At 48.0% G+C, this 71689-nt stretch overlaps 1 protein-coding gene across 3 annotated transcripts; it reads left to right on the plus strand.

Annotated features, from left to right (window-relative positions):
* Positions 1-2174: 2174 nt before the first annotated feature.
* LOC100285702 (folylpolyglutamate synthase) lies at positions 2175-9662 on the plus strand. 3 transcript variants are annotated; one of them, XR_004849235.1, is made up of 16 exons: positions 2175-2484; positions 2572-2699; positions 2789-2854; positions 3488-3597; positions 3778-3838; positions 3977-4060; positions 4468-4524; positions 5658-5718; positions 5799-5845; positions 5946-6023; positions 6937-7101; positions 7181-7429; positions 7548-7626; positions 7693-8115; positions 8221-8330; positions 8914-9658. XR_004849235.1 is itself a non-coding variant. In XM_008682196.3 (16 exons), the coding sequence occupies exons 1-16, from the start codon at positions 2241-2243 to the stop codon at positions 8977-8979; spliced, it is 1761 nt and encodes a 586-aa protein (XP_008680418.1). In that variant the 5' UTR covers positions 2175-2240; the 3' UTR covers positions 8980-9662. The 3 variants fall into 3 exon arrangements, 2 of the variants coding, with proteins under 2 accessions (XP_008680418.1, NP_001152065.2); XM_008682196.3 differs by having other exon boundaries at positions 7960-8115; positions 8914-9662; NM_001158593.2 differs by having other exon boundaries at positions 2225-2484; positions 4465-4524; positions 7960-8115; positions 8914-9633.
* The last annotated feature ends 62027 nt before the right edge of the window (positions 9663-71689 follow it).

Here is a 71689-nt window from a genome sequence, read left to right on the forward strand (position 1 = left end):
CTAACCGATGGATATCTGTTACCCGCTTGCCCACTACAATTTCAGCATTCAACACCAAACAGCAAAATATGTCCTATTGATATTCTATTTTTTAAGTAGCATATTATTTTTCTAATGCAACTGGTGCATATAGAGTTTTTTTTTGAATATTCATGTTATAGTTGCATCGGATGAGTGAAGCTTTTTAAAATTAAAGTTACTAAAGTTCTATTTACGTTCTATAGGCACAAAGACTTAATATATTAGGTGTAATAGTAATTGATAGTAAAATACCGGAGAATATTTAATATAAAAATATCATTGAAAATTTTATTTTAAAGAACACCAAAATAATAATGCTTTCCAAATGAAGATTATACAACAGATACAATATTTAGTTGTCATTGTATTATGTGTACATGTATAAATACTACTCCCTCCGTTTCTTTTTATATGTCGCTGGATAGTGTAAAATTGCACTATCCAGCGACAAATAAAAAGAAACGGAGGGAGTATTACTTAATATGTTTTTGCTATATTTCTGCCTCCCAAAATGGCAGGAGCCGAGCTCCCTGGTCCACGCGAATGCCGCTCGCCAACCCCACTCTTCATGAACTCATCGCCACCATGCACTCTGGCTTCACATAAGAGCTACCTGCCCATAGCACTCTCCAACCTATGCACGGGAGCCGCTCCACAGTCGATCGACTGCAAGTCGTCCCCGTGGTAGGATCTAGATGGCTAAATGAGGAGAATAACCTATAAAAATTCATTTAAATAACATAATATACTAGAGAAATAAATATAACTAGTTACGAATACGAGTTCTCCATAGTCACTAAGCAAGAATCACACAAAGACAATAATATCAATGTAAATGCAAGTGTGATGGCGATCAAACCGAATTAGGCAAGTGAATAAACACAATTATTTATCCCCATGGTTTGATTGCTTGCCTGCAACCTACGTCGTCGTGTGGCAAGGGCAAGCTAGGTTGTTGACACACTAATTAGTATCCCATACCAAGCCCACAATTAGAGCGTCATAAGAGTCACACTAGATTGATACCCCAATATGCCACGAGTCCATTAGAGTTGTTCTTTGTGAATCTTCTATAAGGATTGACCATAAGAGCCTCTAACAATCAATGATCAGAGTCGACAACAGTCACCGGTAGTCGTTCAATGTTCCTGCAAACTTCAAACCATATAGGTGGTGATAATCACTTCTAACTACCATAAGTTGCTCAACTAGTACCATAAGTTTCAAGAACAAAATGCACTAGACTATAAGTTCTCAAATCTCATCCAAATGATGATCCAAATGATGCAAATAAGTAAAGTGTGTTTCTTAGCTCTCAAGAAGTATGCACAAGTGAATGGGGTCATGAGGTGTCAGTCATGGCAGACCACAAAGTTCATTTATAGAACCCCAAAATAATCTATCAATTACCTTTTTAATGGGGCTAAAATTGGAGGCACGAGACATGTCCGGTGCACCGCTAATGCATGTACTTGACATTCTTGTGTGCTTCTGGCAATTATAATTCCAGCAACTGTAAACTAGTCGTTAGTGCGTGTGTTACAGTTGATGAACCTGATTACATGCTCTCCAAGTTCTCTATCCAGTGTGGTGTCAATGCAATACAGGATACATCCAATGGAATTGAAGTGGATGTGCTAGTTTACATGTTCTCTAAGTGCCCTACCTAGTACACCATCCGACGATCAGGTAAGGGAAATTTGGTGCACACTAGACTTTATCTATGCTAGCCTAAAAAACTATACAATATGTGTGAGCTTGCTTCATGTCCAGTGCACATGTCTAGTGCACCAGTGGACACGTTCGATACATTTGAAAAAGCTTTACCGAGAGCAATTTCTCATATCTTTCAAGCGTGATAACTCTCATATTTTGCTAAACATATTAGAGCATAGCTAACATTTTTCAAATTGTTTTCCATAAATATGTTTCCTTGCTCTGGAATGTGTCACTTAGCCTATATGCAATCTTAGACATACATGCAGTTTATTTTTCTTCTTCAATTGGTCGGCAGGATTCTTAATTTTGAGTGATTTTGTTTGCACTTCTAAGATTTTATAGAGCGTTTGCATTTCTATTGAAGTGCTACCTCTAGTATGATTTTTCCTTCTAACGATGATCGCATAAATGGCCCAATGGGCCAGCCAAAGCCCAGGCACGACTTTTTCGCCATAAAACTTGGCTGATCTGCTCCGCGCCACTCATCGAACATCGGAGAGATGCGCGCGGGCGGCGGCGCGCCTCCCCGACACGCACCACTCTCCCCGACCGCCTCCGCCACTGCCACGCTAGTACCCGCTTCTGTCGCCATGCCCACGCCGCGCCTCGTACACCTCCGCCACCTCCTCTCATTCCGCTCCGCCCTTCCCCGCCCGCTGGGTCCCAACCAAAGCCACCCGCTCCCCGGGTCGGTTCACCCGTCCCTTCTCCTCCCCCGTGCCATGGCTGGTGTCGCATACGCAGGTGAGCGATGACGAGCCAGCTGAGCCCGTACTGTTAAGTCTCCGTTGCCTTTCTGGCTTGTGAATCGATGGTGCGTGTGGAGCGCAGGTCTGGCGACGGGGTCGGCGGAATACGAGGAGGTGCTCGGGTGCCTCGCGTCGCTGATAACGCAGAAGGTGCGCGCGGACACCGGCAACCGCGGCAACCAGTGGGAGCTCATGTCCAAGTACGTCCAGGTGGGTGTCGCCGGGGTGTTTCCGTTTGGTTCGTGTCTCGGTGCCTTCTGCTGCTGTTGTTTCTGATTGAGGTGAGGTTGCGTTGTCAGATACTGGAACTGGAGGAATCCATCGCGCAGTTGAAAGTGGTTCACGTTGCTGGGACCAAAGGGAAGGTAACCGCTGCTTGTGTTGTTGCACCGTGGGGTTAGCTTTCTTATACAGTTCTGAACTGCTTCCGATGGAGTTAGCTATATATGCGGTTTTCAGTAACACACTTACTGGTGATCTTGCACAATCACCATTCATGACGGTAGTTGTTATGGAGTTATAACAATATCTCAGTGTGACAGTGACCAGTGCTGGATTCAATTTTTTTATGGAACACGCGGGAGAGCTGTGTATGTTTGTATTAAGAAGAGGATCCAGAACATTTGTTTCTGTTTGTCCTGTGTTTCCCTATAGAACAGTGGAGCCAGCATTTTACTGTCTTGTCATTAAAAAGAAAAGAGACATACAGGAGGAATCATGCGTCTTTAATTTCTGGGATACAGGGGGTATCTGAAATCATAATTGCAACCAGCAAAATCTTTATTGTAGAATTGGAAACCTCCATACCTGTGGAGTTTCTCTTTCCTGATAAATGGACTGGACTGCAAACTTTGTTTGCCAGACCAATGTAAATGAATGGAAGCTCTTTTGAGATTGTTCTAGCGCTCAATATACTGTGGAAACTCTATGCCTGTCTTGCAAAGGAAAACGTTTAAATGGATGCATCATGAGATCTCTTTATCTTTTCTATCCTTTAGGGTTCAACATGCACATTTGCTGAGTCAATCCTTCGATCATGTGGTTTCCACACTGGGCTCTTCACTTCACCACATTTGATGGATGTCCGCGAGCGATTTCGGCTTGATGGGTACTTTTCTTTGTTACTGCCTTTCAACCTTTATTTTGTTTATTATCAGTTTGGTATGTTTAGCTTGTTCTCATTGTACCTGAATGCATTTATAGTTGACTTGCTTGAATGTATTTAATTCTTTCTATCATTATGTGCCTTGACACTTATTGAATATCCTATGTTCTAATGAGTCTATAGGCTGGACATTTCAGAAGAAAAGTTTATTAGGTATTTCTGGTGGTGCTGGAAGACACTGAAGGTAACTATCCATCTGATTTTTTATATGGTTAATGAAGTATAAAATAAACAACAGTGGATCTGTGAGATTTTACTCTGAGTTTTTGGGCTCCTAGGAAACAATCACTGATGCTGTTGAAATATTTTTTGTACCTTCCAGGACAAGACTGGTGATGGTGTACCGATGCCGGCCTACTTTAGGTTCCTTGCACTGCTAGCATTCAAGATCTTTTCAGATGAGCAGGTCTTTTTAACCATTTAGTGGGTGTAGGAAGGATATCCCAGCTTCTTTTTAAATGGATTTTGAAGCCTTTTCCCAGTATGAGGAATTTGTAGATATTGCCTCATTTTATATGAAAATAAATTGGTAGAAAAGCATATCTTGTGTATCTGTGTACAGTAGTGGAATATAAAAGGTTGTTTCCTCCATAATACCTGTCATCATCTCCATTCAGAACTGTCTGTTGGTAATGTTCTTGACAGATATGACACTATTAATAATTTGCATTATAAAATCCTTAATTATCTAATAAGTTTATTTAAGAAGCATTACTGTTTAAGGTAGATAAAGCTGTCATACGTTGCTCAATTTTTTATGCTTTCCTAGCAGCATGTTCAAAACAATTTTCTTGTTTTGTCATGTTTAAGCAGGTGGATGTCGTAGTGCTCGAGGTTGGTTTGGGAGGGAAGTATGATGCAACAAATGTGGTGCGTGGCATGCTTATTATCACTTTCTATTCAAATAACAATACACAATAGTAGAAAGTGTTCATGATTCATGCTATATAGTCACCAAACAAAAAGGAAGCTTGTTGACTAGCAAGACTTATGTTGATATACCATCTCGACCAATGATTTCAAGTCGCCTAGTCGAACCCTGGGACCGACCAGGCGACTAATCGCGATTAGGCAACGACTAGGGCGACTAGTCGACCCCTAGTCGGTCCTAGTCGTTCCCTGGTCGTCCTAGACTAGTAGTTATACTTATATAGGTATATATATAAATATACATGTATACATTATATAAATTAGAACAAACAACTAGGATAAACAAAGTAACATATTGCTTCATTGTTTAGGGTTATTTAGGGTTTAGGGGGGAGAAGTGGGGGAGCAGGAGGGACCTTCAGATGACGTGCTCATCTGGTCACTGGTTCGCAGCCACCGCCGGTTGGAGACTGCAGCAGTGCAGCAGGCGAGCAGGACTGCAGGAAAAGGGGCAGGGAACGCAGGGTGTTGTAGCCGCCGTTGTAGCCAGTTAGCCGCCGGTGTAGCCGCCGACAATCAGGAGTTCAGGACTGCAGGGGCGGTGCCAAGAGAGGAGAGGAGAGGAGACATGCAGGTTGGAGACTGTTGGCAGCTAGGTTAGAACAGGAGAGGAGAGGGTACTCTAAATTAGACTGTAGATGGGCTAAAAAAGGCCCAATAACTAAACCCTAGCCGGGACGACCAGGACACATAACTCGAACGACTAGTCGCCCTAGTCGGCGATTAGTCGGACGACTAGGTCTTCTAGTCGAGTCGTCCAGCAAATCGTGTCCTAATTTCCGACCAGCCCGACTAATCGCGATTAGTCGGACGACTTGAAATCATTGATCTTGACTTTCTGATTGAAATGTTGAACCTTACAACTATATTTTGTATTCAAAAAGTTTGGATTGAGATCTCTGTGCAAGCTATAATAGATGAGTGGTGCTGTAGTTGGCTCATATAGCCATCTTGGTTCAATTGCGCCGTGCATAATCTGTTTGAAGTTCACACTTGGTGCTTGTAAAAGTCATTAACAATAGCTTGACTTGAACAAATGCTGAGGAGCATAGCTGATTTGTAAACACTTGCAGGTCAGAGCACCTGTAGTTTGTGGAATAACATCCCTTGGGTATGATCATATGGAAATTCTTGGTTAGTTATGAAACTGAAAGATGAAATAGCATCCTTAGTATCGTTTTACACAGCCAATGTTTGTTCTTCCCAATGAGCAGGAAACACACTTGGAGAAATTACTAGAGAGAAGGCTGGGATACTGAAGGTTTTTTGCTAGCTTTGCTGAGATATTCATCAGCTGACCTACTATAGCTAAAACTGATTTTTTTTCCTTGTTTCATATATGGCCTTTTTTCTCAATGCAGAAAGGAGTTCCAGCGTATACAGTTCCACAGCCAGAAGAGGCAATGTCTGTACTGATGAAGCGAGCTACTGAATTGGGTGTATGTTACATTTGATGTTGCTATCATTTTTAGTTGTCACCATGTCTTGGCCTGGAGCTATGGTTTCGGCAGTTCAAGGACAAGAAATAGCTGCTCATTCATCAGTGCAACAAACTAGCTATGTGGCTGGCAACATTGTGAAGGTTAGATTAGTATGGATTCGTTTGTTAGATAAGATCCTTTAGTTGAAGCTGTTAGCTATGCTTGTTAGGACTTAGGAGCCATCCTATAAAAGGAAGGTAATATGGCAAGCTCTAAGGATAAGAAAGAACCCTAAGAAGCAGCCAGAGCCTCTAGAGGGAAGGCAACTAGCTGGTTCTTCCTGCTATCCCTGAGCCTCCACTAGGAGGGAAAGACTGATGAATTAGTTGAAAGAACTGCGACACAAATAGTAGCAATACAAAGATGCGGTTGGAGAAGTGGTCCATGGCTCCATGCCATTGCAAATGCAGTCAATGCCACAGCCTATGGCAGACAAAGGCAGTGACGATACTGGTGGCGAAGACGACACTGATGCCACCATTGAAGGAGGCATGGGTGCAGCAAGCAAGGTTGTTCAGCAAGGAAAACCTTCATCAGTGGTTCGGGATGATTTTTCTTACTATCCCATCTATCCCTAGATGTTGATATATGCCTTTCTTATATAGGCCGGCTCCTGACAAACATAGCTAACAGATACGACTAACTGATCTTAACTAACAAACTGATCAATACTAATATAACCTTCACATGTTTCCTTGGCAGACCACACAGCTAATTTGTTTTGTTGATGTGCAGCTGTTGCTTGGCCTAACTGCCGAACCCCTAGCTCCAGGCCAACACCTAGTCCATAACGCTACCCTTCTTAATTTGTTCATTAACATGATTACAATTACAATCAGCTTTTGACATAATCAACTTTAATTTTCTAAAGGTTTCTCTTCAAGTTGTCCACCCTTTGGACCCACAGAAATTAGAGGATCAACCTCTTGGACTCCATGGTGAGCACCAATACATGAATGCAGGTCTTGCAATTGCATTGGCTAATACCTGGCTTGAGAGGCAAGGCCATTTGAACAGATTACATGTCAAACATTCTGTAAGTACTCCAAATATGTATGCATTCATTTCCCTGCAAGACATACTAGTGACAGTTGTCATTGTACCACTTAATGCAGGGTACCTTGCCAGATCAGTTCATCAAAGGGCTGTCGAGTGCTTGTCTGCAAGGTCGAGGACAGATTATTCCAAATTCACAAGTGAACTCAGAAAATGATCGTGATTCTTCATTGGTTTTCTATTTGGATGGGGCACATAGCTCAGAAAGCATGGAAATGTGTGCAAGATGGTTTGCCCACGCTACAAATAGTGATGGAATACAGCCAGGTCCTTCGGAGCAGCCTCACACTGATAGGGATTCCAGGAAGGTATGCATTACAGTGGCAAATTTTCGTGTCAAATCACATTTCTCTCTCTTTTGCACTTGCACATACCATTTTTCTTCATTTACTATATATTGTCTTTTGGATTTTTTGATGTTTGCAGTTTCTCCTTTTCAATTGCATGACTGTAAGAGATCCTCAGAGATTGCTCCCACGTCTTCTAGATACATGTGCTCAAAATGGTACATCAATCAAATTCTTTATGTCTGTTTGAAGATCTTGAGCCATATAATGATTTCCTTCTGTAGTTACTCACGTGTAATGATGTCTGGACTCTGGAGAAAATACAAGATTCCCCTATAACCAATGCTGATATGGATATCACGTAGAAAATGTCCTTTGTTCCAATGGGTGGCTGGTTTTCCAACGAGTGGCTAGTTAACCAGCTGGTTAAGTAGTGCATGAACTAGCTGCCATACTCTGCATTTGCTTGCTCTTCAAGACCAATTTACTTATATCATGAGTTGCATGAATGCTCCTGTTGGTCTTATAATATTAGTAACCATTTTTCTCAGGTCTCCACTTTGAGCATGCCTTATTTGTGCCAAACCAATCACAGTACAACAAGCTTGGATCCCTTGCATCCCCACCTTCAGAGCGTGAACAAATTGATTTGTCATGGCAGTTGTCGCTTCAAAAGGTGTGGGGAAACCTGCCTCATCACAATAAAGGTTGTTCAAACTTCATTTTGAAATTGTGTTTAGTTGTCAGCATGTGTTTTCTTATTGAAACATTGAGTTGAGCATGATATATGGAACTTTTATGGGATGCTGCAGGTCTAAATGATGTAAACTCTAGCGGAGCTACCTCGGTTTTTGAATCTCTTCCATTGGCAATTAAATGGCTAAGGGAAACTGCTCAACAAAATCAATCGATTCAGTTTCAGGTGAAAGCATATGCTTCATTCTCTAATGTTCTTCCAAATGTTCCATAGCACTTAGACATCTTATCTTTTGCATCTAGTGTTAAATTCATGATTCGCTCAATACTAGGTTTAGCTCTCAACCTCATGGACTTGCAGAATTGAGTGCCAGCGTATCACATCATCTGTAGTAATCATCACTGATTCATGTACTTCATTAAGGCCTTGTTCGGTTATTTTAATTCCATGTGGATCGAAGTGTATTGAGTGGGATTGAGATGTATTTTGACATGTTATGGATTTAAAACGACTCAATCTCATCCAATCCACATGGTTTAGCATCAAAACGAACAAGCCCTAATATTGTCATGTATCATTTAATCTGATTGCTGGTGTGCGACTCTGCACATGTTTATGTTTTCTTGCTTTCCTTTTGTTGTGTTTTCTATTACTTTGAATATCCAACATCTTTGTTACATTTGTTTTTGGTTTTATGTTCCTTCCATGCTACTATTCCATGGTATAAAGGTTTTTTTTTTGCATTTTACATTTCTCTGGCAACTGTTTTCCTACTTACTGATACATTTGCATTTCCACACTGAGCCAGGTCTTAGTTACCGGCTCGCTGCACCTTGTCGGCGATGTCTTAAGATTGCTCAAGAACAATAAGTAACTTCATTTGGAATGGCACATTGTTCAGATTGAACTGGCTGCCTACGGACCACTAAGGCACTAACTGGAGCTTATCGAAATTTGTGATTGGGATAGCACAACATACCAACTTGGTTACAAGGCTGGAAGAAATTGAAAGACATTTTTATTTCAGTTCCAATCAGCGGTAAAATTGTTGTATTTAATCGTTTCTTTAAGTTCCTGGCGTTATGTGCCATCACATCCTCACTCCAGAAGGATGTAACCAATTTTTAGAATGTACAATTAGTGGATTCTCAGCGACACATCTTTGTATGATTGGTGGACGGGTCTGCGTAGCCTTTGCAACAGACAATCAAGAAGACGCTTTGACGGCCTGCTAATTCATTTTTGGTGGAATTTATGGCTGGAACGAAATAACAGAATTTTCCAAAGTCAGCATAGAAGCGTTAATCAAGTGGCCCTTGCAGTCATCAGATATTGCTAGTAGCTGAGGTCTTGTTGATCTGGTCTAGTGGGTTTTTGTTCTTCTCCTTTTATTTTTTCTTTTTTACCCTCTCCCCTCCGGTTCTCTGGTTTTGTATCTTCCATTTCTTTGCTCTCTAATCTAATATATTTCGGAGTGGCAAGTCTTTTGCCCCTTCCTTTCAAAAAAAAAAAAACAATTAGTGGATTATATTATATCAATCATATTATTTATTTATACTTCTCTGGAAAATCAGTATTTCGTAAACCATCTATCTATTTATTTATACAAAGCTCTAATCATGGAGAGTATCTTACTGTTCATCAATAGTACTCTCCTCGATGTACTACTTGCTGTTTGCCCACAGTGCTTCAAATCGTTTTCGGCCCATGTTTACATGCTACAAATCAGTCTTTTTCCTTCTTGGCTAACTTCAATTAACACATGCAGCAGTACTAACTTCACGCTGAAATAATTTAGGAGGAGATCTTTATTTGATTTCGCATGCCAATAAATCATGGCTTCATCCGCTGCGAAGCGCGGGGGTGGTTGTGGTAATTGCAGATTTCGGCTGCATTCCCGTTGGAGAGTTGCTGTCGACATCAGTGGTTGTCACGAGTTTCCTTCGCATAGAAAAACTAAAACTGACATGGTTAGTGTACCGAATTGCATAAATATCTACACCGTATAACATATTTAGTATCAGTATATATTATAAACTGATTCTAATGAGATTAGCTGCATGACTGTTGCAATGATCTTATATTTATAGAGGAAATAAAACATTTAAAAATAGAAAATGTCACACATCTATTTACTAAATTTAGGCGCATGCAGAGACGTGTTTAATTCATGCATGTATTCTTTTTTTGCGCGTACGAATGTGTGGTGGGTGACGCACCCCACAACCTGACTTGGGGAGTGGGGTGGACGCACTGGGCTTGACCAGGTCGCAGGGGTGGTCGGCCTATGTTTCCTCTAACTATTTGAAGCTCAGGGCTCCTAATACACCTAATATATATATATATATATATATATATATATATATATATATATATATATATATATATATACTACAATAAACATTTGTTAATCATGGTGTCATGGACATTAGACCCATGTGTAAACATTTGCTCATAATGCAATTCGCCAGCATCAACTTGTAGTTAGCTGGCATTAGCGGCCGACTTGACACACAAGAAGTGTGATTATGTCTTGAGGGTGAGTTCGACTTGAACAACGATGACCAGGTTGATGCGCTGCAACCCAACACGCCCATGGAGGAGGTGGAGGCGGCATTCGATGTTGAGGTGGTCGTATCATCGCTGTACCCCGCCTTCATGCCCGTGGAGGTCCAGGTGTCGCCCGTCTACGACCACGCGCGGATCTGCTTGTTCGATATGCAACAATCAGCCACAATGGTGGCTCAACCCGTAGAGGCATTATCACGGTTCTGCTCACCCTAATTGGTGGCGAAGATTGGGGCATCCAAGATTGTCACCCTCCGTGAGGCCAAGCTCCTACTAGAGGGTGAACACAAGAACACACGGGACAACACTCCACCCCATAGCTACCAATCCTCCGCGTCGTGGCCCCCAGTCCTCTACACCACAGGCAACAATCCGCTCCATCGTCATAGCTGTGGCCATCGTAGCCACCTTGGCCACCGCCGCAACGTGGTCTCCTGAGCTACAACACCAGGGGGTGCCACCTACCTTCGCCAGGCGCAGGGAGACCTCTGTGCCACCGCAGCCGCGTCCATGATCGGTCGATGTGGTCGTCGATGCTGTTGTGGTTCGATTTTTTAGGAGAATAAACTGCTAAGTCGAGATGGAAAAGACTTAGTATTAAGTCATCAAGTGCTAGTTTAGTATGAGTCAAGTCTTCTTGACTATTGCACGCGAATGAGCTATTTTGGAGGAGGGGTGGAATGTTATGGGCACTAGACTTTAGCATGTCGACTTTCACTATCTCTACAATAGAAGATAATAGATCTCAATCTATGTGTTTTAATGGTTAGGTTAAGAGCAAGATTCTATAAAATCAATAGTCACATAAGAACCAATGTTGGCGACTAAACCTTAATCCTAAAACCCAATACTTTGGGTTTTAGGATCTAGACGAGCCAAATCTATATAACTAGCTTCGATCTAGATGAGTTTTGGATTGACAAAAAAGTAGGAGATGAAGGGTTCAACTCATGAGGCTTAATCCCTAACCCTAAGTTAGAGTCCCCATATCCCGAATCTTTAACCCTAGTTATCTTCGCATCTGGGCCAAAAGAGTGAAAGGAAGAGCCTACCTAGCCTTGTCTCATCATCCTAAACATCAACCATGATGAAGACAGGGCCGCATGGTAGCCAGACATGTGTGCAAAGGTTGTGGGTGGCCTTAGGGCACCACTGGGAGGTCGCTCGATGGTGGTGCGCTCACCCTTGGATGTGTGTGCGGACTAGCACGGGCCCATGCGGACATTGTCGCTGCCATGTATTTCTATCCCACCAGAGTTGGAGACAGAACAGAGCAAGAAAGTAGTTCATGAGAAGAGAGAATAGAGAGTCACCCGAGAGAAAGAGAGAGAGAGGATGAAATGAAATAGGGTTTCAAGTGAATGATGGTTTTTTCATTTTTTATACACGGACGTGAATGTTTTTGGCCATTGGATATGATCTGATAATGGAGATTAACGTGGAGGCGTCGGACCACTTTGAGCCCATGTGAGATCTGGCTTTCTCAGTCTAGGCCTAGGATGCGACCTAGGGCTTGGGGGCATTGTAGGTCGAGCTAGCAGTGTAGGATCGATTTGTGGGCTAGATTACTCAAGTATAAATATGAAGAATTCTAGATGCATGAAGATGGAGTGTACCCAAAATGTTTCATAGGCTCAACATCAATGTAAGTGAGCTATGAAAAGGTGGATAATGAGGAAAATATGGAGGACAATAACGTTTATACAAAGTTTGATAAGGCCATTACAATTTTGCGTATGAGAAAAATATGTGAAAGTCGCCTAGAGGGGGGGTGAATAGGGCGAAACTGAAATTCTCAAAAATAATCACAACTACAAGCCGAGTTAGTGTTAGAAATATAAACGAGTCCGCGAGAGAGGGAGCAAAAACAAATCGCAAGCAAATGAAGAGTGTGACACGCGTATTTGTTTTACCGAGGTTCGGTTCTTACAAACCTACTCCCCGTTGAGGAGGCCACAAAGGCCGGGTCTCTTTCAACCCTTCCCTCTCTCAATCGGTCCCTCGGACCGAGTGAGCTTCTCTTCTCAAATTACTTGGGAATCAAACTTCCCGCAAGGGCCACCACACAATTGGTGCCTCTTGCCTTAATTACAAGTGAGTGTTTGATCACAAGAAAGAATCAAGAAAGAAGGAAGCAATCCAAGCGCAAGAGCTCGAAAGAACACAAGCAAATCTCTCTCTCTAGTCACTAGGGTGTTGTGTGGAATATGGAGAGGATTTGATCTCTTTGGTGTGTCTAGAATTGAATGCTAGAGCTCTTGTAGTAGTTGGGAAGTAGAGAACTTGGATGCAATGAATGGTGGGGTGGTTGGGGTATTTATAGCCCCAACCACCAAACTTGACCGTTGGCTGGGCTGTCTGTTCGATGGCGCACCGGACAGTCCGGTGCACACCGGACAGTCCGGTGCCTCCGCCACGTCACCAGTGCCGTTGGAATTTGACCGTTGGAGTTCTGTCTTCTGGGCCCGCCTTGATGTCCGGTGGCGCACCGGACATGTACTGTAGAGTGTCCGGTGCGCCAGCATGGGCGTGCCTGACCTCTGCGTGCGCTGGCGCGCAATTAATGCGCTGCAGGTAGCCGTTGGCGCCTGAAGTAGTCGTTGCTCTGCAGATGCACCGGACAGTCCGGTGCACACCGGACAGTCCGGTGAATTATAGCGGAGCGGCTGGAGTGAAAACCCGAAGCTGGCGAGTTCCTGAGGCCGCCCTTCCTTGGAGCACCGGACAGTCCGGTGCACACCGGACAGTCCGGTGAATTATAGCGGAGTGGCCTCTGGAAATTCCCGAAGGTGACGAGTTTGAAACCTGAGTCCTCTGGTGCACCGGACATGTCCGGTGGTGCACCGGACACTGTCCGGTGGCACACCGGACAGTCCGGTGTGCCAGACCAGAGGTGCCTTCGGTTGCCCCTTTGCTCTTTTGTTGAACCCAACGCTTGGTCTTTTTATTGCCTAAGTGTGAACCTTTAGCACCTGTATAAATTATACACTAGAACAAATTAGTTAGTCCAATTATTTGTGTTGGGCAATTCAACCACCAAAATTATTTAGGAACTAGGTGTAAGCCTAATTCCCTTTCAATCTCCCCCTTTTTGGTGATTGATGCCAACACAAACCAAAGCAAATATAGAAGTGCATAATTGAACTTGTTTGCATAATGTAAGTGTAAAGGTTGCTTGGAAATGAGCCAATATAACTACTTACAAGATATGCATGGATTGTTTCTTTCTTATTTAACATTTTGGACCACGCTTGCACCACATGTTTTGTTTTTGCAAACTCTTTTGTAAATCTTTTTCAAAGTTCTTTTGCAAATGGTCAAGGGTAAATGAATAGGATTTTGCAAAGCATTTTCAAGATTTGAAATTTTCTCCCCCTGTTTCAAATGCTTTTCCTTTGACTAAACAAAACTCCCCCTAAAGGAGATCCTCCTCTTAGTGTTCAAGAGGGTTTTGATATATAATTTTTTAAATACTACTTTCTCCCCCTTTTGAACACAATAGGATATCAATTGATAAATACTCTTGGAAAACACTAAGTTTTTGAAATTGGTGGTGGTGCGGTCCTTTTGCTTTGGGCTCATACGCTCTCCCCCTTTGGCATGAATCGCCAAAAACGGAATTATTAGAGCCCTCGAAGTGCTATCTTCCCCTTTGGTCATAAATAAATGAGTTAAGATTATACCAAAGACGAAGTCTTTTGCTTTCTCCCCCAAAGATGAAGAGTGGCTTGGAGCGACGGCGAAGGATGAGTTACGGAGTGGAAGCCTTTGTCTTTGCCGAAGACTCCAATTCCCTTTCAATATACCTATGACTTGGTTTGAAATAGACTTGAAAACACATTAGTCATAGCATATAAAAGAGGTATGATCAAAAGTATATAAATGAGCTATGTGTGCAATCTAACAAAAGAAGTTGCGGGAATCAAGAATATTGAGCTCATGCCTAAGTTTGGTAAAAGTTTGTTCATCAAGAGGCTTGGTAAAGATATCGGCTAATTGATCTTTAGTGTTAATGTAAGAAATCTCGATATCCCCCTTTTGTTGGTGATCCCTAAGAAAATGATACCGAATGGCTATGTGTTTAGTGCGACTATGCTCGACGGGATTGTCGGCCATCTTGATTGCACTCTCATTATCACATAGAAGAGGAACTTTGGTTAGTTTGTAACCATAGTCCCGCAGGGTTTGCCTCATCCAAAGCAATTGCGCGCAACAATGGCCTGCGGCAATATACTCGGCTTCGGCGGTAGAAAGAGCGACCGAATTTTGCTTCTTTGAAGCCCATGACACCAAGGATCTTCCCAAGAACTGGCAAGTCCCCGATGTGCTCTTCCTGTTAATCTTACAACCCGCCCAATCGGCATCCGAATAGCCAATTAAATCAAAAGTGGATCCCCGAGGGTACCAAAGCCCAAACTTAGGAGTATAAGCCAAATATCTCAAGATTCGTTTTACGGCCGTAAGGTGTGATTCCTTAGGGTCGGCTTGGAATCTTGCACACATGCAAACGGAAAGCATAATGTCTGGTCGAGATGCACATAAATAAAGCAATGAACCAATCATCGACCGGTATACCTTTTGATCCACGGACTTACCTCCCGTGTCGAGGTCGAGATGCCCATTTGTTCCCATGGGAGTCTTGATGGGCTTGGCATCCTTCATCCCAAACTTGTTTAGAATGTCTTGAGTGTACTTCGTTTGGCTAATGAAGGTGCCCTCTTGGAGTTGCTTTACTTGGAATCCTAAGAAATACTTCAACTCCCCCATCATAGACATCTCGAATTTCTGTGTCATGATCCTACTAAATTCCTCACAAGTAGATTCGTTAGTAGACCCAAATATGATATCATCAACATAAATTTGGCATACAAACAAATCATTGTCAAGAGTTTTAGTGAATAGAGTAGGATCGGCCTTGCCGACTTTGAAGCCATTAGTGATAAGGAAATCTCTAAGGCATTCATACCATGCTCTTGGGGCTTGCTTGAGCCCATAAAGCGCCTTAGAGAGCTTATAGACATGGTTAGGGTACTTACTATCTTCAAAGCCGGGAGGTTGCTCAACATAGACCTCTTCCTTGATTGGTCCATTGAGGAAGGCACTTTTTACGTCCATTTGATAAAGCTTAAAGCCATGGTAAGTAGCATAGGCTAATAATATGCGAATTGACTCAAGCCTAGCTACGGGTGCATAGGTTTCACCGAAATCCAAACCTTCGACTTGGGAGTATCCTTTGGCCACAAGTCGAGCTTTGTTCCTTGTCACCACACCATGCTCATCTTGCTTGTTGCGGAAGACCCATTTGGTTCCTACAACATTTTGGTTAGGACGTGGAACTAAGTGCCATACCTCGTTCCTTGTGAAATTGTTGAGCTCCTCTTGCATCGCCACCACCCAATCCGAATCTTGTAGTGCTTCCTCTACCCTGTGTGGCTCAATAGAGGAAACAAACAAGTAATGCTCACAAAAATGTGCAACACGAGATCTAGTAGTTACCCCCTTATGAATGTCGCCGAGGATAGTGTCGACGGGGTGATCTCGTTGTATTGCTTGGTGGACTCTTGGGTGTGGCGGCCTTGGTTCTTCATCATTTGCATCTCCCCCTTGATCGTTGCCGTCATTTTGAGGTGGCTCATCTTCTCGGTCTTCTTGTTCAACATCTTGAGTCTCATCCTCAACTTGTGTTGGTGGAGATGCTTGCGTGGAGGAGGATGGTTGATCTTGTGCATGTGGAGGCTCTTCGGATTCCTTAGGACACACATCCCCAATGGACATGTTCCTTATCGCTATGCATGGAGCCTGTTCTTCACCTATCTCATCAAGATCAACTTGCTCTACTTGAGAGCCGTTAGTCTCATCAAACACAACGTCACAAGAGACTTCAACTAGTCCAGTGGACTTGTTAAAGACTCTATATGCCCTTGTGTTTGAGTCATAACCAAGTAAAAAGCCTTCTACAGTCTTAGGAGCAAATTTAGATTTTCTACCTCTTTTAACAAGAATAAAACATTTGCTACCAAAGACTCTAAAATAAGAAATATTGGGCTTTTTACCGGTTAGGAGTTCATATGATGTTTTCTTGAGGATTCGGTGAAGATATAACCGGTTGATGGCGTAGCAAGCGGTGTTGACCGCCTCGGCCCAAAACCGATCCGAAGTCTTGTACTCATCAAGCATGGTCCTTGCCATGTCCAATAGAGTTCGATTCCTCTCCACTACACCATTTTGTTGAGGGGTGTAGGGAGAGGAGAACTCATGCTTGATGCCCTCCTCCTCAAGAAAGCCTTCAATTTGAGAGTTCTTGAACTCCGTCCCGTTGTCGCTTCTTATTTTCTTGATCCTTAAGCCGAACTCATTTTGAGCCCGTCTCAAGAATCCCTTTAAGGTCTCTTGGGTTTGAGATTTTTCCTGTAAAAAGAATACCCAAGTGAAGCGAGAATAATCATCCACAATAACTAGACAGTACTTACTCCCGCCGATGCTTATGTAAGCAATCGGGCCGAATAGATCCATGTGGAGTAGCTCAAGCGGCCTGTCGGTCGTCATGATGTTCTTGTGTGGATGTTGAGCTCCAACTTGCTTCCCTGCCTGGCATGCGCTACAAATCCTGTCTTTCTCAAAATGAACATTGGTTAATCCTAAAATGTGTTCTCCCTTTAGAAGCTTATGAAGATTCTTCATTCCAACATGGGCTAGTCGGCGGTGCCAGAGCCAACCCATGTTAGTCTTAGCAATTAAGCAAGTGTCGAGTTCAGCTCTATCAAAATCTACTAAGTATAGCTGACCCTCTAACACTCCCTTAAATGCTATTGAATCATCACTTCTTCTAAAGACAGTGACACCTACATCAGTGAATAGACAGTTGTAGCCCATTTGACATAATTGAGATACGGAAAGCAAATTGTAATCTAATGAATCAACAAGAAAAACATTGGAAATAGTATGGTCAGGTGATATAGCAATTTTACCCAATCCTTTGACCAAACCTTGATTTCCATCCCCGAATGTGATAGCTCGTTGGGGATCTTGGTTTTTCTCATATGAGGAGAACATCTTTTTCTCCCCTGTCATGTGGTTTGTGCACCCGCTGTCGAGTATCCAACTTGAGCCCCCGGATGCATAAACCTACAAAACAATTTTAGTTCTTGACTTTAGGTACCCAAACGGTTTTGGGTCCTTTGGCATTAGAAACAAGAACTTTGGGTACCCAAACACAAGTCTTGGAGCCCTTGTGTTTGCCTCCAACAAACTTGGCAACTACCTTGCCGGATTGGTTAGTAAGCACATATGATGCATCAAAAGTTTTGAATGAAATAGCATGATCATTTGATGCATTAGGAGTTTTCTTTCTAGGCAACTTGGCACGGGTTGGTTGCCTAGAGCTAGATGTCTCACCCTTATACATAAAAGCATGATTAGGGCCAGAGTGAGACTTCCTAGAGTGAATTCTCCTAATTTTGCTCTCACGATAGCCGGCGGGGTACAAAATGTAGCCCTCGTTATCCTGAGGCATGGGAGCCTTGCCCTTAACAAAGTTAGACAAGTTCTTAGGAGGGGCATTAAGTTTGTCATTGTCTCCCCTTTGGAAGCCAATGCCATCCTTAATGCCAGGGCGTCTCCCATTATAAAGCATGCTACGAGCAAATTTAAATTTCTCATTTTCTAAGTTGTGCTCGGCAATTTTAGCATCTAGTTTAGCTATATGATCATTTTGTTGTTTAATTAAAATCATGTGATCATGAATAGCATCAACATTAATATCTCTACATCTATCACAAATAGACACATGCTCAGTAGTAGATGTAGAGGGTTTACAAGAATTAAGTTCAACAATCTTAGCATTTAATATATCATTTTTATCTCTAAGATCGGAAATTGTAACTTTGCAAACATCAAAATCTTTAGCCTTAGCAATCAAATTATCATTTTCTACTCTAAGACTAGCAAGAGAATCATTCAATTCCTTAATCTTAGCAAGCAAATCATCATTATCATTTCTAGGATTGGGAACTGAATCAATACAAACATGAGAATCAACCTTAGCAATTAATCTAGCATTTTCATTTCTAAGGTTGTTAATGGTCTCATGGCAAGTGCTTAGCTCACTAGACAATTTTTCACATTTTTCTACCTCTAGAGCATAAGCATTTTTAACCTTAACATGTTTCTTATTTTCCTTGATTAGGAAGTCCTCTTGGGAGTCCAAGAGATCATCCTTTTCATGGATGGCACTAATTAGCTCATTTAATTTTTCTTTTTGTTCCATGTTAAGGTTGGCAAAAAGGATACGCAAATTATCTTCCTCACCACTAGCATTATCATCACTAGACGATTCATATTTAGTGGAGGAGTTGGATTTAACCTTCTTCCTTTTGCCGTCTTTTGCCATGAGGCACTTGTGGCCGACGTTGGGGAAGAGGAGTCCCTTAATGACGGCGATGTTGGCGGCGTCCTCGTCGTCGGAGGAGTCGCTAGAGCTTTCGTCGGAGTCCCACTCCCGACAAACATGGGCATCGCCGCCCTTCTTCTTGTAGTACCTCTTCTTCTCCTTTCTTCTCCCCTTCTTGTCGTCGCCCCTGTCACTATCACTTGATAATGGACATTTAGCAATAAAGTGACCGGGCTTACCACACTTGTAGCAAACCTTCTTGGAGCGGGACTTGTAGTCTTTCCCTCTCCTTTGCTTGAGGATTTGGCGGAAGCTCTTGATGACGAGCGCCATTTCCTCATTGTCGAGCTTGGAGGCGTCTATAGGTTGTCGACTCGGTGTAGCCTCCTCCTTCTTCTCCTCCGTCGCCTTGAATGCGACGGGTTGAGCTTCGGATGTGGATGGATCATCAAGCTCGTTGATCTTCCTTGAGCCTTCGATCATGCACTCAAAACTTACAAAATTCCCGATAACTTCCTCGGGGGTCATTTTAGTATATCTAGGATTACCACGAATTAATTGAACTTGAGTGGGGTTAAGGAAAATGAGAGATCTTAGAATAACCTTAACCATTTCGTGGTCGTCCCACTTTGTGCTCCCGAGGTTGCGCACTTGATTCACCAAAGTCTTGAGTCGGTTGTACATGTGTTGTGGCTCTTCCCCTTTGCGAAGTCGGAACCGACCGAGCTCCCCCTCGATCGTTTCCCGCTTGGTGATTTTGGTGAGCTCATCTCCTTCGTGCGCGGTTTTGAGCACATCCCAAACTTCCTTGGCGCTCTTCAACCCTTGAACTTTGTTATACTCCTCTCTACTTAAAGAGGCAAGGAGTATTGTTGTCGCTTGAGAGTTGAAGTGCTCGATTTGGGCCACCTCATCCTCATCATAGTCTTTATCCCCTACGGATGGTACCTGTGCACCAAACTCAACAACATCCCATATACTTTTGTGGAGTGAGGTTAGATGAAATCGCATTAAATCACTCCACCTAGCATAATCTTCACCATCGAAAGTTGGTGGTTTGCCTAATGGGACGGAAAGTAAAGGTGCATTTTTAGAAATGCGAGGGTAATGTAGGGGGATCTTACTAAACTTCTTACGCTCTTGGCGTTTAGAAGTTACGAAGGGCGCATCGGAGTCGGAGGTCGATGTTGATGAAGTGTCGGTCTCGTAGTAGACCACTTTCCTCATCCTTTTGTGCTTGTCCCCTCTTCGATGTGGCTTGTGGGAGGAAGATCTCTCCTTCTTCTCTTTGTGGTGCGAAGAAGATTTCTTCTCCTTCCCTTTGTTGGAGGAGCTCTTCTTCTTCTCCTTCCTCTTGGTGCGGGATTCTTTCGATGAAGTGCTCCCGTGGCTTGTAGTGGGCTTTTCGCCGGTCTCCATCTCCTTCTTGGCGTGATCTCCCGACATCACTTCGAGCGGTTAGGCTCTAATGAAGCACCGGACTCTGATACCAATTGAAAGTCGCCTAGAGGGGGGGTGAATAGGGCTGTGAAATTCTCAAAAATAATCACAACTACAAGCCGGGTTAGTGTTAGAAATATAAACGAGTCCGCGAGAGAGGGAGCAAAAACAAATCGCAAGCAAATGAAGAGTGTGACACGCGTATTTGTTTTACCGAGGTTCGGTTCTTGCAAACCTACTCCCCGTTGAGGAGGCCACAAAGGCCGGGTCTCTTTCAACCCTTCCCTCTCTCAATCGGTCCCTCGGACCGAGTGAGCTTCTCTTCTCAAATTACTTGGGAATCAAACTTCCCGCAAGGGCCACCACACAATTGGTGCCTCTTGCCTTAATTACAAGTGAGTGTTTGATCACAAGAAAGAATCAAGAAAGAAGGAAGCAATCCAAGCGCAAGAGCTCGAAAGAACACAAGCAAATCTCTCTCTCTAGTCACTAGGGTGTTGTGTGGAATATGGAGAGGATTTGATCTCTTTGGTGTGTCTAGAATTGAATGCTAGAGCTCTTGTAGTAGTTGGGAAGTAGAGAACTTGGATGCAATGAATGGTGGGGTGGTTGGGGTATTTATAGCCCCAACCACCAAACTTGACCGTTGGCTGGGCTGTCTGTTCGATGGCGCACCGGACAGTCCGGTGCACACCGGACAGTCCGGTGCCTCCGCCACGTCACCAGTGCCGTTGGAATTTGACCGTTGGAGTTCTGTCTTCTGGGCCCGCCTTGATGTCCGGTGGCGCACCAGACATGTACTGTAGAGTGTCCGGTGCGCCAGCATGGGCGTGCCTGACCTCTGCGTGCGCTGGCGCGCAATTAATGCGCTGCAGGTAGCCGTTGGCGCCTGAAGTAGTCGTTGCTCCGCAGATGCACCGGACAGTCCGGTGCACACCGGACAGTCCGGTGAATTATAGCGGAGCGGCTGGAGTGAAAACCCGAAGCTGGCGAGTTTCTGAGGCCGCCCTTCCTTGGAGCACCGGACAGTCCGGTGCACACCGGACAGTCCGGTGAATTATAGCGGAGTGGCCTCTGGAAATTCCCGAAGGTGACAAGTTTGAAACCTGAGTCCTCTGGTGCACCGGACATGTCCGGTGGTGCACCGGACACTGTCCGGTGGCACACCGGACAGTCCGGTGTGCCAGACCAGAGGTGCCTTCGGTTGCCCCTTTGCTCTTTTGTTGAACCCAACGCTTGGTCTTTTTATTGCCTAAGTGTGAACCTTTAGCACCTGTATAACTTATACACTAGAACAAACTAGTTAGTCCAATTATTTGTGTTGGGCAATTCAACCACCAAAATTATTTAGGAACTAGGTGTAAGCCTAATTCCCTTTCAATATGGAGGACAATAGCATTTATGAAAAGTTTAAGAATGGGAGATTCATTTTAGTTGTGTAATATATGGATGATATCTTATTAGCAGATAATGATAATAATATGTCACTAGAAACTAAGAGGTCTATATCCTCATGTTTTCATATGAAAGGTCTCGCGGAGGCATCTTATGCCTTAGGAATTGTGATTTACCAAGATAGAGCAAGAGATGTATTAGTTCTATCTCAAAAGGTATACATACAAAATGTTCTTAAAAATAATATGTATATGTGTAACCTCACAACTGATCTAGTACTCAAGGGCGATACATTGGGGAGTGATTAGGATCCCATGAAACAATATAAGATCGGTCGATGAAATCGGTTCCATACACTTCAGCTATTGAAAGTATAATGTATGCTCAAATATATACTTACGTTGACTTGTCATTCACATCTGGGATGCTTGGCAAACTTTAAAAGAGTCTTGGGATAGAACACTAGAAAGTCCTTAAGAAAGTCTTACAATATTTGCAAGGTACAAAGCGGCCCATTTTAACATATAGAAAGTCAAGTAGCCTTGAGATTGTGGGTTACTTGTATGCGGGATGTGAAGGAGATAGAAGGTCCACGCCAGGCAACATATTTACACTTATAGGGGAAGCTATATGATGGGAAAGCTCAAAATAAACGATCAATGTATCATTGATAATTTATGCTAAGTTTGTTGCATGTTATGAGGTGTCGGTGCAGGCTATGTGGCTAAAGAAGTTTGTACCTAATTTAAAAGTGGTAGATAACATAATAGAACTGCTGGAGTTATACCATGATAACAAGTCAGCATTATCTTACTCCTTTCACAAGTCAAGTGATGCTGCCATACACATTCACAATGAGTAAAACATTGAAAAGAACAAAATCCAGGATCAAACAAATGAACTTGAGCATATAAGGACAGAGCAAATGTTCATGGATCCGCTTACTAAAGGACTTTCACCCAACATATTTAGAAAATACGTAGGGCTTGGGGTTTAATGGAGTACCCGAGATTCTGTATTAATTGATGTAACTATCTTCCTCAAGAATAAGTTCTTCGCTTTGATGTAGAAAGGTGCACTATAGTCGTTGAGTTTAGTACTGTGTAACTAGCTATTATAATGCTTTGATCTTGGTGTACTAATCTATTGAGGAGTAAAGCCTGCAAGCTAAAAAATAAGCTATTAAGAAAAGTTCTAAGTTTAAGTGACTAGGTATGAGATCAATAGGGAGAATATTGGGTTGATCTTAAGCCAATCTCGCTAGAGGATCGAGCTCGACTCTACCCGCCATGTCTTAATTGGAGGCACAATAATTTATTGGTTGTGGGGCCTCTTCACATCGTGTATATAAAAATGGGACAATGCTGGCATGCGAATCAACGTTCGCGCAGGTATCTCCTCGACCTCGTCATAGTTGCTCCAAGCTATAACACCATTGTACATGTATGTATAGCTCAAGAATGATTGGATGAATGGACGTGCGTAGCCAAGCTCGCATGAGCCTGTTTCACTTGGTACGACCAATTTCTGCGTATAAGTGGATGCGGACAAATAAGTCTAGATTGTATCAGTGTGTGCGCGCCAGTATGGCTACATGCAGCGAATCAAACATAAGTCGAGTCATGGTCAATGCATATGGAGAGTCAGGCTCTTCGTATACGAAAACCAAAAACATGGATAGTGTACATCCCTGCCATGCTAAGACTGCGTTCAGCGGTTACCCCCAAATTTCTCCCCCTATATCCCACTCACGTGTCACGTCAACGTTCTCTTCCCCCTATATCTCCACCGTATACAGCGGTTCCCCCTAAATCATTCCCCTATACCCCACTACAACCATAAAATATTATTTTCCATATCTTTTCATCATCTATTATCATTTTTCTCTCCTCTAACAAACATTGACGCGCACGCATAGCGAGGAAAGGGGGCTGCCACAGCGCACTCTTAATCTGGCGGAGTACTGGCCTCTCCCCTTGCACTGTTGCCGCTAGAGGAAAATATAGCGTCATGCGTTGAAGGGTGAAGGAGATGCCTGTAGCCGTCACAGGTAGTGGAGAGGGAGGCTGGCGGGATGCGTTGAACACAGTCTAATGCATTTGAAATCATCCAGACGTGTAAGGCCAGGGGAGGAACATGCCGGCACAGGCGCACAGCGCAATCGCATCAACGAAAGAAAAAAAAAACCCGCCGCCGAACTGTCTGTCTCCTCACAATGCTGGTGTCACCCGTGAAAATGGTGGACATACACTGTTGCTGTCGCCCTTTTGGACGTGTGGACAGCGGTGGCCGTGAGCGCTGCTGTTAGGCAAACAAATCCAAGATTAGGCTTGGACCACAAGGAAGCTGCGTCTGCGTGGCCAGCTCGCCACACGGTCGATCCAGACTCCGGAGTCGAGACTTTTGCAGCAACCAGAGTCCAGACAAGGACAGGACATGCGACCTGTTAAAAACATGCGCAGACTGCTAGACCGTACCGCGAGCCCCACAGTCCCAGCAGCTGTCGAGCGTCGACTGTTGCTGTTGCTCGAACTCGTGTCGCACACGCAGCTGAAGAAGCTTCCTGCCTCTCCGTTATTACTTTACTCCATTGACCTGTTCAAAGTCATTTTTCTTATTGTTTTTCGGGGGAGTTCGGGACACCAGGCCAGGGTCAGGTTTACCACCACTCAACTCAACCGCGCGCAGTTTCCTCTTCCTCTGGGGCACGTCACCTAATCCACACCGGCGGCACAAGGCAACGGCTTCACGCAAGAAATCCCTCCCTCGGCCGCGGAATGCGAAGCGGGGGAAAAAGCGGAGCAGGCACAGGCAGCGCGATGACGCCGCGGAGAGGGAGACAGGTGACGTCGCGCCGATGGGATGCCTTTTGACTGACAGTCTGACCGAATTTTTTGTATTTTAGCCCCTAAACCGAAGTAAATTTACGTTTAGACCTAAAAAAATTTTAAATGCAGTTTTGGACCCTTTGCTCGGCGCCATAGGCCGTGGCGCCGAGCTAACACAGCTCGGCGCCACAGCCTATGGCGCCGAGCTGTGACGTGGCCGCTCTGACGTGGCGGCGGCGCGGCCTCGTAGCTCGGCGCCACAGATCTTGGCGCCGAGCTACAAATGCCTATAAAAACGCCCGCGCGGCTGGCCGAGAGCAGCTCATTTCATTCCATTTCCAAACTTCGTCAAAAATTGCTGGATTCAAAGATTTGAGTTGGTTCACTTCGTAGGCCAAGGTATGATTTCGAACTGATTCGTTTAGTATATTGGGTTGTTAGTTAAATAATTTGTATACACCTATTATATTATTATTTCGAATATTAGTTTGTGTAGACTTATTATAAAGCATAATAGGTACAAGTGATAATTATAATCGTTTATTAGATGAAAGACATGTACCGAGAGGCGTTGTGGCAGAAGAGAGGTCGTCCTCGTGAGTTATATCCGGACGTATCTAGTAAGGATGCTCCTGTTCCTCCGGAACTCCCCGTGCCTAACTGTGACTGTGGCAGACTGGCTTGGGTACATCAATCACAACATCCAGACACGGCTGCTCGCTGCTACTACCTTTGTGGCACTTTGGACGTACGTAGCTTATGACTTGTCACTTAACTTTGTTCGCGTTCATTATTTTGTAGATATGTAATAGTGCATCTTTCCATTATTTTAGGGACATCAGAGGTGTTTCTTTTTCCAGTGGATCGATGGTCCTGATAAATTTGACCCTCGATATCTTCTTTTCGTTAATTGGTTGAGTGGAAGGACCAGTCATGAGCGTTTTAAGCGTTGGGTACCTCCTCCCCCGAATCCTCCACCAATGACGGATGCAGAGAAGGAGGTAGCAACAGAAAGACGGATGGACTCACCGCCTCGATGCGATTGTGGAGACCGTGCTGTCATCGACGAAGACTATGACAAGCAGTTCTGTTGTCCGAACATTGATTATGTGAGCCCATTGATACGCTAAATATATGAACTAGTTTTTATTTACAATAAATTACTAATTTTTTCTCCTGCAGCCATACGGGTGGCGTAAGTGTCGTTTCAGAGAGTGGTTGTATGGTCCTTTGTCCCATTGGCCAGAGCCAGAGGTAAAGGAAAAGAGATACATGGGGTGGGCGGCAGAAGAGGTCAAATTTGATCCAGTACTCTGCAAATGCGGTATTGAAGCTAAGTATGGATTAGTTCCTTCGGAGCTTGGTGTTGGATATTTTTGTGGACATATGGTCGATTACGATGAGGTTGGTATTTTTTTTTGCACCAGATGTAATGTTATAGCGGTACTTACTATTTTTTTGTAGGAGACGAGGAAATGCAGTTGGGAGAGTTACGACGACAAAGGAGAGGTGATGCGGACAATAGAGTCCAAGAGAATAATGGGACAGAAGATGCGTTGTGGATCTCAGCTCGTTGATTCGTACATTAACGATCGCATACGCGACATGCGTAGGGAAGCAAAATCTGCCTTTTATGATAGCCCGAAGCGTGCAGAGTATAGGAGGTTGAAGGCGGCAGATGAGAAGAGAGCACAGGATGCAAGGGAATGGGAAGCGGCTCAAGCCGAGAAACAGATGTTGGATAATCTTGCCGATCGCCTCAAGGGAAGTAAGTGAGATAAATGATATTATAATTATGTTAGTACAATTTATTTATCCTGACTTTGCTAACTTAATTTTCTCATTATATTTGCAGAGATTGGAACCGGCGTAAACTATTTGGCCGATGAGGCGCATGCGAGATATGTTCAGGATAAAATGGCAACAGTTGAGCTGATGGAGGAGGAGGACGACGACACATCTAGATTGAGTGAGCTTATCGCCCTCGCAGAGGCAGGATTACATGAAGAAGAGGAGGACGACATGTCAAGGTTGAGTGAGCTCATAGCACTAGCTGAGGCAGGATTACGTGCTCAAGAGGAAGAGGATGAGTTTCTGTCACAGGCCGCCGCAGAGGTAGAGGCAGCTTATTACAAGAAGAAGTCTGATGAGGCTGAGGCTGAGGATGAGCTATTCTCCCAAGCTGCAGATGAAGCAGAAGCCAATTATTACAAAAGAACTGGTGACAAGTGTGATGCAGGACAATGCAGCAAGTGGAATGAGGTTGTTGTTGAGGATTGCGCGACGGATGACTCCGAAGATGAGTTACTCATAGATTGTGATTCAGACTGAAGAATTGTAGCCTATTCTGTAGTATTTACGTATCAAAAATAATTTAGAACTCTAAAGATGCGTTACTTATTGATTATTATGTTTTTTACAGTTCACAAAAAATTTTTGCAAGAGTTCCCCTTGTTTTATTAACAACCACAGTTCAAATAATCACATATTATAAGACATATAAGCATTTCAACATATAATACATCACAAAATCACATCGAATATAAAAACATCCACAGAACATAGTTCTTCATATAATGTCCACAAACAAAGTCCAAAATACAAGTTCCCAACACATAGTCCAAAACACAAAACATAGTTCATATTACAACCGTCTCCAGCATAAGTCCAAATCACACCGTCCATATCACAAAAGTATTCATTTCCTCCTAGTCTTACCCTTGCCCTTGGCCCCAAGAGCGTCGGTGCCTGGAGTGTAAGGGTCTCGTGGACGCCTTCTACGTGGTGTCAGCTGTGATGCCTGAGTTGTAGGAGCATCCTGCAACTGAGACGGTCCAATCTCCACCTGACCTGCGGCGCCAGCGCCAGCGCCATCGTCGTCGTCGTCGTCGTCGTCATCGTCGTCGTCCTGGGCCACGTTCTCAAACGTGTCCCGCGTCGATCGCGACGAGCTGAGTCCTGCTGTAGATGGTCCAACTGCACAAATGGGAGGCTGAACGTCCTGCTGCATACGAGGCACAGGCAGCTGCACGTCAACGCCCGCTAGAGACCGGCATCCACACCGAGCCGCTGCTCGACGAAGACGACGTGATACCCTCTGTAATCGAAATGTTAGTTAAAGACATATGTTACAACATACAAATAAACAAGTTTTCTGTTAGACATTGATACTCACTGATAGTAACGATAGCGTAGTAGTATCTGAAGTTCTCTGTGAGATACGCTCGAGTTCAACAACAGATACGAGCATAGAGTTTCCCTATCACAAGTTAAGACATTAGGATGCTCAAAACTAGACATATCTCATTGAATTGAAATCTCTAATTTTAGTAAAGAAATAGTTACCACTCTATCAAGGATTGGAGCAGCCTCAATTTGGGACCCGTGCCGAGCAGCTATGTCGAAAGCTGTGTCTTCGTCGTCTGACGATTCTTGCTCGGCGTAGTCTGCTGCTGTCCACTGTCCCTTCAACTTGCACCTAGTCACACCAGAATACCAAATCAAATACCTCCGGAAGTTGTAGTTTGTGTGCGCCTGGTCATTCTCATAGTTCAGATCCCCCTGCTGGTCCCATTCATCAATGTAATCACGATGGTGCGTCTCGAAGTCCGTGACCTTCTTCTGTCTCTGTCTGTCGAACCTGCAAAAGTTAGAACCATATATTAGCGACTAACTGATATTTCAATTATTAGTTAGAATAACAAGTGCATGTAGTAACTCACTTATGAAGTTCTATTGAAGTCGAGAATGGCTCCACCGGAAACTCCTGGCGCAATCCGAACTGTCGAGCAACTCTGTGGGGCAAGTGGTACTCAACAGCATAAAAACAGATGAGGGGACACCTCATGAGGTAGAGGTTCTCGTCTAATGAGCACATGCTGCTCAACTGTATGCTGGCGAAATATGGATCAAGATACGGTTGCCAAGTCACCTGCAAAAGTTTTAGAAAGCCCATGTAAGCACGCTGGTGTCGTGTGATAAAAGTAGAAAGGACATGTAAAAAGAAAAAAGGAGACAACTCACCATCGAAGGAGTAAGTGCGTCGAGCTCGTTTGAGTACTCCACGTAAGCACGCTGGTGTCGTGCGAATGGCTCCTCGACCTGGTCCCAGCGGTAAGCAGCCGTGGGCTTAAGCCGATGTCCGGCTACCACGAACCACTCACGAGGAGGAAACTCTCTGGGTCGCCCGACGGGTATGTGTGCCCACATCCACAGCTGTAGTAGGTAGACACATCCACCTAAGCTGGCGGTCCTCGACGATCGACGACAAGCCTCGCAAAGTTGCCTGTACAGGAAGGCCAACACTGCTGAAGCCCAGCTGTAACCTCCGGTTGTATCCCAGTCAGTCAGGCAAGGCAGAAACATCCATGACGCGCTGTCGCCTGTTGCGTCTGGAAAAAGAACTGAACCAAAGAGATGGAGAATCCAAGCTCGACAATGGTATCCAACCGTCTGCTCATCTGCACCAGGTGGACACTGCCCAAAGCTCTGCCTAAGCCAGGTCAGTGGGACTCCGGTGTTGTGGCTACCTCGTAGCTCATCCGGAAGCAGTCTCCCAAGAAAGGCCTCCACCCTCTGCCTCCAACCGCCTGGTGATGCCTGACCGGTCACTGGACGACCGATAATGCTGAGACCAAGAATCTTCTGGCAATCTTCAAGCGTCACAGTCATCTCACCGCAGGGAAGGTGGAAAGTGTGAGTCTCTGGCCGCCACCTATTGGAAGACAAAAGAATACAAAAATCATTAGTATGCAAAGTAGATTTAATAATTGTAAAGGGGGACGCTCGTCCTCTCCTACTGCGACCGGAAACCTGATCCATAACCATGTTGCACCGGCTCCTTTTCCTACTACCACGTTTGTCCCATCGATGCGCTGGATCAGCAACGCATACCGGACCGGTGTACGGTGGCCATTGTGACTCATCAAGAAATGGCTCAAAACGAGGGCTCCAGGTACGTACTAAGCTCTCTACACTGAACTCAGAAGGTATTCTGCTCTCAAATGCAAAGTTACGATGACGTGCGGCCGCAACATAATGAGAACATGGAAAATGGTATTGTCTAGGTTTACCACATCCACACCAGAATGCATCAAGTAACACGACATGTGTCCTCGAAGGTCGCACCTCACCGTCGGAAGTTATGCCGCCTAGTGTTGTTACCTCGTATTTACCCAGCTCCTCATCAAAGCATTGTACCTCATGTCTATGGGCACGTTCCTTTGCATTATTAAGGTGTGATGTTGGTTTAGGTGCCCATCTCTGCCCTCGGGTCTGCATTGCCTTGGCCTGCGCGTGTCTATCATTAAACCAAGCCACTAGCCTATAAAAAGTGAATGTTACTATAGCATTGACTGGCATGCCCCGTATACCCTTGAGCACACTGTTAAATGACTCGGCCATGTTGCTAGTCTGAAACTCGAACCGCCAGCCACCTTCGTCGTAGGCCCTTGTCCATTTGTGCGGTTCCCTCAGCAATCCAGCAATCCAGTTCTTACCTTCAGCATTTGTTGCATCTTTTAGTTCCTTCAACTTATCCTCGAAAAACGAAACCTCCAACTGACGACATACCTCCTCAAAAAGGGGGAAGTTAGCCTTGCTATGATCCTTTCGAAGAAGATTTTCTGCTAGATGTCGAGTGCACCATCTGTGGTGCATGGGTGCGTAGCCAGGAATCTGCTCTTGCACTGCATTAAGAATACCTTGGTGTCTGTCAGATATGACACCAACCTCGCGTCCAGGGCCTACGACATGGATGCGTACAAGCCGCAAGAACCAAGACCAACTATCTCTGTTCTCCCTCTCCACCAAAGCAAATGCCAAAGGAACCAGTGAGTTGTCTGCGTCGCATGATATGGCAACCAACAATGTGCCCTTATACTTCCCAAGCAGAAAAGTACCATCAATAGAGAGCACGGGACGACAATGCCTGAAGGCCTCTACGCACTGCGAGAAACACCAGAAAGCACGATAAAATATCTCTTTGCCGTTCCTCCATTCATTAGGTTTGGGGATGTACTCGTAATGCATGCCTGGGTTTTTTGCTTTCATTGCATTGAACAATGCTGGTAACTTCTCATAACCCTCCTCCCAATCCCCGTATATCATCTTCCATGCCCGCTGCTTTGCCCTCCATGCTTTCCCATATTTGATCCTGTAACCAAACAGCTCCGAAGTCATGGTCATAATTGACTTCACCTTCAAGTTTGGCTGACCCTTCAATATCCCCAATATCCTTTTCGCAATCAGGGTAGATGTCAACTGACGATGCTTAGAGCTCAGCTCTGTCTGGGCACAAGTGTGTGGACCTACAATTTTGGTGATCTTAAACTTTCCGGTGTCCTTCTGCCTTCGGGCACATACCCTCCAATTACATTCTGGCACCTCGCACACAACAGTGTAACGACGCTGTGCATACGAATGTCTCACCTTGAACGGCCTCTTCCGGTTCACAGAATATTCCTGTAGCCATCGTCTCAGTGTAGGCAGATCCTTGAAAAGTAAGCCAACCTTAATCTCAATGCTATCGGCGTTATCCGGAGCCTCTAGCAGTTCATCGTCACGTCCTTCAGCATACGCACGGGTGGAATGACTTAAACTGCTAAATTCATGTACTGCAGGGTCTCGCTCCGGACACAAACGTCTTATGAGTTCAATTTCTTGCTCGGTCATTTCTTGAACCGGACGGTCATCATCAGAATCTACGGCCCGTGCAGCCTCATATGGCTCCTCCTCATCCTCAATCTGAACATCAACACTATTCGATGCCCTGCATATGTTGTCCATATTATATGACACAGGCACATCAATCTGAACATCAGCATTATTGATATGTGGAGATCCTGCATCGGGTCGGAGCAAGAAAAACCACATTAAAAAGTCTAATCAAACGAAATAATGATGGATACGAACAATGTGTCGAAGACACTTACTAGGATGATCGTCAACTGGATCCTGGGTCAATGGGATCTCTTGGGGGGGTACCACCGCATTAGAAGCCCCACAAACGCCGGGAATAGGACGAGAAATCCCATACTCGTGCGGACCCGATTGAGCATCGGGCACAACAACGACTTCTTCATGAAGCTCTACCAAAGGAGCTTCAATACGAGATGCATTTGGCATTTGTGGAGATAACCCGACTGGACCTTCGCATTGACTAACAGGTAACTTTTGAACAACCACATCCAAACATGGTGGAACCATCGTCTTCACAATTTTTAAATATATCACCCAATCATCTTCTGAGGTAATGGAGATCAACCGTCGGACAACTGTTCCATATGTAATATGGGACAACAAACCCTGAATTGATATTCTAGGGTCGTTTATGTCGCAACTAATCTCCTCACAAGCTCGAGCCAAAAGCTGGTCAAAAGATGGTCTTTCAACGAACAACATGGTCACGATCTTCATACCATCAAAAGTAACACTCCCATAAGCATCTATCTCCACCCTTCCTCCATGGTATAGTGTTACTAGGCTGTCCATCTATTGCAAAAATGGATTACTAACTCAATAATGGCTACATACTTAAGCCTACTAACTTAATAAGTAATAAATATATATTAACTAATAACTATACAGTAAATATTAAATAAACACATCAAACGAAATTACATAATCTATAAATAATGTACGAAAACATTGTATACCTGAGAACGCGTACGAGTCCTGCTAACGGTGGAGAAGGTCAAGTCGGACGAACACCTACGTACAAAAAAACCTATTGTCAGTAAAAAATTTGGCAGCACCTCCCCTGTAAAGTGATGTTTATAGAACCTGCGAATAAACGACAACACGATGGTTGCCAACACAGAAAACATGTAATATCAATGCGCTAAACAAAATGCTAACTATATAATCACTAAGAATTTACTAAACACTAACAATATACTAAGCAACAAACTAGCTAACTATTTTAATAAACACTAACAACAAAATATCTAACTATTTACTAAACAATAAATAAGTGGATACCTAACTAATTACTAAACACTAACAATAGCTAACAGTTTACAAACTAAGAAATTAAAAAAAATACTGGTCGGCAGTGGGGGCGGGAGCTACCGGGGCCGGAGCGGGCGGTGGCCGATCGTTGGCCGGAGCCAAGCGGGCGGCGGCGAGCTCGGGGCGGCAGGGACTGCGGGCGGCGGGGACTCCGGGCGGCCAAGCGGGCGGCGGCAGGGACTCCGGGCGAGCTCGGGCCGGAGCTGGAGCGGGGCGGGCGGGCGGCGGCAGGGACTCCGGCGCGCTCGGGGCGGGCGGGCGGCGGCAGGGACTCCGGGCGAGCTCGGGGCGGGCGGGCGGCGGCAGGTACTCCGGGCGGGCGGCGGCGAGCCGGAGCTGGGGCAGGCGGCGGCGATGTGTGGACGGCGGCGGCGATTTCGTAACGGCGGCGGCGTGATTTGAGAATGAGCAGAGAAGAGAAGAAACGCGCAGAGAGAAAGGCAGTTTTGCGGTTTTTCCTAGCTCGGCGCCAAGATCTGTGGCGCCGAGCTAGGTGCCACGCCGACTGCCACGTCACAGAGCTCGGCGCCATAGGCTATGGCGCCGAGCTGTGTTAGCTCGGCGCCACGGCCTATGGCGCCGAGCAAAGGGTCCAAAACTGCATTTAAATTTTTTTTAGGTCTAAACGTAAATTTACTTCGGTTTAGGGGCTAAAATACAAAAAATTCGGACAGTCTGACGCGTGACGACGCCTCCTCCGTGGAAGGAAGCAAGGAACTGCTGCCGCTGCCGCTGCCGGCGGCATATTCCGGCTCCGTGATCGGGGTCCCAGGGAAAAAGGTCATGTCGGATTCCGTCTCTGCCGGGGGCCTGCCTGGCTGCCGCGCGCGGGGTTCGGATCTGACAGCCTGACGGTTGGTGAGGTCGTGGCGTGAGGCATCCCCGGGAGAAAAGTCTCTGTGCGTTCCTTTTCACATCAAAAGGCAAGGAGCGCATGGCATTGGCATCCGCCATTTCGGCGAGGTTCGAGCGCTTGCACCGTCACATCTGATTGGGATCACCGGATTCGTTGCACGCACGTCTTGGTCGCTACTGATTTGAGTCAATCTATCTAAAAAATTCTTTAAATTTAGTGGGATTGACCTCATTTCTCATATTAATACTGGCTAACCAAATATGAGAAATAAGGTGGTGATGAATCAATTTATTCTAATCCATAAAAAAATGAAAAGTGAGAAAACGATGAACTATTTTATTACTCAAACTAAACACCCTTAAAAGTGAATGGTTTAAACAATCAATCAAGCATTCAAGGTTTAAATCGCGGAATAAGCAGAAAAAAGGCGTGCGGTCCACGATTCAAACTCAGCTCTCCCTCAGCTTGAAGCACCAGACTTCTACCACTACATCACACGTCCATTTATGTTGTGTAAAAGAGCGATATTTTAAATATGCATGGACTAATCACTGGTAAATAAAAAAAATATAATCATATTTGAATACTTTTATTTATTTAAACAAGATCTACCTATATGATATATAATATAGAAACTAATGCGCCGGCGACTATAGAAAGTGTAGCTACTACTACTTGCGAGTCTAAATCCAATTCAACTAAATGTGATTTTTGTTCTCTATGCATTTGTCCATTATGATCGAAAACATTTGCCTGCCGGGCTAGCCAGTTTTTCTATTACTACTTAGTTTTTTAATATATATATATAGGTCTTTGGAAGTTTTGTTTATTTATTTTTTTGTTTACGGCGTCGATGTTATGGCTCATAGCATTAAGGTAACATGTCTTGGTGTCATGAATCATGGCAACGAGGTTGGATGGTCTAATCAATGTGGCAACATCCATGGCCAATGACCTAGTGTTTAGCTTGATGGAGCAAATCTTGACACCGAAGTCAGCGCCATTGCATCTTCGCAATGAGACAATTGGCATATGGGCCTACTATATTTTCCTTTTTTCTCCAATCTCTCTCTACCTTTCTTCCTTCTTTGCTGAGTCAGCACATCCACATTGCCCGTCGTCCGCGTCCTTGCCGCCTCACCGTACCCTCCTGCCTCCCTACCCACATAGGTGTCGTCTCCCACCCTCCATGCGTAGGCATCACCTGCCCACATTCCCACCTCCCTCAAAGTCAAAGGCACGTTGGGGTCGAGCGGGGAGCTAGTGGCATGTGGCCTTGCCTTCATGGTCTTGTTTGATTTGGACCCGAACAACCATGTGGTGCCAGAAGTTGTGAGTAGCGAGAAGTGAGCAACTAGCAGTTAGTTACTTTGTTAGTTAGTGATTTAGATAGATAGATGGTTATTTAGTTATATAGTCATATATGTAGTTAGTTAGTACTAATTAGTAGTTATGTAGTATTTATCTAGTTAGTATTTACCATCATCAGTATGACGTCAAGGTAGCAAGGGTACTTGAGAAATACATAGAGTTAGAGGGTGAGAGAGGGGCGTAGGATGGTGGTCACTTAATCAGAGTGCTCACATGGCAACAAGCATATAAATGATTTTAGAGGTTTAGGCCACACAAATGTAATACCCTATGTTTTCTTTATGGTGGATAAATTAATGAAATCAGAGGCAAAGATTACATGCTCAAATACTTCCTAACATAGACAACCAAGTAGACCCCTTCACTTTGGTTCTAGTGAGTGTTCCTGTCTAAGTCCAAAAGTGCTAAAGTCCAACAAAGTCCAAATTAAGAGCTACACTACAGGAAAAGGTTTAAAGAACGTTGGTCAGGAACCAACGTTCTTACTCTAATAGGCCAACATACTTAGGTAAAGTATGTAGGTTAATCGACGTACTTAACTTACATACCTTGAAGAAGCGGTGAGGTGACAAGAGGTGGTGAATGGGAGTCAATCATTGTTTTTGTTGTCACACACCAAAAATATGCACTTCACTTCAATTGAAATAAAGTAAGCGCTCAAACCAAAATCACATCAACAAACCAATGATATAATAATTTGAAAATGTTTCTAATACTCACACAAGAACAGAAAAACAAACAGATCGCAAACCGGACACCGAAAAGTCCAAATTGGTGCAAAACCGCGTCTCGAACAAGTACTGATTTTAGCAGCATGAAATTCTGTTCTTGGATGTGAAACTGAACCAAACAAACTTCAACTGAGGTGAAAATTTATACATACTTGTAAAAATATGATTCCAAGCTCTCCATAAATTTTGAGATCAATCGGAATTGTGAATCAACCATAGATCTGAAAACACGAACATAACTGGTGTTTTGTTGGGGTTTTCTAGAATGAACTCAAAACGAGATCATCTAAGATCACAACCACAAACTGCACCAACAAGGCATAAGTAGTGAAGTGATCCTAGGAATATATCTCATCCACCAACAAATCCCCAAACCAAATCCCCTCAAGAGATTCAAGGATTTTCCACAAAAACACAAGAGAGGCCAAAGGAAGAACAAGAGACCAAAACAACTGCGCAAGTAAGGCTCTTTTGAGCCTATCTCCTCCAAACCTTTTTGGCTATACTTTGGGGTTCCTACATATTAGACAAACATATTAAGTACTTAATCCAATTGACTAAGTGTGGGAAACTTACCTCCTTTTTGGATTTTCAATAGGATTCCTGTTTGGAGCCGAACCAAATACAAATTGCACTTTTCTCTACAAAAGGAGTTAGGGACCAAACACAAGTGCAAGGAACGTTGTAATGGACCTATGCAACATGTATAAGGGTGCAAACCTCACAGTTTTACCTTTTTACTCAAATTTGCATATTTGTCTCTCCATTTGAGCTCTTTTGGACTTGGTATCTTCAAATTGCCTATTTTGGCTACTCTAGTATCGACCACAATCCACATGTGTTGAGATGGATTGACGTGTAACTTAAACTAATTTACACCTCGGTCCACCTCAACACATGTAGATTGTGATCAATAATAGAGTACCCAAAGTCTAAAGTGGTGTTTGGTTTGAGGAATCACTATATCCAAAATATGGTAGCGTATCATGAGTCTATTTCTCAAATTTGGTGGGATTGACCACATTTCTCATATTAGTAGTAACTAACTAACTATGAGGAATAGGGTGGTGATGGATCAACTCATTCCAATCCACAAACCAAACAAAAAATGTGAGGAGTGAGAAGATGATGGACTATCTCATTACTCAAACCAAACACCCTAAAAGTGAACGGTTTGAACATTCAATCAAGCATTCAAGGTTTAAATCGCGGAATAAGCAGAAAAATGCGCGCAAACTCAGCTCCCTCAGCTTGAAGCATCAGACTTCTACCACTACATCACACGTCCATTTATGTTGTGTAAAAGAGCGACATTTTAAATATGCATGTACTTATCATTGGTAAATAAAAAAATATAATCATATTTGAACAAATATTTCATTTAAATAAAATCTACCTATATAATATATATAGAAACTAAGTACCAGCGACTATAGAAATCGTAGCTACTACTACTAATTGCGAGTCTAAATCCAATCCAACTGAATGTGAATTTTGTTCTCTATGCATGTGTCCATTATCATCGAAACCGTTTGGCTACTGGGCTAGGCAATTTTTTATTACTACTTCGCTTTTTAAAAAAGAATATATATAGGTCTTTGGAAGTTTTGTTTTATTTATTTTTTTTGTTTACGACGTGGATGTTATGGCTCATAGCATTAAGGTAACATGTGTAAAGGCCAAAATTTATATAAGAAAAAAATAATTAAATAAATAAATATAGTTATATGTTAGTGTTCTCGGAATTTTGGAACCTTTAGAGATTATTTGGTTTCCTTTTTCTTTTTTCATATTCAAGTAATGGGATCAAGTCCATCACTAACAAAAATATTAAATAAAGGAAAGGATACATTTCATGTTGAGGTTCTTGTATTTTAGCATTTGTAATTAATTTCATGAGATAAATTAGGTTTAAAAAAATTGAATTTGAAATAGGATTTAAAATGAGAATAGGGAAACAAAAAAAGAGAAGAAACCACTATGCACCTTGGGCCAAATTCTCTCAGCTTGGCCCATCCCACCTTCACTGCGCGGCCCAACTAGCCGGGGGACACGCGCACGCAGTTGAGCTGACATCCGGGGCCCGCGCTGCCTTCCCCGCTCACTATCAATGGGCCCAGGCCGTCAGCTTCTCCCCCTCCACCGTAACGAACCCGCGCGCGAGCTGCGCTTCCAAGTTGTTGCAACCAACTGCCACCTCGTCCGGGGTGTGGGGCGGCCTTCCTCGACCCAGGGCAATAAAGCTAGGGCCGCTGTGACCTCCCCCTTCTATTCTCCCCACGCGCTAAACCCTCGAGTCGAGCCGCCGTCAGCTAGAGCGAGAGAAGTAGTGTCACCGTCGTTGATACATGTGTGCGCCACCGTCGGGGTCGCGGTGTCGGACCGGGGAGCTTCGCCAAAGTGCTTGGGACTCGGGCGTACCGCTGTTGGGCTTGGGGAGTCCTCAAAGCTCGGCGAATCACTCGCCGGAATCCCAAAGTCGCGCGTGCAACGTGGGGAGCTTCCCTGTCGCCGCCATATCTGGTAAGTGGTGCGCTGTTAAGTTCACTATACCATCCACTTCGAGTAGGAGTGATCGGAGTCGAGAATCGCGTATTAGGGCGTTGAGCGGGGGTGGCTCGCCGTCAAGAGCCGCCGCGTTGTGAATAGCGTCGTCGCTTCTTTGGTCGGAATTAGGGCGTTGATCGGACGTCGTCCGATCTGAATCAGATGCACTTGATTAGAACATAAAATACCATTTCGGGTTTTGGATCTCCACCGTCCGATCCAAATCGTGTGCGTACGAATAGATCACAATATTTAAAATCTTGGCCGCAGAACTTGGGATCAGCGGTGCTCGCTGTATACCGGTTCGCGCCTTGACTTGCCCTAATTAGGGCCGTCCAAAATTGATCGATCGACCGAGGATCACTCATACCTTTTCGACCGACAAATTTGCTTAAGAGCCCATGTCCTTTCTCCATATAAACCCGCCATCCACGAACATATAAAGACCATTACATCCGGGCCCTAATTTTTGCAAGTTAAGCCTTGAGGAATTTATAAATAGCGGCCTCGGTCCAAAGAATTTCCTAAAATTAGTAAATTAGAGTTAGAATCTGTTTTCCAGCATAAAAATAAATCCTAAAAGAATAGAAAATGGATATTTTATTCGTTTTAGCTCCGATTTGGTCCGTCCAAGTTGCATTAGATTTGTATAAATATTTACTATGTAGTAACACACACTAATCAGACATACCACTTGTTATTTATAATTAGATATTTATTTAACTTATGTTTAGTTGATTAATCTTGGTGATCAAAGTTAATCTATCTATAATTATAATCTCACTGAAATACAATCGGTGATTAAGTTATAATTTGGATTAAAGATGAATTAATTATTCCTTTAGATTATCTTTGTCACATGAATTATAAAATCAACATAGAAAGCCAGTTTTATCATGTAGATCTCTGGAAAACCATATCTTGCGAACCGTAACTTTGATTTTAGTGGTTCTCGAACCTGCGACCTTGTAGCAGCGCATAGGATATTCTTACGTTGTTTTTCTCCTATTTGGTGTACTGTTATGTTTATGTAATCCTTGCCTATTTGTATGTATTGCTACAAGTAGTAGTGAGTTCACGAGAAACTTGAAGATTAACTTGGAGAAATACATGGGAAGCTCGAGTCTAAGGCAAGTTGTGTCCTTGATCACTGAAAGTCTCCTAGAGGGGGGGTGAATAGGGCGAATCTGAAATTTATAAACTTAATCACAACTACAAACCGGGTTAGCGTTAGAAATATGAACGAGTCTGAGAGAGAGGGTGAAAAACAAATCGCAAGCAAATAAAGAGTGAGACACAAGGATTTGTTTTACCAAGGTTCGGTTCTTGCAAACCTACTCCCCATTGAGGTGTTCACAAAGATCGGGTCTCTTTCAACCCTTTTCCTCTCTCAAACGGTCACTTAGACCGAGTGAGCTTCTCTTCTCAATCAAACGGGACATAAAGTCCCCACAAGGACCACCACACAATTGGTGTCTCTTGCTTTGGTTACAATTGAGTTGATCACAAGAAAGAATGAGAAAAAGAAGCAATCCAAGCGCAAGAGCTCAAATGAACACAAGTCACTCTCTCACTAGTCGCTATTTGATTTGGAATGAACTACGGACTTGGGAGAGGATTTGATCTCTTTGGTGTGTCTTGTATTGAATGTTATAGCTCTTGTAAGGTGTATGAAGTTGGAAAACTTGGATGCAATGAATGGTGGATGGTTGGGGTATTTATAGCCCTAACCACCAAAAGTGGCCGTTGGGAGGTTGTCTGTCGTATGGCGCACCGGACAGTCCGGTGCGCCAGCCATGTCGGCCGGCCGTTGGGTTCTGACCGTTGGAGGTCTGACTGGTTGGGCCTCTGGGCTGTCCGGTGGTGCACCGGACAGGTCCTCTAGACTGTCCGGTGCCCCTTCTGCGCGTGCCCTGACTCTGGCGCGCACTGTAGCGCATTTAATGCGGTTGCAGTCGATCGTTGGCGCGAAGTAGTCGTTGCTCCGCTGGCACACCGGACAGTCCAGTGAATTATAGCGGAGCGGCCTCCCATTTTCTCGAAGGTAGCGAGTTCAGCGTCAAGTTTCCTGGTGCACCGGACACTGTCCGGTGCGCCAGACCAGGGTGCCTTTGGGATGTCTTTAGCTCTCTTTATTTGAACCCATCTCTGATCTTTTTATTGGCTTGTTGTGAACCTTTGGCACCTATAAAACTTATAGACTAGAGCAAACTAGTTAGTCCAATTATTTTTGTTGGGCAATTCAACCACCAAAATCAATCTAGGAAAAGGTGTAAGCCTATTTCCCTTTCAATCTCCCCCTTTTTGGTGATTGATGCCAACACAAACCAAAGCAAATATAGAAATGCATAATTGAACTAGTTTGCATAATTGTAAGTGCAAAGGTTGCTTGGAATGAAACCAATATATTCTCATAAGATGCGCGTGGATTGATTTCTTTTTCATTTTGAACATTTTGGACCACGCTTGCACCACATGTTTTGTTTTTGCAAATTCTTTTGTAAATTCTTTTCAAAGTTCTTTTGCAAATAGTCAAGGAATAAATGAGTCAAATGCTTTTTCCTTTGACTAAACAAAACTCCCCCCTCAATCAAATCTTCCTCTTAGTGTTCAAGAGGTTTTTAGATATTAGTTTTGAAGAGGTTGTACCAATTTGAAATTCTAAATAAGATACTGATTGAAAAATCACTATTTGAAAAATCTCTTCTTAACTCAAAATTTTTGAAATTGGTGGTGGTGCGGTCCTTTTGCTTTGGGCTAATACTTTCTCCCCCTTTGGCATGAATCGCCAAAAACGGATACTTGAGTGAAATATAAGCCCTTTAAAACTAATTTCTCCCCCTTTGGCGAACACAATATGAGTGAAAATTATACCATAGTTGGAGAGTGGCTCGGAGCGACGACGAAGGATGAGTAATTTAATGGAGTGGAGTGGAAGCCTTTGTCTTCGCCGAAGACTCCAATTCCCTTTCAATCTATGACTTGGTTTGAAATAAACTTGAAAACACATTAGTCATAGCATATAAAAGAGATATGATCAAAGGTATATTAATGAGCTATGTGTGCAAAATATCAAAAGAAATTTTGAGAATCAAGAATATTTAGCTCATGCCTAAGTTTGTTAAATGTTTGTTCATCTAGTGGCTTGGTAAAGATATCGACTAATTGTTCTTTGGTGTTAATGTATGCAATCTCGATATCCCCCTTTTGTTGGTGATCCCTTAGAAAATGATACCGAATGGCTATGTGTTTAGTGCGGCTATGCTCAACAGGATTATCCGCCATGCGGATTGCACTCTCATTATCACATAGAAGAGTAACTTTGGTTAATTTGTAACCATAGTCCCTAAGGGTTTGCCTCATCCAAAGCAATTGCGCGCAACAATGGCCTGCGGCAATATACTCGGCTTCGGCGGTAGAAAGAGCTACAGAATTTTGCTTCTTTGAAGCCCAAGACACCAGAGACCTTCCCAAGAACTGGCAAGTCCCCGATGTGCTCTTTCTATTAATTTTACACCCCGCCCAATCAGCATCCAAATAACCAATTAAATCAAATGTGGATCCCCTAGGGTACCAAAGCCCAAACTTAGGAGTATAAACTAAATATCTCAAGATTCGTTTTACGACCGTAAGGTGAGCTTCCTTAGGGTCAGCTTGGAATCTTGCACACGTGCATACAGAAAGCATAATATCCGGTCGAGATGCACATAAATAGAGTAAAGAACCTATCATCGACCGATATACCTTTTGATCTACGGATTTACCTCCCGTGTCGAGGTCGAGATGCCCATTGGTCGCATGGGTGTCTTGATGGGCTTGGCATCCTTTATCCCAAACTTGTTTAGAATGTCTTGAATATATTTCGTTTGGCTAATGAAGGTGCCCTCTTGGAGTTGCTTCACTTGAAATCCTAAGAAGTACTTCAACTCCCCCATCATAGACATCTCGAATCTATGTGTCATGATCCTACTAAACTCTTCACATGTAGATTCGTTATTAGACCCAAATATGATATCATCAACATAAATTTGGCATACAAACAAATCATTTTCAAGTGTTTTAGTAAAGAGTGTAGGATCGGCCTTTCCGACTTTGAAGCCATTAGTGTCGGCGTTTCGAGACCGGGGGGTCCCTGAGCCGACGAGTGAGTGTGCCGCGTGCCCCAGCCCAGATGGGTCGAGCACGTGGGCGAGCGCGAAGGGGGGAGAGCGAGGTGGCCGGAGACGGGCATGAGAGAGGTGGAAATCCCGCGGCCTTCGTGTTCGTCCCGCGCCCAGGTCGGGTGCGCTTGCAGTAGGGGGTTACAAGCGTCCATGCGGGTGAGGGAAGCGAGCGGCCCCAAGAGAGCGCCTGTCCCGTCCTCGTCCCGCGCGGCCAACCTCCTCTAAGAAGGCCCTGGTCCTTCCTTTTATAGTCGTAAGGAGAGGATCCAGGTGTACAATGGGGGTGTAGCAGAGTGCTACGTGTCTAGCGGAGGGAGAGCTAGCGCCCTAAGTACATGCCAATGTGGCAGCCGGAGAGATCTTGGCACCCTGCTGGCGTGATGTCGTGGCTGTCGGAGGAGCAACGGAGCTTGGCGGAGGGACAGCTGTCGGAGCGGTCGAGTCTTTGCTGACGTCCCCCTGCTTCCGTAAGGGAGCTGAGAGCCGCCGTCGTCACAGGGCACGCGGGGCGCCATCATTGCCTATCTGGCGGAGCTAGCCAGATGGGACACCGGTCTTGTTCTCTGCGGCCCGAGTCGGCTTGGGGTAGAGTGATGATGGCGCTCCCTGTTGACGTGGCGGGCCTGTGCCCTAGGTCGGGCGACGTGGGGGCTCCTCCGAAGCTGGGGTCGAGTCTGTCTTCTGTTGCCGAGGCTGAGCCCGAGCCCCTGGGCCGGGCGAGGCGGAGGTCGTTCGGCAGAGGCCAGGGCGGAGTCCGAGCCCTGGGGTCGGGCGAAGCGGAGTTCGTCGTCTTCTGGGTCTTAGCCCGAGTCCAAGCCCTGGGGTCGGGCGGAGCGGAGTTCGCCGTCTTCCGGGTCTTAGCCCGAGTCCGAGCCCTGGGGTCGGGCGGAGCGGAGTTCGCCGTCTTCCGGGTCTTAGCCCGAGTCCGAGCCCTGGGGTCGGGCGGAGCGGAGTTCGCCGTCTTCCGGGTCTTAGCCCGAGTCCGAGCCCTGGGGTCGGGCGGAGCGGAGTTCGCCGTCTTCCGGGTCTTAGCCCGAGTCCGGGCCCTGGGGTCGGGCGGAGCGGAGTTCGCCGTCTTCCGGGTCTTAGCCCGAGTCCGAGCCCTGGGTCGGGCGGAGCGGAGTTTCCTATGGCGCCTTCGGCAAGGCCTGACTGCCTGTCAGTCCCACTCTGTCAAGTGGCACTGCAGTCGGAGTGGTGCAGGCGGCGCTGTCCTTCTGTCAGACCGGTCAGTGGAGCGGCAAAGTGACGGCGGTCACTTCGGCTCTGCCGGGGGGCGCGTGTCAGGATAAAGGTGTTAGGCCACCTTTGCGTTAAATGCTCCTACGACTCGGTCGGTTGGTGCGGCGATTCAGTCAGGGTTGCTTCTTAGCGAAGGCAAGGCCTCGGGCGAGCCGGAGATGTGTCCGCCGTTAAAGGGGGGCCTCGGGCGAGACAGAAGTCTCTCGGGGTCGGCTGCCCTTGTCCGAGGCTAGGCTCGGGCGAGGCGTGATCAAGTCGCTCGTATGGACGGATCCCTGACTTAATCGCACCCATCAGGCCTCTGCAGCTTTATGCTGATGGGGGTTACCAGCTGAGAATTAGGCGTCTTGAGGGTACCCCTAATTATGGTCCCCGACAGTAGCCCCCGAGCCTCGAAGGGAGTGTTAGCACTCGCTTGGAGGCTTTCGTCGCACTTTTTTGCAAGGGGGCCAGCCTTTCTCGGTTGCATTTTGTTCCGGTGGGTGCGCGCGAGCGCACCCGCCGGGTGTAGCCCCCGAGGCCTCGGAGGAGTGGTTTCACTCCTTCGAGGTCTTAATGCCTTGCGTAATGCTCCGGCTGGTCTGGTTGTTCCCTCATGCGAACTGGCCGTAGCCCGGGTGCACGGTCGGGGCCCAAGCTCTCGGGCTGGTATGTTCACGCTGTCAACGGTTCGGCCGGAGTCGGGTTTGCGAGAGCAGCCCCCGAGCCTCCGCACATGGCGAGAGGGCGATCAGGGACAGACTCGGCTTTTTTACATACGCCCCTACGTCGCCTTTCCGCAAGGAGGAGGGGGGGAGAGCGCCATGTTACCCTCGATGGGCACCGAACATGGTGTCTCCGGTGAGCTGCAAGCGGGTAATCCGAGTGGACGTCCGTGCCCCGTTCATTGGGGGTCGGCTAGGGGCCCAGAGGCACGCCCAAAAGTACCTGCGGGTGATCTGCCGGACCCGGTCCCCTGGCGACGGGGTCCGAGGGCTCGATGCCTCCCTCTGATGGGATTCCGTTACAGGATCGCTCCCGTTGGTCTCGGAAATGTCCTAGGGTACCTCGGGAGCGCAGCCCGAGCCTCGGTTATGTATCGAACGTACCCCTGGTCATCCCTCGCTCGATGTCTGAGGCGACTGTGAACCCTTCGGGGGCCAGCCTTCGAACCCTTGATCAGTAATGGGCACGGAGCCCGAGTAGCCTGAGGCGGCCGTGGAGCCCTTCGGGGGGCCGGCCTTCGAACCTCTGACCAGTAGTGGGTGTAGGGCCCACGCGATCTGAGGCGGCTGTTGAACCCCTCGGAGGGCCAGCCTTCGAACCTCTGATCAGTAAGGGGGGCTCGGAGCCCGGTTCCTTCACAGGGAAGGATCCTTTTCGGGGTATCCCCCTTTCCCGGTCCCTGTTGCAAGAGATAGAGAAAGAGGAAAAAAGGAAAAGGACACGAAATCGAACGACGTGGCGTACCTTTTTTGGCGCGGTTATTACGGCGAAGGCGAAGCGTCGCCCGCTTCTCCTGCCAGAAACGCCGCCGGTCCCGCCGCGGAGTTAATGCGACGGGGCGAGTGGTTGGCGGGGCGGCCGCTGCGCGTGCGCGAGCCGTTCGAGGGACGGATCACGGGCGCGCCGTCTTCACGCCGTGAGAGGAGGCTCTCTCGCTGCCCCTGGATGGGACGTGAGCCTGGCTGACGACGTGACCGCTGCTCCCGCCCGCCTGCCACCGTCATTACTGTCGGCCCACTTTCGGCCGCATAGACCGTCGCGCCAGGCTGGCGTCGTTGGGTCGCCTCGAGTCGCAGCATTGGTTCCGCAACCGAAGAGACGCGACGGTGGCGCAAGTGGCGGTGTAGTTGCCTGCATGCAGCATCCGGCGCGCCGGTTGCGCGACGCGTGGGCCTGGGCCTCCGTGCTGGCGCGCTGGGAGTCGGAGAAGCGTGTCCACTTGGCGCGGTTGCATGCCGCCTGCATGGCTGCCCACTCCTTCCGCCCGTTGGTCTGGGCAAAAGTGGGGGGTCGCTTGTAACCGCTGGGCGGTTGTGTGTGCCACGCGTGGCGCTTTGGCTTCTTCTGCTCTGAGCCGGTTCGCATGACATGCGGGACCCAGCCTCCGCGCCGCAGGGGAGGGCCTTGGAGCGTGTTGGAGAAGACTCAGCCCGTGGCGTTTGGGGGCGCACATAGGGAGAGTTGCCTTTAAAAGGAGGGCGACCCCTTTCGGAAGGCAACCATGTCTTCTTCCTCCCTTATGCGTCGCGTCTTTCCACCTTCCAAGCCCCCGGATGGGGGGTACCCGCCGTCTTTCCGCCTCATCGTTGGAGGAACGCAACTCCGCGGGAGTTGGTACCTTTCAGCCATCGTTCGGCTTCAAGGATTTTCATCATGCAGCCCGGTCGCTCCCCCCCGCTGGTGGTCACCCAAGATGGTGACCGCCAGTTCCTGGGTGGGGAGAAGCAAGCCGGGCTGCGATCTTGGTCCCACCCTCAGCTTCAAGGATGTTCATCATCCTCGCTGGGGTGGGGACCGGGCTGAGCCGGCGCTCTACCTCCCACGCGGGTTCGCGAGTCACCCTTTCCCGCGGCGTTCGGGGGAGAGGGCGCTCACTGGCCCTGCGGGCGGCCCGGACTTCGACAACGCGGGGCTGGTCGACGGCGGGCGTCGTCACCTCCAGCGTGTCGGGCCCGTTGGCTTGGCTCCCGGCGGCCCCTCCTGTCGGAGGGCGGCTGCCGCGCTGTGTGCACGGGAGGACCACCTAAGTTGCCGCGCGCTGCTAGGGCGGCGTTCGTGTTCTGGGGTGGTCCTGCCTTTGCACCGGGATGGCGCCTTCACGCGGAGGTCGGTGCCCCACTCACCCGGGAGGATTTGAGTGGGGATCTGCCGGGGAGCCGGTGGGCTCTGCCGTCGGTGCCGAGGCAGAGGCGGCTCGAGAAGTCCCCGTCACCGACGGGGTCACCGCCACCATCCGCGCCTCTGGCCTCCGGCTCTTCGCACTTGTCCTCGCCCCTCGAGCGTCGGTGTGGGCGAGGGCAAGATTGCAGCAGCGCCCGCCCTGAGGCCTGCGCTGCTGCAGCTCGACCATCCGGAGCGGGGGTCGTTGTCGTCGTGGTCAGAGCGGGCGGCGACGAGCCACTCGTCAGTCTTCTGTTGCTCCGCAGGCCTTCCCCCATGGAGTGGGGTTGTTCGTACCTGCGGAGGGGGAACCGGAGTTCCGTTTGTAATGGCACCTTGGATGCCAGTGTGTTTGTTCATCGTGGTTGTCGAGGCCCGAACATGTATGTAATTTCGGCACGGAGCCATGTTTTTTTCTCATTTTCGAGCACTAAGTCTCGCCTGTTGATTATCTGAACCGCTTCACCAAGCATGAGTCGCCCCGTGTCAAGGTGATGAGTGAGGCATCCGTATCCCGGAGGCGTAGGAGTCCCTCGGCTCAATCGACCTTGTTGTCTGAGGCTCCTCTAGCTTAGTTAAAGGGACCCCTTGGCCGCTCTTCGATGAGCCGAGGCCAGGGGTAGCGATGTCAGCACGAACAGAGGCGGAGTTGGCTCGAAAATGGGAACGTGGTTGGCCGGAGCCTAGCCGGGTTGTCCGCCAGCGGGACCGACGCCGGAGTTGACCAGCCGAGGCCTCGGGTCGGGCTGGCGCCCTTGGAAGATGGTCGGCCGAGGCTCCTGAGGCAACCGGCCGAGCCGCCCGCTCGGACCGGATTCCCGGAGAAGTCCCTGGACCGCGTCGCCGTCCGAGGCTGGGTCGGATCTCGCTGAAGGTGTCGTCGATGCCGAGGGTGCTAGCCCCCTTCCAGCGTGAAGACCCGAGCCTGCAGGATCAGATTGCCTTGTAGCGTGTGCCTTCTGCGGCCGCTGAGGCCAGAAAACACACCCTCGCTGCGTTGTAAAGCTGCGTCTCCTTTCCTCTTATTTCGAGCATCTGGACTTTTTGTCGGTAACAGGGATGCTTGTGCGAGCGAGAGTTGCTTCTCGCGGAAGGTGATGAGTGAGGTATCCGTATCCCGGAGGCGTGGGAGTCCCTCGGCTCAGTCGGCCTTGCCGCTTACGCGTACTTTCACCTGTCCATGAGGCCCTGTCCCCGACTCAGTCGAGAAGGCTCGAAGGATCCGCTTCGGCAGAAGAGCTTCCGAACGTAAAGACTTGTTCGGTCCGCGGGATCACTTTATCCGAACGCGAGTTACTTATCGCGGAAGGTGATGAGTGAGGTATCCGTATCCCGGAGGCGTAGGAGTCCCTCGGCTCGGTCAGCCTTGGCTGCTTACGTGTACTCCGTCGTTTTCAGGATCCGCTTTTCGAAGTAGTCAAGAAGCACGAAAGAAATTCCGCCAAAAAGAGATCTTTTTTCGAGGAAAATTTCGACGCAGAGGGGGTCTCCCCCCCTTTTAGCCCCCGAGGGAGGGTCGGGCTTCGCCGAGGCGAGGCCGACCCTTCCTTGATGACTAAACTTTTGCGTGGGCACGAGGTATATGAACAACTTGAAAACATCTTAAGGGTAGAAGCGACGTAGCTGTTTGATGTTCCAAGCGTTGCCGTAGATCTCGCCTTGATTGTTGGCCAGCTTGTATGTTCCGGGCTTCAGAACTTTGGCGATGACGAATGGCCCCTCCCAGGGGGGCGTGAGCTTGTGCCTCCCTCGGGCGTCTTGCCGCAGCCGAAGCACCAGGTCGCCCACCTGGAGGTCTCGGGACCGGACCCCTCGGGCGTGGTAGCGTCGCAGGGACTGCTGGTACCGCACCGAGTGTAGTAAGGCCTTGTCCTGAGCCTCTTCCAGCTGGTCTAGTGAGTCTTCTCGGCTAGCTTGGTTGCTTTGATCGTTGTAGGCCCTCGTCCTTGGGGAGCCGTATTCCAGGTCAGTGGGCAAGATAGCCTCGGCCCCGTAGACCAGGAAGAACAGCGTGAAACCCGTGGCTCGGCTTGGCGTTGTCCTCAGGCTCCAGATCACCGAGGGGAGTTCCTTCATCCATCGCTTGCCGAACTTGTTGAGGTCGTTGTAAATCCGGGGCTTGAGCCCTTGTAGAATCATGCCGTTGGCACGCTCTACTTGCCCATTCGACATGGGATGGGCCACGGCGGCCCAGTCCACCCAGATGTGATGATCCTCGCAAAAATCCAAGAATTTTTTGCCGATGAACTGGGTACCGTTGTCGGTGATGATGGAGTTTGGAACCCCGAAGCGATGGATGATGTTGGTGAAGAACGCCACCGCCTGCTCGGACCTGATGCTGTTCAGGGGTCGGACCTCGATCCACTTGGAGAATTTGTCGATGGCGACCAGCAGGTGCGTGTAGCCCCCGGGCGCCTTCTGCAAGGGACCGACGAGGTCCAGACCCCATACAGCAAAGGGCCAGGTGATGGGTATCGTCTGCAGAGCCTGAGCGGGCAGGTGGGTCTGCTTCGCATAGAATTGGCACCCTTCGCAGGTGCAGACAATTCTAGTGGCGTCAGCCACCGCCGTTGGCCAGTAGAAGCCTTGCCGGAAAGCATTCCCGACAAGGGCTCGAGGCGCTGCATGATGGCCGCAAGCCCCCGAGTGTATTTCTTGCAGGAGTTCCTGACCTTCGGCGATGGAGATGCATCGCTGGAGGATGCCCGAGGGGCTGCGATGGTAGAGCTCCTCCTCATCGCCCAGCAAGACGAACGACTTGGCGTGTCGCGCTACCCGCCGAGCCTCGGCTTGGTCGAGGGGTAGCTCTCCTCGGCGGAGATATTGCAGGTACGGGGTCTGCCAATTTCGATCAGGCGTAGCCCCGCTCTGCTCCTCCTCGACGTCCAGTGCCTCGCCCTCGGGGGCCGAGGGTACCTCGGGCTGAACCGAGGACGCCTCGGGCTGAGCCGAGGGTGCCTCGGGCTGTGCCGAGGGTGCCTCGAGCTCGGCCGTGTCGTCGATCTTGACGGAGGGTTGATGTAGATCCCGGGAGAAGACGTCCGGGGGAACCGTTGTTCGCCCTGAGGCTATTTTAGCCAGCTCGTCCGCAGTCTCGTTGTAGCGCTGAGCGATGTGGTTAAGCTCGAGCCCGTAGAACTTGTCTTCCAGGCGCCGAACCTCATCGCAGTAGGCCTCCATCTTCGGGTCGCGGCAGTGGGAGTTCTTCATGACTTGGTCGATGACGAGCTGCGAGTCACCACGGGCGTCGAGGCGTCTGACCCCTAGCTCGATGGCGATCCGCAACCCGTTAACCAGAGCCTCGTACTCGGCCACATTGTTGGACGCCGGGAAATGGAGGCGTAGCACGTAGCGTAGGTGCTTCCCGAGGGGCGAGATGAAGAGCAGGCCCGCGCCGGCTCCCGTCTTCATCAGCGACCCGTCGAAAAACATGGTCTAGAGCTCCGGTTGGATCGGAGCCGTCGGCAGCTGGGTGTCGACCCATTCAGCTACGAAGTCCGCCAACACCTGGGACTTGATGGCCTCCCGAGGGGCGAACGAGATCGTTTCGCCCATGATTTCCACCGCCCAATTTGCGATCCTGCCCGAGGCCTCTCGGCACTGGATGATCTCCCCCAGGGGGAAGGATGACACCACAGTTACCGGATGAGACTCGAAGTAATGTCGCAACTTCCGCCTCGTCAGGATCACTGCATACAGCAGTTTCTGAACTTGTGGGTAGCGGATCTTGGTCTCGGACAGTACCTCGCTGACAAAGTAGACTGGCCTCTGAACGGGCAATGCATGCCCTTCTTCTTGCCTCTCGACCACAATCGCGGCGCTAACCACCTGAGTGGTCGCGGCGATGTAGACCAAGAGGGCTTCTCCATCAGCTGGGGGCACCAAGATGGGCGCCTTTGTAAGGAGCGCCTTCAGGTTCCCGAGAGCTTCCTCGGCCTCAGGGGTCCAAGCGAAACACTCGGTCTTCCTTAAGAGGCGGTACAGAGGCAGACCTCTTTCGCCGAGGCGTGAAATGAAGCGGCTCAGGGCCGCGAGACATCCCATGACCCTCTGTACGCCTTTTAAGTCCTTGATGGGCCCCATGCTGGTGATAGCTGCGATCTTCTCCGGGTTGGCTTCGATGCCTCGCTCGGAGACGATGAACCCCAGGAGCATGCCCCGGGGCACCCCGAAGACACACTTCTCAGGATTGAGCTTGACTCCTTTCGCCTTGAGACATCGGAATGTCACTTCAAGGTCGGAGAGGAGGTCGGAAGCCTTCCTTGTCTTGACTACGATGTCGTCGACGTAGGCCTCGACTGTGCGACCGATGTGTCCGCCGAACACATGGTTCATGCACCGCTGGTACGTCGCGCCCGCATTCCTCAAACCGAACAGCATGGTGACATAGCAGTACATGCCGAAGGGCGTGATGAAAGAAGTCGCGAGCTGGTCGGACTCTTTCATCCGGATTTGGTGATACCCTGAGTAGGCATCGAGGAAGGACAGGGTTTCGCACCCAGCGGTGGAATCCACGATTTGATCAATGCGAGGTAGAGGGTAGGGAACCTTCGGACATGCTTTGTTGAGACCAGTGTAGTCTACACACATCCACCATTTCCCCCTTTCTTCCTCACAAGCACAGGGTTGGCAAGCCATTCGGGATGGAATACCTCTTTGATGAACCCTGCCGCCATTAGCTTGTGGATCTCCTCGCCTATCACTCTGCGCTTCTCCTCGTCGAATCGGCGCAGAGGCTGCCTAACGGGTCGGGCTCCGGCCCGAATATCCAGCGAGTGCTCGACGACATCCCTCGGTATGCCGGGCATGTCCGAGGGACTCCACGCAAAGACGTCGGCGTTTGCGCGGAGAAAGTCGACGAGCACTGCTTCCTATTTGGGGTCGAGCCCGGAACCAATCCGGATCTGCTTGGAGGTGTCGCCACTGGGGTCGAGTGGGACGGCCTTAACCGTCTCCACTGGCTCGAAGTTGTCGGCATGGCGCTTCACGTCTGGCACCTCTTTGGAGAGGTTCTCCAGGTCGGCGATGAGGGCCTCGGACTCGGCGAGGGCCTCGGCGTACTCCACGCACTCCACGTCGCATTCGAACGCGTGTTTGTACGTGGGGCCGACGATGATGACCCCGTTGGGGCCCGGCATCTTGAGCTTCAGGTAGGTATAGTTGGGGACGGCCATGAACTTCGCGTAGCATGGCCTCCCCAGTACCGCGTGGTAGGTTCCTCGGAACCCGACCACCTCGAACGTCAAGGTCTCCCTTCGGAAGTTGGAGGGCGTTCCGAAGCAGACGGGAAGGTCGAGTCGTCCGAGGGGCTGGACGCGCTTCCCAGGGATGATCCCGTGGAAGGGCGCAGCGCCTGCCCGGACGGAGGACAGATCGGCGCGCAGGAGCCTGAGGGTCTCGGCGTAGATGATGTTGAGGCAGCTGCCCCCGTCCATCAGGACCTTGGTGAGCCTGACGTCGCCGATGACGGGGTCGACGACGAGCGGGTATTTCCCCGGGCTCGGCACGTGGTCGGGGTGGTCAGCTTGGTCGAAGGTGATGGGCTTGTCGGACCAGTCTAGGTAGACTGGCGCCGCCACCTTCACCGAGCAGACCTCCCGGCGCTCTTGCTTGCGATGCCGAGCCGAGGCATTCGCCACATGCCCACCGTAGATCATAAAGCAGTCGCGGACCTCGGGGTACTCTCCTGCTTGGTGATCTTCCTTCTTGTCGCCGTCGCGGGCCCTGCCACCCTCCGCGGGTGGCCCGGCCCTGTGGAAGTGGCGCCGAAGCATGACGCACTCCTCGAGGGTGTGCTTGACGGGCCCCTGATGATAGGGGCACGGCTCCTTGAGCATCTTGTCGAAGAGGTTAGCACCTCCGGGGGGCTTCCGAGGGTTCTTGTACTCGGCGGCGGCGACAAGGTCCGCGTCGGCGGCGTCGCGTTTCGATTGCGACTTCTTCTTGCCTTTCTTCTTGGCGCCGCGCGGAGTAGACGCCTCGGGAGCCTCTTCCGATGGGCGGCCCTGGGGCTGCTTGTCCTTTCGGAAGATAGCCTCGACCGCCTCCTGGCCAGAGGCGAACTTGGTGGCGATGTCCATCAGCTCGCTCGCCCTGGTGGGGGTCTTGCGACCCAACTTACTCACCAGGTCACGGCAGGTGGTGCCGACAAGGAACACGCCGATGACATCCGAGTCGGTGATGTTGGGCAGCTCGGTGCGCTGCTTCGAGAATCGCCGGATGTAATCCGGAGAGACTCTCCCGGCTGTTGCCGGCAGCTCCGGAGGTCCCAGGAATTCCCGGGGCGCACGTACGTGCCCTGGAAATTGCCGGCGAAGGCTTGGACCAAATCATCCCAGTTGGAGATCTGCCCCAGAGGCAGGTGCTCCAACCAGGCGCGAGCAGTGTCGGAGAGGAACAGGGTGAGGTTGCGGATGATGAGGTTGTCGTCGTCCATTCCACCCAGTTGGCAGGCCAGGCGGTAGTCCGCGAGCCACAGTTCCGGCCTCGTTTCCCCCGAGTACTTTGTGATAGTAGTCGGGGGTCGGAACCGGGTCGGGAACGGCGCCCGTCGGATGGCCCGACTGAAGGCCTGCGGACCGGGTGGTTCGGGCGAGGGACTCCGATCCTCCCCGCTGTCGTAGCGCCCCCCACGCCTGGGGTGGTAGCCTCGGTGCACCCTTTCGTCGAGATGGGCCCGACGGTCGCGACGGTGGTGCTCGTTGCCGAGGTGGCCCGGGGCCGCAGGCGCGGTGTTGCACGTGCGCCCGGTGTAGACTGAGGCTTCCCGCATGAATCGGGAAGTCGCGGCATGAGGTTCCGAGGGGTACCCCTGCCTCCGGGAGGCAGGGCTCTCGGCCCGTCGGGCCGCAGCGCCTTCCAGGAGATTCTTGAGCCCTCCCTGGATTCGCCGACCCTCGGTGGTTGATGGCTCCGGCATCGTGCGGAGGTGCATCGCTGCGGCTGCCAGGTTCTGACCGACCCCGTTGGATGCGGGCAGCGGCCTGACCCTAACGTCGTTGGCGACGCGGTGTTGGAAACCTTGGGGCAGGTGACACATTTCTCCGGCCGGGGGTTGGCCCGCCCATACCTGCCCGACGTCCCGGCGGACCGGCTCAAGCGCTCCTGCTCCCTCGTCGAGCCTGGCCTGCGCCCCGCGGACTTGCTCGAGCTGTGGGTCGTGACCCCCCGCCGGAACGGGGACCACAGCTAGCTCCCGCGGGATGTCAGCACGAGGCACCGGCCTAGGAAGATCACCGTCCTCCGGCATGCCAAGATGGTTGCCTTCGGAGGGATCCCCCAGCTCGACGTGGAAACATTCGCGGCTTGGGCCGCAGTCCTCGTCGTCAAGGCTGCGGCTACCGTCGGAACAGTCGGAGAGGCAGTAGTCACATGCGGTCATGAAGTCCCGCATGGCACTGGGGTTGCCAAATCCGGAGAAATCCCAACAGATGCTGGGAGCGTCATCTTCCTCGAACCCAGAGGGCCCGTAGGTCGAGACGTCCGTCAAACGGTCCCAAGGTGACTGCACACGAAACCCCAGTGGGGTTGCACTCGCCTCAACGAGAGTGCCCGCCAAAGCGAGGTCGCTAGGCGGGTTGAGGCCGAGTCGAAATGACGTAGGATGGGAATTAGTCCGTACCTTTTGGTCGACGAGGAGCGACGTAGTCACATCGGGGACTGGTTGCACCGTCGTCTCAGGTACAAGGGCGACGTCCTGCAAGCCCTCCGCGAGTGCGCTGGCGTCGTCTTCTTGCTCGAGATCAGTGCGTCGCGGGGGGACGGCGCTTGCCTTCGTCTCGAACGCGAGGTCGACGCCCGGCGTGCCTTCCGTTGGGGCGCTGGGTACGTCGATTCGCTCGACGGCCGACGAAGTGCGGCCTCCCGCTTGGCCTTGGTTGCCCCGCCTCCTCCTCCGTTGGCGGGGGAGAGGACGAGGCGAGCTCGAATGTTGTTCTTCCACCACGCGGGGGAGATGTCGTCGATTCCGCCGCCGGCGGGCGGGTTGTCGGCCGCCATTGTCGTTGTCGCGCGGCGGTGGAAGGAGTATCATGTCGTAGCTGCCGTCGAAGGACATGAACTCAAGACTCCCGAAACGGAGCACCATCCCGGGCCGGAGAGGTTGCTGGAGACTGCCCATCTGGAGCTTGACGGGAAGCTGTTCGTCAGCATGCAGCAGGCCCCTACCTGGCGCGCCAACTGTCGGCGTTTCGAGATGGGGGGTCCCTGAGCCGACGAGTGAGTGTGTCGCGGGCCCCAGCCTAGATGGGTCGAGCGCGTGGGCGAGCGCGAAGGGGGGAGAGCGAGGTGGCCGGAGACGGGCGTGAGAGAGGTGGAAATCCCGCGGCCTTCGTGTTCGTCCCGCGCCCAGGTCGGGTGCGCTTGCAGTAGGGGGTTACAAGCGTCCACGCGGGTGAGGGAAGCGAGCGGCCCCAAGAGAGCGCCTGTCCCGTCCTCGTCCCGCGCGGCCAACCTCCTCTAAGAAGGCCCTGGTCCTTCCTTTTATAGTCGTAAGGAGAGGATCCAGGTGTACAATGGGGGTGTAGCAGAGTGCTACGTGTCTAGCGGAGGGAGAGCTAGCGCCCTAAGTACATGCCAATGTGGCAGCCGGAGAGATCTTGGCACCCTGCTGGCGTGATGTCGTGGCTGTCGGAGGAGCAACGGAGCTTGGCGGAGGGACAACTGTCAGAGCGGTCGAGTCTTTGCTGACGTCCCCCTGCTTCCGTAAGGGAGCTGAGAGCCGCCGTCGTCACAGGGCACGCGGGGCGCCATCATTGCCTATCTGGCGGAGCTAGCCAGATGGGACACCGGTCTTGTTCTCTGCGGCCCGAGTCGGCTTGGGGTAGAGTGATGATGGCGCTCCCTGTGGACGTGGCGGGCCTGTGCCCTAGGTCGGGCGACGTGGGGGCTCCTCCGAAGCTGGGGTCGAGTCTGTCTTCTGTTGCCGAGGCTGAGCCTGAGCCCCTGGGCCGGGCGAGGCGGAGGTCGTTCGGCAGAGGCCAGGGCGGAGTCCGAGCCCTGGGGTCGGGCGAAGCGGAGTTCGTCGTCTTCCGGGTCTTAGCCAGAGTCCGAGCCCTGGGGTCGGGCGGAGCGGAGTTCGCCGTCTTCCGGGTCTTAGCCCGAGTCCGAGCCCTGGGGTCGGGCGGAGCGGAGTTCGCCGTCTTTCGGGTCTTAGCCCGAGTCCGAGCCCTGGGGTCGGGCGGAGCGGAGTTCGCCGTCTTCCGGGTCTTAGCCCGAGTCCGAGCCCTGGGGTCGGGCGGAGCAGAGTTCGCCGTCTTCTGGGTCTTAGCCCGAGTCCGAGCCCTGGGGTCGGGCGGAGCGGAGTTCGCCGTCTTCCGGGTCTTAGCCCGAGTCCGAGCCCTGGGTCGGGCGGAGCGGAGTTTCCTATGGCGCCTTCGGCAAGACCTGACTGCCTGTCAGTCCCACTCTGTCAAGTGGCACTGCAGTCGGAGTGGCGCAGGCGGCGCTGTCCTTCTATCAGACCGGTCAGTGGAGCGGCGAAGTGACGGCGGTCACTTTGGCTCTGCCGGGGGGCGCGTGTCAGGATAAAGGTGTCAGGCCACCTTTGCGTTAAATGCTCCTGCGACTCGGTCGGTTGGTGCGGCGATTCAGTCAGGGGGCCTCGGGCGAGACGGAAGTCTCTCGGGGTCGGCTGCCCTTGTCCGAGGCTAGGCTCGGGCGAGGCGTGATCAAGTCGCTCGTATGGACTGATCCCTGACTTAATCGCACCCATCAGGCCTCTGCAGCTTTATGCTGATGGGGTTACCAGCTGAGAATTAGGCGTCTTGAGGGTACCCCTAATTATGGTCCCCGACAATTAGTGATAAGGAAATCTCTTAGGCATTCATACCATGCTCTTGGGGCTTGCTTGAGCCCATAAAGCGCCTTAGAGAGTTTATATACATAGTTAGGGTACTCACTATCTTCAAAGCCGGGAGGGTGCTCAACATATACCTCTTCCTTGATTGGTCCATTGAGGAAGGCACTCTTCACGTCCATTTGATAAAGCTTGAAGCCATGGTAAGTAGCATAGGCAAGTAAAATGCGAATTGATTCTAGCCTAGCTACGGGTGCATAGGTTTCACCGAAATCCAAACCTTCGACTTGTGAATACCCCTTGGCCACAAGTCGAGCTTTGTTCCTTGTAACCACACCATGCTCGTCTTGCTTGTTGCGGAAAACCCACTTGGTTCCTACAACAGTTGGTTAGGACGTGGAACTAAATGTCATACCTCATTTCTAGTGAAGTTGTTGAGCTCCTCTTGCATCGCCACCACCCAATCCGAATCTTGAAGTGCTTCCTCTACCCTGTGTGGCTCAATAGAGGAAACAAAAGAGTAATGTTCACAAAAATGAGCAACATGAGATCGAGTAGTTACCCCCTTTTGAATATCACCGAGAATGATGTTCACGGGGTGATCTCGTTGGATTGCTTGGTGGACTCTTGGTGTGGCGGTCTTGTAGCTTGCTCATCTTCCTCATCTTGATTATGGGCATCTCCCCCTTGATCATTGCTCTCCTCTTGAGGTGGCTCAACTTCTTGATCTTCTTCTTCATCATTTTGAGCATCATCCTCATCTTGAGTTGGTGGAGATGCTTGCATGGAGGAAGATGGTTGATCTTGTGCATTTGGAGGTTCTTCGGATTCCTTAGGACACACGTCCCCAATGGACATGTTCCTTAGCGCAACGCATGGAGCCTCTTCATCATCTAGCTCATCAAGATCAACTTGCTCTACTTGAGAGCCGTTAGTCTCATCAAACACAATGTCACAAGAAACTTCAACTAGTCCACAGGACTTGTTAAAGACTCTATATGCCCTTGTGTTTGAATCATATCCTAGTAAAAAGCCTTCTACAGCCTTAGGAGCAAATTTGGATTTTCTACCTCTTTTAACAAGAATAAAGCATTTGCTACCAAAGACTCTAAAATATGAAACATTGGGCTTTTTACCGGTTAGGAGTTCGTATGATGTCTTCTTGAGAATTCGGTGTAGATATAACCGGTTGATGGCGTAGCAAGCGGTGTTGACCGCCTCGGCCCAAAACCGATCCGAAGTCTTGTACTCATCAAGCATGGTTCTTGCCATGTACAATAGAGTTCAGTTCTTCCTCTCCACTACACCATTTTGTTGTGGCGTGTAGGGAGAAGAGAACTCATGCTTGATGCCCTCCTCCTCAAGGAAGCCTTCAATTTGAGAGTTCTTGAACTCCATCCCGTTGTCGCTTCTAATCTTCTTGATCCTTAAGCCGAACTCGTTTTGAGCCCGTCTCAAGAATCCCGTTAAGGTTTCTTGGGTATGAGATTTTTCCTGCAAAAAGAACACCCAAGTGAAGCGAGAATAGTCATCCACAATAACTAGACAGTACTTTGAAAGGGAAATGTGCCCTTGGGCCATTTCTAAGTATTTTGGTGATTAAGTGCCAACACAAGTGCTTAAATGTGAATCAATGCCCATGGATGAACAAAGTGCAACAAAGGTATGTTTCTAAGTCTTAGTACATTGGTTTTGTGTACTAATATATTTATCTAAGTGTAAGAAACAGAAAGAAGAAGAAAAGAAAGGAAGTGGAGAGTGGCTGTGTGCAGCCAAAGGCTGTTTCGGGCTGGGGCACCGGACTGTCCGGTGTGCACCGGACAGTGTCCGGTGCGCCAGACCAGCGTGGAGCAAACCAGCCGCTCTCGGGTTTTTCTCCGGCGACTTCGGCTAAAATTCACCGGACTGTCCGGTGTGCACCGGACTGTCCGGTGAGCCAACGGTCGGCCGGGCCAACGGTCGGCCGCGCGATCGGCGCGCGACACGTGGCCGTGCCAACGGTCGGAAAGGTACACCGGACTGTCCGGTGTGCACCGGACATGTCCGGTGCGCCAACTGTGCGCAGATCTGCATCAGAAAGCAACGGTCGGATGAGCTGTTTATGGAAACAAATCGGGCACCGGACAGTGTCCGGTGTGCACCGGACTGTCCGGTGCGCCCGACGACAGAAGGCAAGGATAGCCTTCCAGTTGTGTTCTCAACGGCTCCTAGCTGCCTTGGGGCTATAAAAGGGACCCCTAGGCGCATGGAGGAGGACACCAAGCATTCCCACAACCTTTCTAAGCACCAAGACATTGATCTAGCGCATTCGATTCATTGTGATAGCATATAGAGATCTTGTGGAGTTGTGTACTCTTTGAGTTGTGTTGCGAGCTCTTATTGCTGCTTGTGTGCGTGTTGCTCTGATCTTTTGAAGTCTTGTGTGCGTTGCTCATTCCCTCCCTTGCTCCGTGATTCTCTGTGAACATCTTCTGTAAGGGCGAGAGGCTCCAAATTGTGGAGATTCCTCGCAAACGGGATTGAGAAAAGAAAAGCAAGAACACCGTGGTATTCAAGTTGATCATTGGATCACTTGAGAGGAGTTGAGTGCAACTCTCGTCCGTTGGGACGCCACAACGTGGAAGTAGGCAAGTTTTGTACTTGGCCGAACCACGGGATAACCACCGTGTCATCTCTGTGATTGATTTCTTGTGGTTATTGTGTTTTGACTCCTCTCTAGCCACTTGGCCATAATTGTGCTAACACTTAACAAGTTTTTGTGGCTTAAGTTTTGAAGTTTTACAGGATCACCTATTCACCCCCCCTCTAGGTGCTCTCAATTGGTATCAGAGCCGTTCTCTTCAAGAAAGGGACTAACCGCCCGAAGAGATGGATCCTAAGGGGAAGGGAATTGTGATCAACGACAAGGAGAAGGAGTCTTTTGTCAACGAGCCAAGGGATGACAAGTCCAACAACTCGGGCTCGGGCCACAAGCGAAAAGATGGGAAGAAGAAGAAGACAAGACGCATCAAGGAGATCGTCTACTACGACAGCGATGAGTCCTCTTCTTCCCAAAAGGACGACGACCACGACAAACAAAAGACGGTTAACTCAAACTTTTCTTTTGATTATTCTCGCATTCCACATAGTTCGAATTCGCATTTGCTTTCCATTCCTCTTGGTAAACCTCCACACTTTGATGGGGAGGACTACGGATTTTGGAGTCACAAAATGCGTAGTCATTTATTCTCTCTCCATCCAAGCATATGGGAGATTGTAGAGAATGGAATGAAATTTGATAGCTCGGATAGCCCTATGTGTATCAATGAACAAATTCATAAAAATGCACAAGCTACTACTGTTCTCTTAGCATCTTTGTGCAGGGAAGAATACAATAAAGTGAGCGGCTTGGACAATGCCAAGCAGATATGGGACACCCTCAAGATCTCTCACGAGGGGAACGACATCACCATGCTCACCAAGATGGAGTTGGTGGAGGGCGAGCTTGGACGATTCGCCATGATAAGGGGAGAAGAGCCATCTCAAACTTACAACCGGCTCAAGACCCTTATCAACAAGATAAGGAGCTACGGAAGCACGCGTTGGACGGATCACGACGTCGTCCGCCTAATGCTCAGGTCATTTACCGTTCTTGATCCTCATCTCGTGAACAATATTCGTGAGAATCCCAGGTACACGATGATGACGCCCGAAGAAGTACTTGGAAAATTCGTGAGCGGGCGGATGATGATCAAGGAAGCAAGATACGTCGACGACGCGTTGAACGGTCCACTCCACGAGTCTCAACCCATTGCTCTAAAGGCAACAAGGAGCAAGGAGTCGCTACCTAGCAAGGTGGCGCAAGTTGAGGCGGCCGGGCTCAATGATGAAGAGATGGCTCTTATCATCAAAAGATTCAAGACGGTGCTAAAGGGTCACAAGGGGCAGCCAAGCAAGAACAAGACAAAGGGAAAGCGATCATGCTTCAAATGCGGTAAGCTTGGTCATTTTATTGCTAACTGTCCCGAAAATGATAGTGACCAGGAGCAAGGAAAAAATGGGAAGAGGGAAAAGAAAAAGAATTACAAGAAGGCCAAGGGCGAGGCGCATCTCGGCAAGGAGTGGGATTCGGATTGCTCCTCCTCCGACTCCGACAATGAGGGACTCGCCGCCACTGCCTTCAACAAATCGGCTCTCTTCCCCAACGAGCATCACACTTGCCTCATGGCAAGGGAAAAGAAGGTAATCACTCGTAATGCTAATACTTATGATTCTTCTAGTGATGATGAATCTAGTGAGGATGAAGTAGATTATTCATGTTTATTCAAGGGCTTAGATAGATCTAAGATAGACAAAATTAATGAATTAATTGATGCCTTGAATGAAAAGAATATACTTTTAGAAAAGCAAGAGGATTTGTTGTATGAAGAACATGATAAGTTTGTAGAGGCTCAAAAATCCCTTGCATTAGAAATTAAGAGGAATGAAATGCTTGCTTGTGAAGTGTCATCATGCCATGATTCTATTTCTAACTTAAAGAGCATAAACGATGATTTAAATGCTAAACTAGTAGAAGCAAATAAATCCAACTCTTGTGTTGAATATGTTGAAGTTTGCACTAGGTGTAAGGATATTGATATTAATGCTTGTAGCGAACACTTAGTTTCTATTTCAAAATTGAATGATGAATTAGCTAGTCTTAATGCTCAACTTAAGACTAGCAAGAGTAATTTTGATAAACTAAAATTTGCTAGGGATGCCTACACGGTTGGTAGACACCCCTCAATTAAGGATGGGCTTGGCTTCAAGAGAGAAGTCAAGAACTTGACAAGCCATAAGGCTCCTATCTCCGCCAAGGAGAAAGGGAAGGCTCCTATGGCTAGTAGCACTAAAAAGAACCATGCTTTTTTGTATCATGATAGAAGACATACTAGAAATGCAAATAGAAGTTATGATGCTTTTGACTCATATGTTTATGATTCTCATGCCATGCTTGCTCCTAGTTCTTCTTATGTGTATGATAGAAATGTTACTAGGAAAAATGTTGTTCCTAAAAAGAATGTTATTCATGCTCCTAGGAAAGTAGCAAATGAACCTTCTACCATTTATTATACTTGCAATGCTCCCTTTGCTATTTGTAGAAAGGGCAAGAAGGTAATTGCTAGGAAGTTAGGGGCAAGATGCAAGGGAGATAAAACTTGCATTTGGGTCCCTAAGAATATATGTGCTAACCTTGTAGGACCCAACATGAGTTGGGTACCTAAGACCCAAGCCTAAATTTGCCTTGCAGGTTTATGCATCCGGGGGTTCAAGCTGGATTATCGACAGCGGATGCACAAACCATATGACGGGGGAGAAGAAGATGTTCACCTCCTACGTCAAGAATAAAGATTCCCAAGATTCAATTATATTCGGTGATGGGAATCAAGGCAAGGTAAAAGGTTTAGGTAAAATTGCAATTTCTAATGAGCACTCCATATCTAATGTGTTTTTAGTTGAGTCTCTTGGATATAATCTGCTATCTGTGAGTCAATTATGCAATATGGGATATAACTGTCTATTTACAAATGTAGATGTGTCTGTCTTTAGAAGAAGTGATGGTTCACTAGCTTTTAAGGGTGTATTAGACGGCAAACTTTATTTAGTTGATTTTGCAAAAGAAGAGGCCGGTCTAGATGCATGCTTAATAGCTAAGACTAGCATGGGCTGGCTGTGGCATCGCCGCTTAGCACATGTGGGGATGAAGAACCTTCACAAGCTTCTAAAGGGAGAACACGTGATAGGTCTAACTAATGTTCAATTCGAAAAAGATAGACCTTGTGCAGCTTGTCAAGCAGGGAAACAGGTGAGAGGCTCTCATCACACCAAAAATGTGATGACGACATCAAGACCCTTGGAGATGCTGCATATGGACCTTTTTGGACCCGTCGCCTATCTGAGCATAGGAGGGAGTAAGTATGGTTTAGTTATTGTTGATGACTTTTCCCGCTTCACTTGGGTGTTCTTTTTGCAGGATAAGTCTGAAACCCAAGGGACCCTCAAGCGCTTCCTCAGGAGAGCTCAAAATGAGTTTGAGCTCAAGGTGAAGAAGATAAGGAGCGACAACGGGTCCGAGTTCAAGAACCTTCAAGTGGAGGAGTTCCTTGAGGAGGAAGGGATCAAGCACGAGTTCTCCGCTCCCTACACACCACAGCAAAATGGTGTGGTAGAGAGGAAGAACAGGACGCTCATCGATATGGCGAGGACGATGCTAGGAGAGTTCAAGACCCCCGAGTACTTTTGGACGGAAGCCGTCAACACTGCTTGCCACGCCATCAACAGGGTCTACCTTCATCGCCTCCTCAAGAAGACGTCATATGAGCTACTAACCGGTAACAAACCCAATGTATCGTACTTTCGTGTATTTGGGAGCAAGTGCTACATTCTAGTGAAGAAAGGTAGAAATTCTAAGTTTGCTCCCAAAGCTGTAGAAGGGTTTTTGTTAGGTTATGACTCAAATACAAAGGCATATAGAGTCTTCAACAAATCATCGGGTTTGGTTGAAGTCTCTAGCGACGTTGTATTTGATGAGACTAATGGCTCTCCAAGAGAGCAAGTTGTTGATTGTGATGATGTAGATGAAGAAGATGTTCCAGCGGCTGCTATTCGAACCATGACGATTGGAGAAGTGCGGCCACAGGAACAAGATGAACGAGATCAACCTTCTTCCTCAACTATGGTGCATCCCCAAACCGAAGATGACGAACAGGTACCTCAAGTGGAGGCGCTTGATCAAGGGGGAGCACAAGATGATCAAGTAATGGAGGAAGAAGCGCAACCGGCACCTCCAACCCAAGTTCGAGCGATGATTCAAAGGGATCATCCCGTCGACCAAATTCTGGGTGATATTAGCAAGGGAGTAACTACTCGATCTAGATTAGTTAATTTTTGTGAGCATTACTCTTTTGTCTCTTCTATTGAACCTTTCAGGGTAGAGGAGGCCTTGCTAGATCCGGATTGGGTATTGGCCATGCAGGAGGAGCTCAACAACTTCAAGCGCAATGAAGTTTGGACACTGGTGCCTCGTCCGAAGCAAAATGTTGTGGGAACCAAGTGGGTGTTCTGCAACAAACAGGACGAGCACGGGGTGGTGACAAGGAACAAGGCTCGACTTGTGGCAAAAGGTTATGCCCAAGTCGCAGGTTTGGACTTTGAGGAGACTTTCGCTCCTGTGGCTAGGCTAGAGTCCATTCGTATCTTGCTAGCATATGCCGCTCACCATTCTTTCAGGTTGTACCAAATGGATGTGAAGAGCGCTTTCCTCAACGGGCCAATCAAGGAGGAGGTGTACGTAGAGCAACCCCCTGGCTTCGAGGATGAACGGTACCCCGACCATGTGTGTAAGCTCTCTAAGGCGCTCTATGGACTTAAGCAAGCCCCAAGAGCATGGTATGAATGCCTTAGAGACTTTTTAATAGCTAATGCTTTCAAGGTTGGGAAAGCCGATCCAACTCTTTTTACAAAAACATGTGATGGTGATTTGTTTGTGTGCCAAATTTATGTCGATGACATAATATTTGGTTCTACTAACCAAAAGTCTTGTGAAGAGTTTAGCAGGGTGATGACGCAGAAATTCGAGATGTCGATGATGGGCGAGTTGAACTACTTCCTTGGGTTCCAAGTGAAGCAACTCAAGGACGGCACCTTCATCTCCCAAACGAAGTACACACAAGATCTGCTAAAGCGGTTTGGGATGAAGGATGCCAAGCCCGCAAAGACTCCGATGGGAACCGACGGACACACCGACCTCAACAAAGGAGGTAAGTCCGTTGATCAAAAAGCATACCGGTCAATGATAGGGTCATTACTTTACTTATGTGCTAGTAGACCGGATATTATGCTTAGCGTATGCATGTGTGCTAGATTTCAATCCGATCCTAAGGAGTGTCACTTAGTGGCAGTGAAGCGAATTCTTAGATATTTGGTTGCTACGCCTTGCTTCGGGCTCTGGTATCCAAAGGGGTCTACCTTTGACTTAGTTGGATACTCAGACTCCGACTATGCTGGATGTAAGGTCGATAGGAAGAGTACATCAGGGACGTGCCAATTCTTAGGAAGGTCCCTGGTGTCATGGAACTCTAAGAAACAAACATCCGTCGCCCTATCCACCGCTGAGGCCGAGTATGTTGCCGCAGGACAGTGTTGCGCGCAACTACTTTGGATGAGGCAAACCCTCAGGGACTTTGGCTACAATCTGAGCAAAGTCCCACTCCTATGTGATAATGAGAGTGCGATCCGCATGGCGGAGAATCCTGTTGAGCACAGCCGCACAAAGCACATAGACATCCGGCATCACTTTTTGAGAGACCACCAGCAAAAGGGAGATATCGAAGTGTTTCATGTTAGCATCGAGAACCAGCTAGCCGATATCTTCACTAAGCCTCTAGATGAGAAGACCTTTTGCAGGTTGCGTAGTGAGCTAAATGTCTTAGATTCGCGGAACCTGGATTGAATTGTAGCATACATGAATTTATGCTTTTGATCATGTTCCTTTTTGCATTTTGTTGCTTTACTATGGTGCTCAAATTGTACAAACACTCCCTGGACCTCACAAGTCCGTTGCAAAGTGTTGCACATGTTTAGGGGGAGATGTGTTACAACTTGACCCTCTGAGACTAACCATGTGCTTGAGTTTGATGATTTAGTCTCGAAGGAGGATTGAAAGGGAAAAGGTGGACTTGGACCATGAAAGACTTCCACTGCACTCCGATGAGAGGGTAACTTATTCCAAGTTCATCTTTAAGACTCTTATTGCCTTTGTATTCTTATTGAAGATTTTGGTGAGGCAATGGGGTTATAGGGCCAAGATTGATCCCGTTTTGGTGCTTGATGCCAAAGGGGGAGAAAATAAAGGCCAAAGCGATAAATGGATCAGCTACCACTCGAGAGATTTTGAAAATAGTAGAATAGAGTTTTTGTTTTGTCAAACGCTTTTATTGTCTATTATTGTCTCTCTTGTCAAAAGTTGGCTTCTTGTGGGGAGAAGTATTGATTATGGGAAATAGGGGGAGTTTTTGAAATCTTTGATCAATCTCTTTTGGAATGACTCTCTTTATGCTTCAACATGTGTGTTTGACTTAGAGATAGAGATTTGAGTTTGATTTGCAGAAACAAACCAAGTGGTGGCAAAGGATGATCCATATATGCCAAAATTGAATCAAAATCAATTTGAGTTTTATTTGAAGTGATTTTGCACTTGTTCTAGTTGCTTTATGTTGTGTTGGCATAAATCACCAAAAAGGGGGAGATTGAAAGGGAAATGTGCCCTTGGGCCATTTCTAAGTATTTTGGTGATTAAGTGCCAACACAAGTGCTTAAATGTGAATCAATGCCCATGGATGAACAAAGTGCAACAAAGGTATGTTTCTAAGTCTTAGTACATTGGTTTTGTGTACTAATATATTTATCTAAGTGTAAGAAACAGAAAGAAGAAGAAAAGAAAGGAAGTGGAGAGTGGCTGTGTGCAGCCAAAGGCTGTTTCGGGCTGGGGCACCGGACTGTCCGGTGTGCACCGGACAGTGTACGGTGCGCCAGACCAGCGTGGAGCAAACCAGCCGCTCTCGGGTTTTTCTCCGGCGACTTCGGCTAAAATTCACCGGACTGTCCGGTGTGCACCGGACTGTCCGGTGAGCCAACGGTCGGCCGGGCCAACGGTCGGCCGCGCGATCGGCGCGCGACACGTGGTCGTGCCAACGGTCGGAAAGGTACACCGGACTGTCCGGTGTGCACCGGACATGTCCGGTGCGCCAACTGTGCGCAGATCTGCATCAGAAAGCAACGGTCGGATGAGCTGTTTATGGAAACAAATCGGGCACCGGACAGTGTCCGGTGTGCACCGGACTGTCCGGTGCGCCCGACGACAGAAGGCAAGGATAGCCTTCCAGTTGTGTTCTCAACGGCTCCTAGCTGCCTTGGGGCTATAAAAGGGACCCCTAGGCGCATGGAGGAGGACACCAAGCATTCCCACAACCTTTCTAAGCACCAAGACATTGATCTAGCGCATTCGATTCATTGTGATAGCATATAGAGATCTTGTGGAGTTGTGTACTCTTTGAGTTGTGTTGCGAGCTCTTATTGCTGCTTGTGTGCGTGTTGCTCTGATCTTTTGAAGTCTTGTGTGCGTTGCTCATTCCCTCCCTTGCTCCGTGATTCTCTGTGAACATCTTCTGTAAGGGCGAGAGGCTCCAAATTGTGGAGATTCCTCGCAAACGGGATTGAGAAAAGAAAAGCAAGAACACCGTGGTATTCAAGTTGATCATTGGATCACTTGAGAGGAGTTGAGTGCAACTCTCGTCCGTTGGGACGCCACAACGTGGAAGTAGGCAAGTTTTGTACTTGGCCGAACCACGGGATAACCACCGTGTCATCTCTGTGATTGATTTCTTGTGGTTATTGTGTTTTGACTCCTCTCTAGCCACTTGGCCATAATTGTGCTAACACTTAACAAGTTTTTGTGGCTTAAGTTTTGAAGTTTTACAGGATCACCTATTCACCCCCCCCCCTCTAGGTGCTCTCATACTTACTCCCGACGATGCTTATGTAAGCAATCGGGCCGAATAGGTCCATGTGTAGGAGCTCGAGTGGCATGTCAGTTGTCATGATGTTCTTGTGTGGATGATGAACACCAACTTGCTTCCCTACCTGACATGCGCTACAAATCCTGTCTTTCTCAAAATGAACATTTGTCAGTCCCAAAATGTGTTCTCCTTTAGAAGTTTGTGAAGATTCTTCATTCCAACAAGTGCTAGTCGGCGATGCCAGAGCCAACCCATGTTGGTCTTAGCAATTAAGCAAGTGTCAAGTTCAGCTCTATCAAAATCTACTAAGTATAGCTGACCCTCTAACACTCCCTTAATTGCTACCGAATCATCACTTCTTCTAAAGACAGCAACACCTGTATCCGTAAAAAGACAGGTGTAACCCATTTTACATAATTGCGAAACTGAAAGCAAGTTGTAATCTAAAGAATCTACAAGAAAAACATTTGAAATGGAATGGTCAGGTGATATAGCAATTTTACCCAATCCTTTGACCAAACCTTGATTTCCATCCCCGAATGTGATAGCTCATTGGGGATCTTGGTTTTTCTCGTAGGAGGAGAACAACTTCTTCTCCCCTGTCATGTGGTTTGTGCACCCGCTGTCGATGATCCAACTTGAGCCCCCGGATGCATAAACCTACAAAACAAATTTAGTTCTTGATTTTAGGTACCCAAACGGTTTTGGGTCCTTTGACATTAGATACAAGAACTTTGGGTACCCAAACACAAGTCTTTGACCCCTTGTGCTTGCCCCCAACATATTTGGCAACTACCTTGCCGGATTTGTTAGTTAAAACATAAGATGCATCAAAAGTCTTAAATGAAATGTTAGAATCATTTGATGCAATAGGAGTTTTCTTCTTAGGCAATTTTGCACGGGTTGATTGCCTAGAGCTAGATGTCTCACCCTTATACATAAAAGCATGATTAGGGCCAGAGTGAGACTTCCTAGAGTGAATTCTCCTAATTTTATGCTCGGGATAACCGGCAGGGTACAAAATGTATCCCTCGTTATCCTGAGGCATGGGAGCCTTGCCCTTAACAAAGTTAGACAATCTTTTAGGAGGGGCATTAAGTTTGACATTGTCTCCCTTTTGGAAACCAATGCCATCCTTGATGCCAGGGCGTCTCCCACTATAGAGCATGCTTCTAGCAAATTTATATTTTTCATTTTCTAAGTCATGCTCATTAATTTTGGCATTAAGTTGAGCTATGTGATCATTTTGTTTCTTAATTAAAGCTAGGTGATCATGAATAGCATCAACATTAATGTCTCTACATCTAGTACAAATGGAAACATGCTCCACGGTAGATGTAGAGGGTTTGCAAGATTTTAGTTCAACAATCTTAGCATGTAAAATGTCATTTTCATTTCAAAGATTGGAAATGGTAACATTGCAAACATCTAAGTCTTTAGCCTTAGCAATTAATTTTTCATTCTCATTTTTAAGGCTAGCAAGAGAGACATTTAATTCTTCAATCTTAGCAAGTAAACTAACATTATCATCTCTAAGATTGGGAATTGAAACATCACAAGCATTTGAATCAACTTTAGCAATTATTTTAGCATTTTCATTTCTAAGGTTGGCAATAATATCATGGCAAGTGCTTAGCTCACTAGATAGTTTTTCACATTTTTCTACATCTAGAGCGTAAGCATTTTTAACCTTAACATGCTTCTTATTTTCCTTAATTAGGAAGTCCTCTTGGGAGTCCAAGAGTTCATCCTTCTCATGAATAGCACTAATTAATTCATTTAATTTTTCCTTTTGTTGCATGTTTAGGTTGGCAAAAAGGGTGCGCAAGTTATCCTCCTCATCACTAGAATTATCCTCATCACTAGAGGTTGCATATTTAGTGGAGGATTTTGATTTTACCTTCTTCCTTTTGCCGTCCTTTGCCATGAGGCATTTGTGGCCGACGTTGGGGAAGAGGAGTCCTTTGGTGACGGCGATGTTGGCGGCGTCCTCGTCGGAGGAGGAGTCGGTGGAGCTCTCGTCGGAGTCCCATTCGCGGCACACATGGGCGTCGCTGCCCCTCTTCTTGTGGTACCTCTTCTTTTCTCTCCTCTTTCCCTTCTTGTCGTCGCCCCTGTCACTATCACTAGATAATGGACATTTTGCAATAAAATGACCGGGCTTACTAAACTTGTAGCACACTTTCTTGGAACAGGATTTGTAGTCCTTCCCCCTCCTTTGCTTGAGGATTTGGCGGAAGCTTTTGATGATGAGCGCCATCTCCTCATTGTCGAGCTTGGAGGCGTCAATGGGGAGTCTACTTGATGTAGACTCTTCCTTCTTCTCCTCCGTCGTCTTGAATGCGACCGGTTGTGCTTCGGGCGTGGAGGGGCCATCTTGCTCGATGATTTTCTTTGAGCCTTTGATCATCAATTCAAAGCTCACAAATTTTCCTATTACTTCCTCGGGAGACATTAGTGTGTATCTAGGATCACCACGTATTAATTGTACTTGCGTAGGGTTAAGAAAAACGAGTAATCTAAGAATAACCTTGACCATCTCATGGTCATTGAGAGCACCTAGAGGGGGGGTGAATAGGTGATCCTGTAAAAACTTAACTTATAGCCACAAAAACTTGTTAGGGGTTAGCACAATAATTGCCAAGTGGCTAAAGAGAAGATCTTGCACAATACGACAATCACAGAGAATTCAACACAGAGGAGACACGGTGATTTATCCCGTGGTTCGGCCAAGTACAAAACTTGCCTACTCCACGTTGTGGCGTCCCAACGGACGAGGGTTGCAATCAACCCCTCTCAAGCGGTCCAAAGACCCACTTGAATACCACAGTATTTGCCTTGCTTATCTTTATCCCACTTGCGAGGAATCTCCACAAATTGGAGTCTCTCGCCCTTACACTTAAGATTCACAAAGAAGCACGGAGTAAGGGAGGGAAGCAACACACACAAATCCACAGCGAAACGCGCACACACACGGCCAAGAATCGAGCTCAAAGACTATCTCACAGTTTCTCACAAGAACAGAGCTCGAATCACTTAGAATCACAAACGGATGCGCAAAGACTGAGTGTGGATGATCAAGAATGCTCAAAGGTTGCTTGGTGTTCTCCTCCATGCGCCTAGGGGTCCCTTTTATAGCCCCAAGGCAGCTAGGAGCCGTTGAGAACAAATCTGGAAGGCCATCTTTGCCTTCTGTCGTCGGGCGCACCGGACAGTCCGGTGCACACCGGACAGTGTCCGGTGCTCGATTCCTTTCCTTAATTTGCGAAGCCGACCGTTGCAGATGCGGGAGCCGTTGGCGCACCGGACATGTCCGGTGCACACCGGACAGTCCGGTGCCCCCTTCCGACCGTTGGCTCGGCCACGTGTCCCGCGCAGATCGCGCGGTCGACCGTTGGCTCAGCCGACCGTTGGCTCACCGGACAGTCCGGTGCACACCGGACAGTCCGGTGAATTTTAGCCGTACGCCGTCAGCAAATTCCCGAGAGCGGCCTCTTCGGCCGAGGCAGCCTGGCGCACCGGACACTGTCCGGTGCACCACCGGACAGTCCGGTGCCCCAGACCGAAACAGCCTCTTGGCTGTACACAGCCAACTTTCTTCTTTTCTTCTTCTTCCTGTTTCTAACACTTAGACTGTCCGGTGCGCCCGACAACAGAAGGCAAGGATAGCCTTCCAGTTGTGTTCTCAACGGCTCCTAGCTGCCTTGGGGCTATAAAAGGGACCCCTAGGCGCATGGAGGAGGACACCAAGCATTCCCACAACCTTTCTAAGCACCAAGACATTGATCTAGCGCATTCGATTCATTGTGATAGCATATAGAGATCTTGTGGAGTTGTGTACTCTTTGAGTTGTGTTGCGAGCTCTTATTGCTGCTTGTGTGCGTGTTGCTCTGATCTTTTGAAGTCTTGTGTGCGTTGCTCATTCCCTCCCTTGCTCCGTGATTCTCTGTGAACATCTTCTGTAAGGGCGAGAGGCTCCAAATTGTGGAGATTCCTCGCAAACGGGATTGAGAAAAGAAAAGCAAGAACACCGTGGTATTCAAGTTGATCATTGGATCACTTGAGAGGAGTTGAGTGCAACTCTCGTCCGTTGGGACGCCACAACGTGGAAGTAGGCAAGTTTTGTACTTGGCCGAACCACGGGATAACCACCGTGTCATCTCTGTGATTGATTTCTTGTGGTTATTGTGTTTTGACTCCTCTCTAGCCACTTGGCCATAATTGTGCTAACACTTAACAAGTTTTTGTGGCTTAAGTTTTGAAGTTTTACAGGATCACCTATTCACCCCCCCCCCTCTAGGTGCTCTCAATTGGTATCAGAGCCGTTCTCTTCAAGAAAGGGACTAACCGCCCGAAGAGATGGATCCTAAGGGGAAGGGAATTGTGATCAACGACAAGGAGAAGGAGTCTTTTGTCAACGAGCCAAGGGATGACAAGTCCAACAACTCGGGCTCGGGCCACAAGCGAAAAGATGGGAAGAAGAAGAAGACAAGACGCATCAAGGAGATCGTCTACTACGACAGCGATGAGTCCTCTTCTTCCCAAAAGGACGACGACCACGACAAACAAAAGACGGTTAACTCAAACTTTTCTTTTGATTATTCTCGCATTCCACATAGTTCGAATTCGCATTTGCTTTCCATTCCTCTTGGTAAACCTCCACACTTTGATGGGGAGGACTACGGATTTTGGAGTTCTCCTCCATGCTTGGTGTTCTCCTCCATGCGCCTAGGGGTCCCTTTTATAGCCCCAAGGCAGCTAGGAGCCGTTGAGAACAAATCTGGAAGGCCATCTTTGCCTTCTGTCGTCGGGCGCACCGGACAGTCCGGTGCACACCGGACAGTGTCC

The sequence above is a fragment of the Zea mays genome, chromosome 1, assembly GCF_902167145.1.
Source record: "Zea mays cultivar B73 chromosome 1, Zm-B73-REFERENCE-NAM-5.0, whole genome shotgun sequence".
Taxonomy (NCBI): Eukaryota; Viridiplantae; Streptophyta; class Magnoliopsida; order Poales; family Poaceae; genus Zea; species Zea mays.

What these genes read in the sequence shown, in the direction of transcription:
- LOC100285702 (NM_001158593.2), top strand. Translation starts at nt 2,241, where the DNA reads ATGCGCGCGGGCGGCGGCGCGCCTCCCCGACACGCACCACTCTCCCCG. An exon ending in TTGCTGGGACCAAAGGGAAG is followed by an intron (nt 2,855 to 3,487) that starts GTAACCGCTGCT and finishes TCTATCCTTTAG; the next exon opens with GGTTCAACATGCACATTTGC. An exon ending in AGTATGATGCAACAAATGTG is followed by an intron (nt 4,525 to 5,657) that starts GTGCGTGGCATG and finishes AAACACTTGCAG; the next exon opens with GTCAGAGCACCTGTAGTTTG.